This window comes from Poecile atricapillus, chromosome 2 (assembly GCF_030490865.1).
Source record: "Poecile atricapillus isolate bPoeAtr1 chromosome 2, bPoeAtr1.hap1, whole genome shotgun sequence".
Lineage (NCBI taxonomy): Eukaryota > Metazoa > Chordata > Aves > Passeriformes > Paridae > Poecile > Poecile atricapillus.
Window position 1 is genome coordinate 90,633,018 of NC_081250.1, and position 72,089 is coordinate 90,705,106.

The following is a 72,089-nucleotide window of genomic DNA, read 5'->3' on the forward strand; positions in this document are numbered from 1 at the left end:
CAAACTGGTATTTTCAAGTTTCCTAAATGACTAATATAATGGAGTGGTTATTATCAAAATATGCTGGGTTCAGAGTATATTAAAGCTCTCTTAGGACCCAGTTTAGTATCTGTTACCATTCAATCAGCCCAAACACAGCATGACCAAGACGCTTCTTACTTTTTTGGTGTCCATTTCCCATAGCTCAACAGGGAACCATATACTCAGTAGGGCAGTATTGGCAGTTTGCCTTGCTGCTGGTCAGAGCAACAGCAAAACATTCATATATCACATTAGGAAAAAATCAAATAGCTTCTTTCTGTCTGTTCACCACTCCTCTCCCAAGGCAGAGAGCAAGTGATCAGTTATCTGTGAAGCTGTGCATATCTACTTTTGGCTATGTAGATGTGGCTACATTTTGTCCTCGCCTGTCACATGTCTCTTCTGTTTTATGGAAGTTTTCTTCTCACTTTTCTTCCTCATTTCTTCACTGTGGTGAACAGCATGGAACAGTCACAAGGCAAGTCCATGATAGTATTCATGCTGAAACTAATACTGCAGGAAAGTTTCTCTGGGCTGCCATGTTTCACCTTCATGCAACAGCTCTACTTGTATGCTTAATGTAAATTAATAAGTTTTTATCTCTCTTTATTCTTAAAAGCTATATATCTTCTCTAAATGTTTTAAAATTGAAAACTCTATGCCTGTTAGCAGAGAAGATTTTCTGAACAAGAAGACATTAACAGCATTGCATAATTTCATAAATACTAAGGAAAATAAACCTGGTTGATAAATGATTCTCATTCAGATGACTTAAAAGATCTTTGTACTGAATGAATGTCTATTTAAGATGGAGAGTGAAGTTTCTCTCTGAAACACAAAATTTGACACTCAAGTTAAATGCATCTGAGATGGATGTTGAGATTTCTCCTCAGGATAAGAGTCCTTGCCCAGCTGACATGCAGACAGGGCTAAACTTCTCTGCAGACACATTTTGCTTGGGGGACAAGACCCTGAAGCTCACACTTTAACACTTTATTATCATTCTCATTGGCATTTTGGCAGTTTGATATATTTTGGCCATCAAGCAGACATTTATGGCCTGGACACTGGGCAGGCTGGTTGTTTCAGCCAGTTTTGGGCTATGGCCCTCATGATGGTTGATGTTCCCAGATTTACACTTCTATAGTCTGCAGAGAAATTTCTTTTGTTTCAGTTATATGCTTGTGATGGCAGAACTTTGCCAAATGGGTGTACACACATCTGCCATAATCAAAACTCTTTTAGGCTGTGTAGTTTCACATTAAAAGTAAATAGGAAAACCAGACCTGACCTTAATCATATTTGGAATGACTGAAAAACTATAAAAATGTCAACTGGTGTAAGGGAATTAAAACTCACATTTTCTGTCAAATAGCTGTAAAATAGCTCTGATTAAACAAATAAGTGATCAAACACACAAAAAATACAAGGAGCTATGTACTTAAAATTTCATTCACAATGGAGTTGGACAAAGAAGGACATTAACTGAGAGAAAACAGTGAAAGAGAAGGGGAAAAATGGTCATGTTTTAATTCAGAAGGAAGATGATAATGAACTATGTAAAAATGCATTATGGGTGCTTAAATATATCCATTTATGAAACTGTATGAAGGGCTGGAACAGCTCTTCTGTATTGCTCAGATTGACTGTATCCTGGGTTAAGTCAATAGGAATATAAGGAATCTCGGAGAAATTTTATGAATGAACAGGAAAAATTACCCTGATCTTTGAGCTGATCCCATTCTTTAAGGATTTTTTAGTTGAATGCTTGACAGTTCAAGAGAAATTTATAGATCTTTGCAGCTCAGTGAATATGTCTCTTCAGTACAGTGTCACAGCCAAACAAAACAAACACAAGCAATATATTTAGTGATTGTAAGTAGAGGATACATAAAACTTCAAATATTAGGCTTATAATATATATATATATATATGCTTGTGTACATATATATATTCATGTATATATATATATGTATGTGTCTAAAACTATATATTTTTATATATCTATTACATGTGTGCAGTTCGAATTACAAGTATATATATATAATTTTGAACTATATCAATATAACCATTGCTTGCTTTTATTTTGGTGACCACATGGATTGTAGCAGATATTTTCAAATATCATTTTTAGTTTATGTATGTTCCAGGCCTTCATCATTCAATGAACCACACAAGAACTTAATTTCTAATTGTTAGAAATATTCTTTTCATTAGCTGAGAAGATATATCCATAACTAATTTTTGCATTCTTTTGATCTTGTACAAGCATGTTTAGTTTTGACAGTCCTCTTTTCATTGTGTTTATCAAATAAGTATATTTATAGAAAATAATCATATCCTGCCCCAACTTTTGTTTCACTAGTCTCTTCTTTTAGGATTTGTTCTCTAAAACTCCTTATCATCTGAGTAGTCTGGTTTTGCATTGAAATTACTATTCTAAACATAGCTAATCACAAGTGAGCCTGATATTCTAATGAAGTCTTAGTAAAGAATTATACAATAGAATTAATTTTTCTTCTCTTTACTTAAAATACCCCACCTGCTGCTTCCTCAAATTAAATTGCTTGGGGATAAATAGCATTTAGACTACTTTATCATCAACAGTAATATACTGTTCCCTTTTCCTTTTGTTAGTGAGACCCCAATCTGTAGCAGGGTTTCTTCTAATTTGTTCATAAAAGCTGTGGCTTTGCACTTTGTCTTAATAAGACAGTAATATTCTCCAATTCATGCTGCAGATGTTTTAGTGTTTCCAAATAGGAGCAATGAACTGCAAGTGGGATATCTGAAAGTTCATAAAAATATACCCTTTTTGTTCTTTGAAGTGATTTGTGATCATTTTAGATCTCACTGTTAGATGTTAATTTTCAGCATTACTATTGGGACCTGCTTTTAGTTTTTACACAGCTCAGAGATATATATGCTCAAGTTGCCAAAACTTACTGATGAAAAAGAAATAAAGGTGTGTTTCTACACAGTGCTTGTTGGAGCGAAACTATAACATTGCAAAATGCTTGTGCTGAAACTTTTATTCTAATACAGTCACAAAACTCAATGAGAGGAACATAAGGCCAAAGGACAACCAAAGATTTTGACCATTTTTGCTATTCTATCATGCAAAGTACAGAAAGAGATCTCTTGAACTGAGACACATGTATAAACCAAATGTGAGAAAGAATTCTTATTTTTAAAAAAGAACAAGATTTGAATCTCATAGGCAGAAGATACCTATTTAGGAAGTTTTACAATCCATCTGACCATTAAAGGAGATGAGGGAACTGATGATTCAGGTAGAGTTGTGACATATTCAGCTCAACATAGGCACTATGAACACAAACACTTTCTGCTAGAAACAGCTTAGAAGAAATGTATCAAGACGTATCAACAGCAAGATGATGTGACAGCATCGTCTTGTTAATTTACTTAGGAACACAATCTTTGCCACAAATAAATTTACAACTTTTACAAACAGTAGCAACAGCCTGATGTGCCCATATTTCTTTAAGTATTTTTATTGAAGACTTCTGTATGATGGATTAGAAGATGAAAGTTGAAAACCCCATTATCGGTAGAAAGCAAAACTGCCACATAGTTTCTGTTGTTTGTTTGATTCTTTGCTTTTTGTATTGAAGGGCAGAGAGGGATGTCTGGAGGTGGAAGCCGCCAGAAGAGGGATGCAGAAGACATTGCTTGATTGTTTCCTAACTGTTTTAATATTTGATGTGTTTCTTCCCTACTATAATAAAAAGTACAAATGTTACCTTTGTCTTCCCCAGGAAGCTTCACACTTATTACATGGCTAGGTAACACTGAAGAGTGGTCACTCATTGGCAGTAATCTGCAGTCCTGGAGCCATTTTACAAAGTGGACAGAGAGAAGTCATGATAAGAGGCTCCACTGGACAAGTGTTGGAACTCTGCAATGTAATATACTATTTTAGTTTTTTTTATTGTAATCTGCAGTCCTGGAGCCATTTTACAAAGTGGACAGAGAGAAGTCATGATAAGAGGCTCCACTGGACAAGTGTTGGAACTCTGCAATGTAATATACTATTTTAGTTTTTTTTATTTTTCTCCATCTGAAATGGATTCATATTAAGGTGTTCTGGAATCCAGGGCCTAACTAACATTACATATGAGATGGGGCATTATGATCAGATTCACAGCTGGGGCTCTAATGAACAAGCATTGGTCTCCTGAGAGGCAAGATAAATTCCTCCTAAAGGAAGTTACCTGCAAGTTGTTAAACAGATGAAGGACAGTGTTTTTGGTTTTGTTCCAGCTCTTTCTTTTCTCCTTCTTCTTAACGTAATCTGATGAACAATTTATAAAGTAATGGAGTGGGAGGATATTAGTCAATTTAGAGTATTCAGGTGGTTCTAAATATTAATCTAAACCTATAATTATTCATTTTCTGACCATATAAAGCAGTAATTCTAGAGAAAAATACGAAAAAATTCAGACCATTTTTGTCTAAAGTAAGATCTCTCAACTGTGTACACTGAAGACTACATTTAATGTTTCCTGCACTGAAGCTAGAATCAGCATCCTCAAAAGCTAGTGAACAGTCAAGAACTGTCTGAAGTAAATTAAAAAAAAAAGAAAAAAAAGTAACTGACAGGTCTGGTGAAGCAGAATATTCAAAGAAGATTAATCAGTATTTGTAATGACTCAATTGTTGTGCCAAATGTGATCAATGATAACAAAGGAAATATTTAGCTAAAAGGGAAAAAAATATCTGTGGCAGGACTAATTTATTGATTGAACTTTATTTGTCAAATGTTTTTTAGTATCTAGAACTAGTCAAGCTGTGAGTAGTACCAGGCTCAGTGACGTAAGGGGATTATGCTACAACATTGGATCTGTTCTTCACTCTATGATGAAACTCATCTTTTAGAAGCTTCATTTCACTCACTGTCTTAACAACAGTTTATCTTTGTAGAAGAGAATATATGTGCAATATACAGGCAATTGTACATAACAGGCTATTCCACATGGATCTTCAGTACATTAATTCTTATTTAATTCTACAAGGTAAACATTCAAGGCTAAATAAATTTCACAGATTCTCCGAATGGGTAAGGTTAGGAGGGACCAGTGGGTTATCTGGTCCAAACTCCCTGCTCAAGCAGGGTCATCTTAGAGCACATTGCACAGAATTGCATCCAGATGCAACATCTCCAGTGACAGAGACCCCACAATGTCTCTGGGCAACCTATTCCAGTGCGCAGTCACCCAGGACGTAAAGAAGTTCTTCCTCATATTCAGGTGCAACTTGAATTGAATGCAATTACTGCCCATTACCTCTTGACCTATAGCGGTGGTATCTGAAACATAAAAGTATGTTTCAGACTTTTTGCCATGGGTATAAAATGTATTAGAAAAAAAAAGGGTGTGATCTATCAATACATCCTTTAAGAGCAATAGTTGGCAATCATTTGAAATAGGAAACCTTTTGGATTATAAATTATCTGTTGTCTCTATTATCAAATTACAGGGAAACTAGGGATGGGGAGGTCCTATTCACTTGCTATAGCATTCCGAAAAGAAGTTTGTAGAATGGAAGAATGCAAATAAAGATTTTATAAGGGAAGAATTGTTTTCAGAGTGGATTTAATACAATTTAAGGTGTTGAAAATAGGAAATCAGACAGAACCTGAAACAGTGAAAAGGGAAATGATTTAATATATGAATCATTAAAAATTCTTATATCAAAAGAAGCAAGACCAGATCTGATTCTGGATGGACTTACTCCTAGGAGTTAGAAGTGTATATTAAGGTAGCCAGAATCCCCCCTGAATTTAAATAACACATAAATGAAAAATTTATTAAAATTCACTGCTATCATTAAGATTAAAGGATAATATTTCAAATGTCAAAACCTTTTAGAGGAATAAATAGAAACAAAAAAATCTAAAAAAAATAATCTTGTTTGTTTTCAAGCATAAGAAGAGTTCAAAGAAATCTGATCAATTGTTTCAGAAACTGTAGAATTGTATTGAAACTGAGCAGAAAATTTGTAATGAGTAATTAATTCAAGGTTAAAACTTCATCACAGGAAAAGGTCTGAAAATGATCCCTTAAAATTCAAAAAAGAAACTCCTAGTTTTGGAGTTCTGAACATCCAAATTCCAATCAAAACCCTGTGTTGCCAAGTAAGAGGAGAAGACAATCACAGAATCAGAGACTCACATGGTGCTGGAAGGGATCTCTGTAGACCATCTAGTCCAACCCTTCTGCTAAAGCAGGTTCACCTGGAGCAGGTTGCACAGGATCACATCCTGGTGGGTTTTGACTATCTCCAGACAGGAGACTCCACAACCTCTCTGAGCAGCCTGCTCCAGTGCTCAGCCTCACAGTAAAGAAACTTTTCCTCACATTCAGATATAACTTCCTGTTTCTCAGTTTGTGTCTTTTTCCCCTTGTCCTGTTGCTAGCCACCATTAAAAGAACATGACCCCATCCAACAAGATGTCATTATCTAGAATACCTGTGATAACAGCTCATATAAGAAGGTGATCTGGTTTTGTGGCAGTGTATGAAACATAAGAAAATGCAACAAGAACATTTTCTTCCATAATCCCTATTAGATACAATCATTATCCATTTTTCTAAGATTCCCTTCTGTCTTAGGGATCTACCACACAGCAATTCATCCATCAGGGTCTTCTCACAAAGTATGAAGGTTTTTTTCAGAATAGTGAAGTACAGAGCTTTTTTGAGTAGTTCCAGATTTTTTGGCTAGATACAGAGTATAATAAATCTTATGTCTGCCCACTGTTTTTTATTAATTTAACCATTATTTTAGATTGCCTTATTATATATATACACATATTATTATATACAAAATTTATATATATATATATATATATAATATAAATTTAGATACCTATAATAATAGGTACTCTAATGAGCAAGAACACACTAATACAGCAGTATGTATTGTCTAAATTGTTTTGCATTTTCTGAATATGAGCACCACACATTTTACATTTTCTTTTAGTAACAGCCTGATGAAATCTTTTCCTGGTAGAAAAATATGGTCAGATTTAAAACGGGTAAACTTCAAAGATAATAGACCTGAATTTGTCAAGAATTATCTCTATTTAATAAGTGGAAGGCATTTCTTTTGTAATTGCATTTTCTTACCTCTTACTCATTGGAAGATATTTGACACTTTTCCTTTACCGTGGCAGTATTTTCAAGATGAAGCTTTTGACTTGTATATATGCTAATTTTAAAAAGATGAACTTTTTCTGTTATAGTGTTTAACAAGGAGAATTTGCACAGTGTTCTTGGTGAATAAAGATATCATTAAAATCCAAGCTACTAGGCACTAAACCTGTACTCAAGTGATGTCTGACCTTCATGACTTTTGTACAGTCATAGCTATATCTGCATACAGCTGGAGCAGAGGCACAGGAACCATGGATTTTTTTGCATTGGTGAGAGTGAAAATCAGAGAGTAGAAGTCTAAGCAGTGAGAAACAAAGGGCTTGGATAAGATATGAGAAACATTCTTGCATATCTGTTGCTGGAAGTGGAAATCTGTATTACATGGGAACTACAGATTTGTGGTATGTAAGAGATCCCGGGGGACTACTTCTTTGTCCAAGAAAAATGAATTGAAATAGCATTTTGCATAAAGAGAAAGTTTTGTGGTCACCCATTTTTTTGAGTATAGTATGCTCAGTTTTCTAAATCAGGTGTTTGTATGTGTCATGTCATTGGGAAAAAAGGCATCAAATTCATGCTGTTCTGGGGTTTACAAAGCAGGTGGTCTCATCATACTGATGCCTTTGCAAAATGTGCCTAAAAGTCTTTAGTACATCAAGATAATTATAATTTAAATCTATGGACTGGTTTTCCAAATAAACAAAAAATTGTTAATCATCTGAAGTTATTAGTGGGAAACGACAAAAAAGTTCCCTTCATGCCAAAATTCTGCCCTTTCTCTTTCTAGGTAGAGAAGATCCTCATCTTCTCTCCCTAGAAAACCACTACGTTCCTCATGAACTCAGAAAAAGAAGGAGTTAAAATAAAGAAAAAAACAAAAAACAAAGAGGACAAGATAACATGTAATAGCAGCTATATAGTCCCAATAAGAATATGAAGCAGCTCTGCCACAGGGGAGGGGGAATGAAAGGTGTTGATGTTCTCCTCCACTGCTGCTAAAGGTTCTGAGATTGAAAGAATGGAGCTCTGAAGTCTTGTACATTTGCCTGATCCACTGGGTATTAACTTCACAAATCAGAACATAATATCCTTTCCTAGAAGCTTCCTTGTGAATGATAGTAAGCTTCTTCATAAATGCCTCATGACAGGATTCTAACATCCTCTCTATGCCACTTATTTTCACCTGGAAGGGATTAGAGTGCTGACATTCACCAGGTAGTAAGTATTCTGACTGTTAGCAGATGAGATGAGGAGGCTTTAGGACTTTATGTGTGTAGATAAGGTACTTGTTCTAGGTGACCCAGAAATACAAAGTGTGACACATGATGGAATGATAGAATCATCAAGGTTGGAAGAGACCTTTGAGATCATGAAGTCCAGTCACCCACCCATCACTATCACTGTACCTCTAAATCCTTAAACCATATAATCCAGTGCCAGATCCAGACACTTCTTAAACACCTCCAACACCTCCCTGGGCAACCTATTCCAATCCTAACCACCCTAACAATGGAAATATTTTTTCCTAATATCTAATTTGAATCTCCTGTCTCAATTTAGGCCCATTGTCTCTTGTCCTCTCACAGCAGTCACAGTATAAGGGACAGGTTCCCACCTCACTACAACCTCTTTTCAATGAATTTTAGAGAGTGATGAGGTCCCTCCTGAACTTGCTCTTCTCAGGACTAAGCAGAGAAGGAATGAGAAGGCAAAATAAACCTTAGAAGAAAAAGTAAAAAAAAAAAATTGCAAACATAAACCAGGAAGAACTGAACAGTTTTATGATTATTTCACAAAATCACTGAATTGCAGAATATTTCAGATTGGAATGGACCTCTGAGGCTTTATATTCCAACTCTTTATGAATTTTGGCTTTCCTAAACTCATTCCAGCATATAGTGTCACTACATTTGTCCTGGGCTACCTCACCCTCCTTCCACATTCCGTGTATTTCCTTTGATATTTGAGTTTATTCAAGAGACCCATGTGCATCCATGCTGGCCTCCTCCTGCCACCTTTGCTTTATTTGCTTAGTCATGGAGGAAAGCTGTTCTTGAGCTTGGATATGATGAACTTGATTCCTGAAAAACAACAAGCTCTCCTGGACCCCTCTTCTCCCCACAGTTGTCCCCTGTGGGACTCTTACAAGCAGATCCCCAAATTGGGAAAAATCTGCTCTACTAAAATACAAAGTTGCAATCTTGCTTTTTGCCTTGCTCCCTTTTCTCTGGATCCTGAACTCCACCACCTCCTGGAAGGCCTTCCCGTACTTTCCCATGTCCCACAAGGACTTTATTGTTTGTAGCTGTCATGTTCAGAAGAGAATCTACCCTTTTCCTTTGGATGACCTGTCTTAGGAAGCTGGCATCAACTCTCTCTACAAATTCCCTGGGCTGCTTATGGCTTGCTGTACTGCCCTACCAGGAGATATCTGGGTAGTAAGTGTCCTGTGAAGACAAGAGCATTTGAATATGCACTTCTTCCTGTTGTAAGAAGGGCTTTATATGCTTATTTTTCCTGTTGAAGCAGCCCATAGCAGATAACCTTGACAACATAACCCATGTTCATCTACCCTCTAGCCCATAAATTCTTGACTGGCATGCCATCCATGTGCTTGGCAGCCCCATGTGTGCCCGCTAATTTTTCACATAAAAGACAACTCTCTCTCCTTTCCTCCCCAGCCTACCCTTCCTAAGGGGCCTGTACCCACCCACTGTAGTACTTTAGTCACGGGAGTGACTATCCCATTCCTGTGACCCCACTGTGATTCGAGGCTTCAGCTGCACAAAGATCTCTGCTTCCCCATGTTGTGTGCATTTGAATACTGGCTCTTCAGCAACTACATGCTGATTTCCCTCTTCCCAAAAGTGTGAAAGCTTTTCACATAATGCTGCTGTCTTGGTACTTGTAAGTGTAGGTATTTGTGTGCGTAGGCTTGAGGTAGACCCTCTTTGCATAATTTGACTACTGTCAGAAACTGAGGTTTTACTCTACTAATTTTTCCTCAAAGAATTCAGTCAGCCATCTGACAGACATTTGATAGATATTAATTAAATGTATGAAATAACATATTTGACAAGTGTTTCTAGTTGTTTGTCTCTCCTAGAAGGATCTGGTTCAGAAACTGTCTAAAATACAAGTCAGTTTTGCTGAATATTCATTTAAAGACATCTTAAAATACATGATGCATAACATTTTTGTTAGCAGTCAGCATAGACTTCAGGATAAAGAGAACAAGAGGATAAAGAAATGTTACACCTTAGGTAGTAGACTCTTAGATCTAACTCAGTGCATGCATGCATTTCTGAAGGGGAAGTTTGAGCACACAAACAGTTTTAAAAAGGAAAAACAAAACAAAAAACCAAACCCATACCTGTCTGCTAGCCTGGAGCCTGAGCACAGCTTCTTCCCACAAAGGTGTCTGAAAAAATAGCCAGCTATGGAATCAATAATTGTGGACAGAACTTTGAAAAATCTAATCTGTTGTAGCAGCCTTTCATGGGTCTATTTGACATTTTGGAAGAGTTACAGAAACATAAGTTTATATAACCTAGAAATACTCAGATTCAAATACAGTTTTCCGCTGTTCAATATGCAGCTCTTGCAGTTCATGATTCTATAATAAAAACTACTCAATTTACAGACTGAACAAAACTCAGCAAATTGGCTCCTTAGGTTCAGTTCTCCTTCAGTTGTCTCACCCAAGACACTATAAAGAACTGCCTTGTAGGCTTTAACTGTGAATAGTGTGCTCTGATCTGCTCCTGCAACTTCGCAATATTTGAACTTTCTGTTTCCCAGGGCACTGCAAAAACCTTTTGCTCCTGTTACTCTTGAAATAAAAAGCAGTGTTCTTTATGAATTTTTAACACAGCACACTTTTCCTGCCAGTGCTTTCAGGCAAGTCACGTCAGTATCTGGACACTTGAATTTGAAGCTCAAAGCCTGACTGGCTCTATTTGTAAACAAGTGTGAACAGCATGAGCACAGTAGTGTCACTTCCCAGTAAATTCAGTGTTAAGAAATTACAAATGTATGTACTATAGAACAGTTTGACAAAGCTGTATTGAAATACATTATTCATAGTAATCTTTCTCAAAACCTGACATTTTTGAAAGTTTTCCATTTTGTGCATCATAAAATTGTAATGTTGGTTTTGAAAATGGGAAAAACATCAACAAAAAAACCAGCTGAGTGTGTTTAGCCTTTTGCTTTCAAAGAATCTTTTCCAAAGTAACAAATTCTGCTGCTTTTTTCTTCACCTTAAGCACTTCTCATTTTTCCTCTAATTATTGCAAATGAATTGCTGCTGATCTTTATCCACTGTGGCATTCCCAGCCTGCATCCTGTGTGTGTGTACGTGTGTGTGGTCAGGGGAAACAATATGTGTCAAGACTGCCTTATAAAATCAGTTCTAAGCCTTTAACCTTCAGCAGAACACTGAATAATTGAGGGGTCTATGGACACTGACGTTTATGGCAAAGCAGGAAAATAGATGTCTGTTGATGGGGCTCTATCTCTGATCATAGTTCACAGCCCCTTTCAGTGCTGGAGTTAACATTGTCTCCTTGATGTCAGGCACTGCAGTGTTGGCTGCCAGACGGTACCAGGCAGACAGTCACAGGTCTCCTGTGCCATTGATAGCTGTTTTACTGGTGTGATCAACATAATTCAACCACTATCATTACTTATTTCTCCCCTGTTCCTCCATGCTAGTCACTTACTGACTTTTCCCTTCGCACTCTTTACTTTTGAAAGATATTAGCATGAGGGAAAATAAAAGAGAGCATTTACCGACTTCAGTCTTCATAAATTTCAGGTTTTGTTTCACTCCCCCTTCATTAGTATAGCAGTATTTATGAGTTTGATTTGTAAGAGCTGCCCCCTGAATGCAAGGAAAGTTTATGTGCTTGAAAATATCACTGTGACCTAAATGGATTAGTCAGTTTCTTGAGTTTTGCTAACTCATTGAATTATGTTTTTTTCTGTCAGAAGACTTTATCACACTTGTGAAAACCTAAGTGGTTGTTACAAATCTTATCTGAAACAACTGTTACAGATTTTATAGGCTTATGTTTATGTATCTTAAATATTCATTCATAAGTCTTTAATTTTCAAAATATATTTTTTCCTCTACTGGGAAAATGTCCCACTCTGCACAAATAGCTTTTCCACTCTTTCTTTAAAGCATTACCATAAATTAATATTGATTTCCTTTTTTTCTTCATTGTAATAAATAAAAAAGCTGTTGTGAAGAGTTTGTGGATTTGTTCTAAACATGAGGGCAGTTGATGAAAGATGCACTCGCAGTGTCCCAACCTCTGACTTGCACGGTAGCCTCCATCATAAATGCGTTTTTCCAAGGGACAGAGCCTATCTCTGTAGAAAAATCAGATCAGCTCTGAATCAGGTGTACTACTGTGGGGCAAAAAAGTTGCCTTTTTCCCTTGATAAAACTCTGATCACTCCCACAGGGGTAAATGTCCATACCACAATATCTTGCTTTGGTGTTGCTATAGTGAAGACTTACAATGGTACTGTTCATGCTTTTATGAAAGCTACTGCCATTTGATTTTCACTGGAGGCTGACAAATTTACTCATAACTTTAAAATAACATATTTTTTAAAATATTACACAGAAGGCTAGTGATCTTTTCAATGTCAGCTGCTGAGAACTCCCATGAAATGATAACTGTTAATTAATACTTTCCATAGCTTTTCTTGATCTTTCTGTCCAAGAGGCAAGCTACTTTGTGTGTCCTGAAACCATCTGCACTGCTTTGCAATTCCTGCTTGTTCAATTTAATAATGAAAAGAAGTTTTGAGAAACAAAATTCCAGTCTGTGAGCAAAGTAAGATCTGTGTCATAGCCTGTGCTAAGGAACTGAGGTTCCCTTTAAGGAACTTTCCCTCTGTTTTGTTTTTTTTTATTATTTTTTATTATTATTTGGGTTTTTTATTTGTTTTTGTTTTTGTTGTTTTTTTGTTTGTGCTGAACACACATTTATTGAGTTTTAAAAGCATAAATTGAACAACTGATAATTACATCGAGATGCAGCCAAAAAAAGGGATAAGAAGTGAACCAGTTATATTTCCCAGTGCTTTAATACACTGATATATGTGTAGCTATACAGTCTTTTTACCAATGATAATTTACAGCTTTTGGCTGCCACTGTCCAATTCTGTCAGCTGAGCTTCTGCCCCTGCTTTCCTGGCTGTTCTGAGAGGAGCTGAAGTAGCAGGAAAGTCCATCACTGTAGGATACCCATTAAATTTACACTTCCTTTCTTAGCTATATATGTGTTGCTGATGTCTTCTTCACCATAATACAGATATATCCAAAACCTTACAGAACTGAAGATAGCTATTTAGGTGTAAATCTAAAATCTTAGTTGTACCCTATAAATATAAATTTACAGCTGCCTATGCAACTGTAAAATTAAGTTCTTTACTATATCTGTGTGACTCTGTGTGTAATGTGACACACCTGTAGTATACAGCATATCTATTGAGAGTAGAGAATATAGAATATTTTATATATATATATATAATATATATATATAATTTATATTATATACATCCCACCTTGGATGTATTCAGTAGCCACCAGAACCTGCTCTAGAAGCCCTGCCTGAGCAGGGACATTAGACCAGACCTCCACAGGTCTCTTTCAACTCCAGCCATGCTGGAGTTATGTGACAGGCTTGATCTCAATTTACTGATGATACAAAACAGAAAAAAGCCCACAAATAAATGCTGAAAGACGTAGGTGTGTCCAGTAACTGTATAAAACTACAATATGTGACCAGTATTTTAGAATATAAACCCACATGGTACATTCCCCACTGGAAACAATTCAAAATAATAATTTTGGCTTTCATTTTTCACTTCATCTAAAATAAATAATTTGTTGTTCTTTTTTTCTTTTTTTTTTAAATATGTCCATTATAGGCCTGATATTGGATTGTTTGCCAAATTTTTATTACCATAGCTCCTCCATTTGCAATTTTTCTTTTCTTTAATTTTATGTCTTGTACTTGTTGAAATAAACATGAAGATTAAGAAATGAACAAATTAATAAAGGATTTAAAGAGAACTGGTTTTTATCAGTTTTTTTCAGATGAACTCATATCATTAATTCATTCACCTTTCATTTTGCACATTAACTTATCAATATAGGTGCCAATAAAGGATGATGTTACCTGCTCTATTCAGGATAAATCTAATTTATTTGCGTGACAGATCTTGTACCCTAAAGGTAGGTATTGTATTCTTTCATATTAATTATTATCGGGATTAATCTTCAAATGTGATAGGGTCTTCACAACCTCTTGCCTTTGAAGAACATGAGTGCATTCTTATATCTGGAGAATTTAGATATTCTTTTCCAGACTTGCAAATCTTCTTGACTTTAAGCAGCAGTTTAAGTCCCAGGTCTCAGTTTTCAACCTCTTCAGAGTGTTGTGGCCAGTTTATCAGAGACTGCATATTAATTCATGAACAACCATTCAGAACAGTATAGGTGACAATTCCTGGGTTGAAGCTACTGAGAGGGTGAAGCAAACCTAAAACTCAGAGGGCATCATGAGTAAATTACATTCTTCCTCAAACTGGTCACTTCAGGGCAGATTAACAGTGTATTGCTAGGGATGGGTGGAAGTGCCACCATGGCTGCAATCCCTGCTTTATCATTTCCAGACGTAAATGGACAGAGCACAGTGAAGCACAGTGGATGTGAGATTGTGGTTGCAAAAGGCTGGATTAAGGATGATAAAATAAATGTAAAATCTTAATTCACAATAGTTTGCCATTCCATTGATGTAATGTTCTGTTTAAATAGAAAAGAACTCATTTATGAGAAACATTAGTTCCTCAACTTCTCAGAACTGTATCCTATGAGGATTAATTAAGGAATGCTACTTGAAGACTTCTGAATGGATAGCACACAGTTCTCATGTGTATTGTCCATTTTTTTTATACGAGAAAGAGACATGGCAAGTGGCTGAGGCAGAAGTGTTTGCTGTTATGTATTCATTTAAGATTCAGTTCCTCTTTCTACTTCTGTCTGTTCTGTCTGCAGGCCATAAGACAGCTAGAACTTTTCCATAATTTGTTAAGCAGACACAGCAGCATCTGAATGAAGGTAAGCATTTGTGTGAAATCTGAATACATAGTCATGCCCATTTACATCCTATAGTTCATTGTGAATAGCATATAATTTCATTTTTACTGCAGAAAAAGCTGTATCTCCAATTTACCACCTAGATAGATACATAGACAATTGCACTTTCCTGATCCTAAAATTGTGGATGAAACTTCTGCTATCAAAAGATCAATATGAATTTATACTTTATGGTGCAAATGAAAGATACAGATCTACAGCTGACAGAATGTCTCTTAACATTGGTGGAAGTTCAAATTTCTATACACTACAAAGCACAAAAGGCTATATAAGTTTTAATATCTTGTAATTTGCAAATTATACTTGTATTCTAATTTGTGTAAATTCTTATTGAGTAATCAGTTTTCATTTTTAAAATTACCATACAGAGGTATAAATATCCACAAATCATTTTATGTGTCAGCAGCACTATTCAGAAGATTATGTAAACAGTGCCCAGGAGTTTGAAGTAGATTGCAGCAGTCAAAATACAAGTGACACTGCTTGTAATCCTCATGTTCAAGGTATGTAGGATTTGGAAATTGTTTTAATCTATGACACTCACGGTCTGACTACATTCTAGTACAGAAAATGCCAAATGTGTACAAGTCATTGCACCAATACAGAAATGGCACAGAATGATAATCTGGATAAGTTGTAGGACTCTAGACTTTAAAAACCTAGCTTCCTTCCTTATTGATGAAAAATAAACTTCATAACAAGACTTTTGAGGTGGGTGCTAGATACACTGTCAATACTTGTGAGCAAAACATAAGTTATCATCTTGTGACTAGGAAAAGCAGAGGTGGTCTGAAAGTTTGCTCATGCTGGAAGGAGAAACAACCAGGAAAATTAGTTTAAAAAGACAGATTTTTACTATGCAAAATGAGTTACCATTTGCAGAATTGGATTAGATAACTCTCCCCATCCACTTTCAATGTCCTTTTAATCATTATTTTGCATAATCTGATAACTAGTAATTTCAGTTACAAATGGGAGACTTAATTACTTAAGTAAGCCCAGTAATAGGAGGGGTTTGAAGAAAAATGAGCAATATCTTCTCAAAATTATTGAATGATTTATTTTTCTTTTTCTTTCTTCCTCTGGAAAAGACGCCTTTGGTGATAGAGATTTTATGCATAATTCGAAGTGAAAATTAGTTGCACAACACATTTTTTTGTTCAGGACATAATTTTTGTGGGCCATGGACTTTAATTTGTAGCACTTGAAGGCTTCTATAGTGGAACTAAATCATGCTCACATTTTTCCCCCTTTAGTCTTGCTACCAAAATGATAAGTATTTCTACCTATAGGAGTCATTCAGAAGAAGTCACTTCTAAGTAACTAAGGGTCATTGTCATACTGATATTTTAAAAAGTTATTCACAGTTTGCTTTTTTTCATTGGAAGTTGCAATGGAGTAACTTCTGAGTAAATTCTGAGTGAAATATCTGAGAATTTAAATACATTAATCAATCAAAAACATCATATCATCCATGTCTGCTGAAAATAAGATTTGCATCAAGCTCTCAGCTTCTTTGGACAAGGAGATTTAAAGGATTGTGTGGGTTAGTCAAACGTCAGCTGACAAATGAAAGCCCCTAAATTCCATATGCTCCACTAGCACAGAGTTTGAGCTACTACAATTGTTGGATTCACAAGTAACAGAAGTATTTTCTTTTCTGGTTCTTAGCTGTTGATTTGCATATCTTTTGATACAGAAAACAACAGAAGTTGAAAGCAGTAACTTGGACAACATTTCATATATTCTTTTCAGTATAGCGATTCTATATTTTGAATCCAAAGCCTGCAATTTCTGGAGTCAATCCTATTTAAAAGGACAAACCAGAAAATACAGATAAGCAAAAGTTCTAACTCACCTTTCTCTCTCCCAGAAAAGTAAGGGGTGAGAAAAGAGGCATGAGTTAAAAATTCCATAGAAATTTTCTGGGAGAATGAGTCCATAACCATGGCTATTTCATCCAAAACAGCATTTCTGATTCTAGCCTAGAGAACAAATGTTGGATTAATGCTTTTTGGATGTTGAGGTTTTCTGGACCACCAGGTTAGGGAAGAAATAAATAGATCCTTTTACAACTTGGGGGAAAAATAAAACATCAAAGTAACAACACGATCTTTGTAATCTGACTGTATTTGACTTTCCTTCAGGCTATCAGACCAGAGTTGTTTTGTACCCTGAAGAAAGGAACGAGATCATAGTATTTGCATGTAAACTGGTGGAGATACAAGTCAAACACTGCTCTCTCATCCAAAATCAGTTGAAACACATAAATCTACAGCTTCTATCTTCTTGCACTACTGTGATTAGATAGATAGATAGATAGATAGATAGATAGATAGATAGATAGATAATATAGATATAGATAGATTATATAGAGATAGATAGATAGATAGATAGATAGATAGATAGATAGATAGATAGATAGATAGATAGATAGATGATAGATAGATTATATAGATAATCACAGAACCTGAATGTAATTCCATTTTGAAATCTGTGTTTTAACTTTTTTACATCAAATATAGAAGACGTAATTGTCTGTTTGAAACAACTCACAGTCACTGCTGCAAATATGGTAACCTCCTTGTTCCTGATCACTGATATTCAGCCAGACCCCAGCAAACTAAAAGAGAAAAAACACTTCCATATGTCTAGGTGGTGTGTCAGATGTGGCAGATTTTTCAAAGAAGAAACAATAGGGAAGAACATGGGAAGAAAAATGCCAGAGCATTAGCATCCTTAGCATATGATTCTAACATATAAGTTTGCTCATGTAAGATACCAGTAGTTCTAGATCATTCTATGGAAATAACAGTTATTTAAAAATCTTTAAAATAGCTCTCAGTAATATCTGAAAGATGTGACAACAGTTAGATCAAGTGGTGGTGTTGGTATATAATTTTTCATAATTGGGTTTGTTTAAAATTATTACTTGTATTTAATCATCTTTGAGTGTAAACATCGAAGATTGCATTGTAAAATACTTTCTGAAGAGAGTATCAGTTTTCATAATGTTAAATGCCATTACTACTCACATGAGGAGCATTGCTCTATTATATCTTAGCAGTTACTAAAAAAAAATTAGAACTTGCAATCTTGTTGCTTCTAAAGCAGGTATGCTCTCCTCATCACTGTGCATCCTTCAGTTCTCTCAAACCCAATTTTAATCCACCCTGAATGCGTTTTTAAAATAATTATGAAGAGCAACAGCTACAATTTAAGTGTTTGCGCTGAGATGGATCTTAAACAGATTTTCAGGCATTAGATTCTATGGGATGTTTAATCATTTTCCCTGGCTAATGTAAATATTTTCCTGTATTTTTAAACAGTTCAGTATATCTCAGTAGGTTTTGTAAATGGAATATTTCTTTCCCTCCTTAGATTAAGTCAGCTGACTGTTTTCTGCTTAGTTTTGAACACAATAGTACTAACTCATAAAATTAATTCCCATTTTGTGGGATTGTCAGAAATGAGGATTGCTCTGACCCCTGTTTGAACTCATCAGCTGAAATGAAGTTGTTCAGTGAGCTGGAGAAGACAAAGCTGAGTTCCAAGAAATTAATCAACTCCATCAGCCTCCACGATAGGCCTGAAAATGGCACACATCAGACTGACCCTGAGCAGCTCTGGATTCCCTCCGTAAATGAAAGTCATCATTCCTGGCAAGGAAGATACTAAATTATAGGCTTTTAAATTTAATTTTCAGTTTACTTGTGTTTTCGATTAGTGTGCCATGTTTCATAAAGATGGTAGTACCTTTAAGTAGTAAATGCCCTTCATCTACCAGCTCGATCCCTGTTGTAATAAAAAGGTAAATTTGAACTAAAAACTGTTAACAAATGAAACATGTGGTTGGTTTTTTTTTCCTTTTCTCTTTCCTTTCTCAGTGACACCTTAAGCAACAACACCAAATTATTTTCTTCATACCAAAATCAATAACAGGCTTGGAAATAAAAAGTAGCCCCACAGCCTGAGGCCACAGATTTTCATGACAGGCTACTAAAACTATCTTTCAGTAGCCTGAAGGTCTGCGAGCTAATCATTCACTTTCCTTTCACTATTTAGTTGTCGGATATCTCTCCGGGCTAGTAAAACTTAAAGGCTATGTGACAAATTGTCTGCTAAAGAAACGTTGTCCATTTTTATCTTTGTGGAACTTCAATCTTTAGCACATAGGCTGGAAAGTTCACATTGCTTTGGAAGGAAGACAAATTCAAATGCCAACTAATCTTAAATCCTTAAATGCTATCTTATTTTATTGCATGCAAAGCATAAAAGCTGTTGTTGTCTACCTTTACAAATCAGTAGTACTAAAAATACAATTTTCTTCGGGAGAGACAAGTTGTATAAAAAAGAGAAAACAAGTTTAAGATTCTTTAGTTCAAGTCTCAAAGGTGAGGGAGAATGACAATTAAGACTAAAAATCTTAATTAGGTTTCCCGTCCCTTGTACATATGTATGACAATATAACCTATGAGTAACTATAAACATAAAAAATTTTACATATAAATTATATATAATAAGTATTATATATGAAATTATATAAATAAATAATATAATTATAGGTAACCACAGGAATTCCCAGCATCCATTGTAAGTGATATCTATCCTACGGCAGAGCTGATAGGAAATTGGAAGGTGATGAAAGCTGTTAAATCTCCTCAAAGTTATCTTTTGTACAGGCTTTTATTTAAATATATAAATGTATACTTTTTGTCTACCTTTTCAAACAATTCTAATGGTTACCAAATAACAAATCTAGCAACTGCCTAATATTGTCAGCTGTAATTTCACCATTAACACATTTGGGAGAGATTTAGTTAACTAGTTTGACTGGCATCTTTCTAGTATTCCAGACTAACCATGTGTTCCTAGATCCCTACTTATATGATCTTTCAAGTGCATGGCTTGAGGCAAAATATGCATCTTTGCTTCTGTACTGTTCTTCAACATTTCCAGTGTTCCCCTTTTCCCTTTATACCTCTGTTCCCTCCAAACTGTGTCCTGGAAGGGCTTTTGCAGATAAACCAAACTAAAGCTTTCAGATACATAAGTATAATCTATGCTAAACCTTTACATCATCTTAAACAGATTACATCAATATAAGTCTTTAGATCATCTTAAGTACCTCAGACCTATTAATTTGTTCTCTAATAGGTATTTAGCAACAGAGGTGCACAGATAACGGGGTGACTAGGGTGGGAGCAAGACAGTCAAACCTAGTCTGAAGCAGGTGAAGTGCTTCACCATGGTGGCTATGTGCTAAATTTTAGTGATTAACCTCCGTGGCCTCCAAATATCCTGACAAAGAGGATAGTGCATGTCAGTTTAGCTTAGTTAAAAAGCAACAAGCCTTCTCAACCTCAATTACTGCTTATTGGGTTTCATATCTGAGAAGCAAGTTTTGAGGTGTTTCAGTTCTCTGTCACTATAATGGGGAAGTAGCTTGAGGAGTCAATTGTTTCAAAAGTTTTTCATTGTGAACCGGAAAGTGCACTCACAGTGTGTGTGTGTATATTGTACACAAAAACACATATAAAGGAAAAAGGTGATTTGTACTCTTTTTACACTGTTCTTTTAAAGCAAGCACAGCCAGAAGCAGCAAACTCCCTGTCAGAGTTCCTTTCCATATCCACACTACCATTCTTAAAAAAAATATCTTGCTGCTGGTGAAAATTATCAGACTAAATTAGGCGTGATGATTGCTTTATGATAAAACCAGAACTATATATGATAAAATCAGACTATAGGTGATCTGAACATCTAAGGGTAACAAATGTGATCAGACTTAAAATATCCTTTATGGGAACTTTTTGGAGCCTTGAATCCATCACAATTTGAAGAGAAAGTAGAACAGACAAGTGCTAAGATTTAAACAGAATAGTAGTAGGCATGAAGTTCTTCGAAAAGCTGTTGAAACTCCTAATTTTTCTTGTAAAGGCAGGAACCAGGCAGCCTCATGACTTTACTCACTAGAGTGTAAACATCCAAACTTGCATCGGGCTTTGCATACCTCACCTTAGGTGGAGTGTAAGGGATAACATTCATGTAAGTATTTCACCTTCACATGGTATTTTCCACGCTTATTTTTTAAGGCAAAATGTTTTAGGTGACTCCCATGGAGGGGGATAATGGTTTACCGGGATCACTAAAACACTGCTGACCCTCAGCACTCAACTGAGTGAGTGTGCACGTTCCCTGCAAAGTAGAAAGGCTAAAAATCCCAAAGTAATTTCAAATAAAGATGGCAGTGTGGATTGAGTGAAGGGTTATTATATAATTAAAAGCACTTTGCATGTTTGGGGGAATGAGTCCTGTAAGAGCACTTACATAAAAAAAAAAAAAAACAAAAAACACACCTCTTGCTTCAAAGTCTTTGAAGCATGATTACTGAGACATGAGGGACAAAGTAATTGTTGCTTGTTCTTACCATGTGTCTGGTATAGAAGTATACTTAGCAATATACAGAGCTGAGATAACTAAAAAATTATTTTCAGTTACCTGTCCATTGTGTAACTCTGCTAAGATCATCACTGGAGAAATAATGAATTAATGGTATAAACTGCTGAGCTGTATTAAGTTTTATAAAAGGAGCAGAGTATTTATGCTAACAGATGACCATTTCAGTTTATATTAATAACTGCATGTTAGCTCTTAAAAATGTACTCAGAGATATATTCAAAATTCAAATGCTGGCAGTCAGATGTTTTACATCTGTGGATTAATTGTGGATTAATCACAAATGTCTTGATATTTCATATTCCTATTTGCAGTTTGACGAAGAAGCCACAATTCAAATGTTCTGAAAAACGTTCTTATTATTTCCCCCAAAGAATACTTTGCAACACCTTGGAAACTGAGGTCTATCTACACATGTATGCAGATGTTCAGCTCCAGTCTTTCCTTCGTTTTGATAAATTACATTTCTGTGTTGTGCCCATCTCTCCCTACGAAGGCATAATTTGTTTTCTTCCCCTTGCTGGTGCTGGGTCTCATACAGGCATCCACAATGACACACGCTGGTGGAAACAAGGTGAGAACACCGGTGCCGACCTCCTCTGCTCTGTGTCAGTTATGTCATTATTGGCACTTGATCTAGTGGCACACATTTGTTTAATGAAGCATGGTTGCTTTAACCTTCGAGACTGTCCCTCTCCGAGAAGCATCAGCTCTCTCCTAGAAATTGAGTCATGACTCAGTAACGTGCCAGTTATTATTGTAATAAAAACTGTCCCCCCACAGCAAAGACCACAGCAGAGAGTAATTTGTTAATCTTCTACAGCTATCTGTACGTTACTCTTCAGACGAAGAGTTAACCCATTACTAGAATATACTAAACATTCTTTTATTGGAAAATGATGGAAAAAAGCCTGAACTTCTCAATTTTTCTTGCATTTATCTCTTACATGACTTAATTCAATACAGAAATGAGGCTTCAAAGTCTAATAATTACAGTAGTTGTTTTCTTTTAAACCTAAGTTACTAGTAGGAACAAGCTTCTTGTCTTAATATTACCTTGAAAATACTAGCCTTAAAAAAGGTGTGCTTTGGATTAGCTAGCCTGAAAAATCACACATATAACTAGAAGTTGGAATCTCAGTCACTTGTCATTAAGTATGGAGGAACAGCCTTATATGGCTAATAGATACTATAAAGGTTGTTTTATTTCTGTGTTAGCATCAGAGACTTACTGCAAACATCAAAATCAATAAGGGATTTAATTCAACTGAAACAAAGATGTGTTTGAGGCAAATCATTGTCATACTTCAGGAGTTCTTTTTCTGCTTTTTTTTTTTTAAATTTTGGTAATCAGAAAGTGACTGCTACCCTTATAGCTAAATTTTATTGTTAGTGCTCGATTCCAAAACAGCTGCTGGTGCCCCTGTAAGAGGAATTCAGCTAAGCTTTATTTAACAATTCTGCTGTATACTCTGCCAAGTCACATATCTTCTAGCTTGACTATTAACATAAATCAAAAGATCTTGTGAAAACAACAGACTGTCTAGGAATTGGTAGTGCTATAGAGAATATGGACTTGGAAGGAATGCAAATGTTCAGATATTTACCTACCTTTCTTTGTAAACAAGATATTATGAACAGAAAGATTACAAATTTCAAAAATGTAAATAAATGGTTGACTACTTCTTTACTCACTTTTTTGAGTTGGATACATTTTCTAATGGGGTTTTTAAACAAAGGCTTTGTGGCACATGAATACTACTGCTTGTGGTTATGATGAAAGCTTGGTGTTACTAAAACTTCAAAGGCAATGATTCAGTGTGAATTTCTCTGATTTGAGCATTGATGATAACCTTTGTCTAAAACACTAGGCTGGAACACTTTTATTGTTAAACACTTGTGCTGCATTGACCTTTCTCAGGATTGTTTGCAGTTGGATATTTCAACACACCATACCTGCAATTGTATTGACTAGAGTATTTTGCCTGTCAGGATTAAGTTAATGTTGTTATCTTTGGCTGTAATGAGTTTTGAGCCTGCTGATGCCTGCCTGCAAATGCAACTGTAAATTACTTTACAGTAAGACGTGATGATTTGCTAAGTCTCTTGATAGGTTCTTTAGTCAGATTTAGTGTAAAATATAAGGTGAAAAAGTTTTTGTGCTCTGACATTCTGTATTACAGCTAATGTTTTTGGAACCTTAGCTCTTATATATACATATATATATGAGAAATTTCACTGATATCCTGGAAATTTTAATACTCTTTCCTATCAAAGTAGGGGGGGAGGGAAAGAATAAAGAAATAAATGGTCATGTGATTTCAATTTTTCCATCTTATTTTTAATATTACTGGGAACTTCTAGGTTTCATGTAAAAATATTTATAACCTTGTAACTGAGCCCAGTTGCACAGATACTTGGCACATTATCTTCAGGTGCTTTCAGCAACATCTACCAATGATCTCATGCTTCCTCATGTTTCCTCTTCCAAATCATATGGGTGAGACAAGAAATCAAGCCAGGACAGAGAAGCTGAGTGTGCATATTGTCTGTCCCGTGTTTGATGTACCAGCTGTGTGTCTTGCCCAGCCACAAACACAAAACTCCTGTACACATTGCTATAATTTGCATCTCACTTAGTGTGATACCTTTTTTCCTACTTTTGACTCATACAGTATTACCTTGTTTAAATTTGTTCAGGACAAATATGTAAAAATTGCTTTCTTGGGCAGGACGTATCTTAGAGATCTGGTGCTGAAAAGAGCTGCCCTTTGCTTATCACACAAAGAATCAAGCTCCTAGTTTCCAATCTAAGTAGCCACAAGAACCTAGCTTCATCTTACTTATTATCATGCTGAAGTTAATAGGAGATGAGCCAAAATGGGTACTGTAATACAGTGACCAGTGTAATCTCAGAGATGTGAAAGGACATATTGTCCTCAGCAGGATGACACATTGGGAAACCCTGGGAGAAGAAAAGGGAGCAATACTCTGTAACCTCCATCCGAGAAAAAAAACCCCTTGACACTAACTTTGGCAAGTATGGAAATATATTTAAATTGAAAGGCAAATTTGACCTGGTTGAGAAACAAATAATGAATTTAGAGATGCCTAGAGAAATTAAAAACAAAAAACCCTCAGCTTAGAATGAAAAGCTGAAACTTAGAAATTTCATAAAATTAAAATGCAAATTGAAATGGTTCAAGACAATTGAAAAATTTCATATCTTGTTTTGTTTAGACTTCGAGCTTTGATTTGTACAATTACACATTTTACACCATCACATTGTAGTTCATACCAAGCTATTGTCACTAATACCAAGCTATTCACTAATGTCAAGCAAATGAAAACATTATTGTAAAAATATTTTGGGTTTTGTTGGGTGAAAATATAGTTGCTATGTTTCATGTACAATTGACAGATTATAATTAATTTTTTTTGTATTTAAGACACTACAGTGGGATTTTTTGGACTGGGTTTACAATTTCTTTGCTGATGATAACCATTTTAATTTTGGGGATAAGATGGGAAAGTGTGTTTCCATCAGAGCAGCTGTGGTACCAGTCAGCTAATCAGAACTCAGCTTCCAATCTGTTTCCGGTTCTATGGACCACAGCTACGGGATTCACCTCATCTGCATGTCAACACATATGTTAGAGATATCTGGCTAATTTGCTAGGCTTTCCTTATAAGATGCAACTTTTAGGTGCATTTAAGGTGGTTAGACCTCTCTGGTGACTGTAACTGCAGTCTAATGATTAATGATTAGGAGTAATGCAGAAATCTAAGGGGAATCAAGGTGAATGCTTGGGATGACCAAATTGTGCACCAATGTAATTACTTTTTTTTTTTGTTTGTTTGTTTCTGCAAATCATTGGTTTCAAAAGGTGGTATAAGTTTAGGAGACTTCTAGATTTTGCTAAAAACAAATATATAAACTCTCATGCTGACACAGTCTCCAGGACAGATTCAAAGACTTATAGCTTAGCAAATCACACTTCATATTCTGCCACAGCTGGGGAAATATGAAGAGTTAAAGCCATTAAAGATGTCATCTCTGGCTGATGTGTAAGTCACAAATACATTCACATATATATTAAAAAAAGAAAAAGGCAATTATATAATGAGATAGTTCATAACAAAAGAAGAAAAAAATATTAAAAATGCATCAGTATTATATATGCTATAGTATTTGACAAAAAAGCAGATACAGTATTTATCTCTAACAATATTCATCCTCCCAAAATTTTCACTCTATTTGGAAAAAAAAAAAAAAGATAAAAAACAAAGAGGGGGAGGATAGAACTGATTTTCTAAATTTAGAAATAAATAAACAGAAAGGTAACAGAAGAAAACTGTCACTTTGCTGAGTGAACATCGGCTGACATCACACTTTCTCTTGCCAGTGTTTCATTGTGGATGAGGTGAGGAAATTCACATATCACCAGAAAGATAGCAGCACATCCTTGAGTTTCAGGGTCACCTGTTGAACTCAAAATACTCATAACTAAGTGGTTCAGGAGAAGCTCTTTGATTCTATCCTGTCACCTATAAATATTGAAGTGCCTGAGCTGGAATACCATGGAATAGAGTTTACATATAACAGAACTTGCAGCTGCTATTGCCCTAATGCCATCTCAGTACTTAAAGAAGATTATCAGGTTTCAGCCAAAAATGGCCCTACAGTAGCTTTGTTAGGGGGAAGAGAGCAAGATGTGCTAAGATAGACTTGTGTGTTATGACCTAAAAGCTTTTTTCAGATTGACTAGAAACACAAAGATTTTCAATTAAAAAAAAATTAAAACCATGTATTTTAAAACACCTTTTCCTGACCATATTGTATTATAAAATAATTATGCAGCATACATTAAAAGAATTTTCCTAAAACTTGCTAATGGATTTTGAAGATAGATTTAGAAGAGTGTTCAGTACACATGCAGGGTGCTATATGTCACTGAAAGATAAAAGAAATTAAGCAAATGGATACTTTGGACAGAAAGAATATACAAATCTACTTGTCATTATGAATTTTCACTCCAGCTGGCTGCACATCTTGCAACTAGAGCTGATTGTATAATTGTATTTTTAGAAACATTAAAACCACAGTTCTTCCTCCCTACCTGTAGAGCCAGCTCTTAGTCTCCATCTACTGCTGAACTTGTTTCACTGTTACTCACACCATTGTTAAAGTGCATGCTAAAAATTGTAGATTATTTCTGTTCACTGAACACTACATTGTTTTACCATGGATAATATTTTATTCATAAGGAAAATAAATTGTCAGAGTTAAAAAACACAGTGCATTTTGTTCTAGGCAACACATTGCTTTTATCACACAAATAATTTATTGGTTCTGCTCCCAGATGAGTTCTGTGCTGACCTTTCCAGGTATACTGAATATTGCTGCATAATTCGTCTTGTTGTGAAAATGTATTTATTTTAGCCATTAATACATGCTGTGATAACCTTTGTGTTGAGGAGCAAGTCTGTTGTTTTAATTCTGATACATATTTTTACAGAAGGATATATGGAAAACAAAACTTCCTATCTTAAAGCCTTTCATTCTGAAGAAGAGGGACAGATTTGAATCCAAACCTACTGTACAAGCTTAGGTAATGGATTGAAGCAAAACTAGAACAGCCCCATTTCCTGGTTACAGGGCAGACAGAGGCCTGCTCTAGTTCAAAACCAGCCTCTGCAAGTCATCAGCCCAAAATGGCAGGTACATCTTCAGAACAGCTCACTACATTTTAGTAACACTTAATGTGAGCTTGAATAACTTCAAACATTGTTTCACAGCACCCCTGTCTTGTGCAACCAAATCAGCCACCACATCAGCCCGTGTCTATTTGAATATTTGCTTTCAGGTTCTATGGACAAAGGGTCTGAAGGCCAAAACCACATTTTTCAGTTTATAATGAACAGCACACATGGCAAATTTTAAGTCACAGTAAAGATGTCCAAAGACTAAAGCCAAGCTAGAGTAGTGAAATCAGTTAGAATAATGAAATGCATTTTGAGCAAAATGAACACAAATTTTCATGCAGTAGTTAGGTTTTTATATTGTTAAATATATGCTTAATAACTTATTTTGAAATAATCAGTTCAAATTTTCTCTTCTGAGAATCCTGAAATTTGCATAAGAAAAAATGGTTCATTATAATAAGTGCAGAAAACCAATATGGAAGTCTGTGGCTTACACTTCTGGAAGAAATGAATCTCTGAAAATAAAGTTACATCTGTTTTGTTTTCTTTTCTGAACATCAAGCACTTAATATCTCAATTTTTGTAGTTTTCAAGTCCTTCTACAAGCTGCTCAAAATCTGGTCTCATGTCTCATGCTTAGTGTTTGCCTACTCAGAGAGTGTTGATGAACATATTTATTAGTTTGTTGGGCTTTTTAAGAAGAGGGAGAAAAAATATTCTCAAAGCAGAAGAATTCTCAGGGTTGCAAGGTGAGCAAGGACTTGCAAACATTTTCCACTTCAACAGCTGCTCCAGGAGTTTAACATCACTTTGTGTTTTTTTTTTTATTTCAGTACACCTTCTGTTTAGACAGCTGCATGAATACATGTTCATAGCACACAGAAGAGAAAACTCTCCCAGTAAAATGTAGCACTAGTTAAGAAGGCAGACCGTAACTTGGAATAAGCCTACCTCTACAATTCTTCTCTCTACTATAATTAATTTGGACACTTTCTGTCATTTGTTGCCTGAGATTTGAAACATAAACACTGTTTATACCCATATGCACTCATGTTCAGCTTGGTCAACTTATGATACAAATGGTAAGAAAAAATAATTAAATCAATTTTTTTCATACTTATAATTTTTTTGGAAAAGCAGACAAAAAAATGAAGTATTCCTCCAAAAAAATCCCAACAAAATATGTGAAAATGTTATGAGAAAGATCTTAGTGCTAGGATTTCTCCTGCTCTCTCTCTGGCCCATTTATTTAATATTCATTATTTAACAGTAATATTTAATTATTTATGTGAAGCGGAATAGCATCAACAAGAGAGGCTGGGAGAAAAAAAATACCAAACCAACCTGACTTTGTAGAGCAGTGGTTATTATACTTGCTCATGATGTGGAAGAGGGAAGATGGAGGAATTTATATTCCAAAGCAGGGAAAACAAAACTTGAAGCTGTTTTCCTACCATATTTGTATCAGTAGATTGAGCTATTTCATGATAAAAAGTATTTTGCATTTTTTTCCTTTCTAAATTTTAATGGGATGACATTACAACCCACTGCTGCAATTTCTTAAAATAAAAATGGCATGCCAATGTTGAGAATGGAAATGATCCCCTTTAGCCTGGGACATCAGCTTAGGTGTCCCAATAGGCAGCTGCAGGCATCTTGGCAAGGAGATACTGAGCACTTATTTTTGATATATACATTCCCTATCAAACCACTGCACAATTTCAGCTTTTTCAAAGGATGGTGGGGAAGGCCTGTGGACCACAGGACATGACTTGGGCTTATGTGCAAAAGACAGACATGACTTTGAGTATCTGCACATCTCTAGAGCAGGTACCTCAGATCAGCAAGAACCAGATGGAATACTTCTGTTAATTCCAGTTTGTCAGTGCACGGACTTTTAGAAAGAAAGATGCTAAAGGGGAGACCCCTGTTCTCTCCAGTTTCTTCCCTGGCCTATGGGGATACAGAATTCATACCACAAACCTTCTGGTAGAATAGTCTGTCTTGGGAAATTGGGTGACAGAGAAAGAACAAGAAGCTGCCACTCCCAATTGGTGTCAAGACACCTAGAAAAAGGAACTCTGAAATTTGAAATGTTTATGTTCAGTATACGGTTGCTTAGATTAAGATCAGCCAGCCTTAGCAGCTGCAATATCTGGAACACAGTCTTCCATTCCCTCCCCATCTCAATTCCCACTACAGATTCTCTTCCAAAGAAACAAAAATTCGCCTTTCACACCACCAATATCAGTTGTCACCAAGAAATTTATTCCCCTATGTACCTGTTGACATGGGTGACTGCTATGGGGAAGAGAAGAGAGTAGCAGGAGATCAGGTGGATAGCTGCACTTGTTCCATGCATTCCAGCTGCTGGTCTAGTTGCAAGGGATAAGGAAAGAAACAGTACTAGGAGAAACCCAGCGCTGACACTTCAGGATGTTGAGCTCAGTCCAGGTCCCTCTTTCTGCTGGAGTGGTTGTGGAAGGGTTGGTAGAAGAAAACCTGCTGAAAAGCTACCAGGCTAAAGAAACTCTGCTTGGCTGCTGGTATAACTACCCCACTTTCCATAAAGATGCAGTAGGGAGGATAGGAGGCTCTTGTAGGCTAGACTGGGCCTCCGATGGTGTGCTGTGTTAGGCAAGCAGGGACTGGAGCCCAAGCCCTACCCTCTAACAGAGGCATAGCTACCAGCCAGGCTCTGCAAACTTCACAGTCTCCATCCACCTCTTGAAATCAGGACACTCACTGCTCTAAAGATCTCTAATCAGCCTCCTAGTGCATCATGCTCCTGACATACCCTGATCTGAATTTATTCATGCTTGAAGTATGGATGTACATGAATGTCTTCAGTAAGATTGCTCAGAAATAGGTCCTCTGTTTCCACAATACTCAGTTAAGAAGGCTCATTATCTTTCAGTTGCATTCAGCATTCCTTAAATTTGTTTGAAAATTGGATTTACATATTTTCTTTCTTTAGTTCCATGATTGTTGCTCATGATTCTCTGTTTCCATTTCTCCTTCTGCTTACTGGAAAATCTTGTGTGTAATTCTTTTTCCCTGAAAACCTTAAAAACAAACTTATAAACTTAAATGTTGCCTTTTTTCTAATATTTTTGATATTTTTTTTTTTTAATTCTGTGTGGTTAACACAATTTTTTCCCAAATCAAATTTCACTGTTATTTTCTTAGTAACTTAATTTTAAATGTTCATCATGAATCATCATAATTCTCAGAGAGCAGTCTCCCCTGCCCACCATCTCAAGCTGTTTTCCTCAGTCTTTTGTTTGAGGTTAGATGGCCTTGAACAGGGTGTATCCAATCAGCCCAGTTTTAGCAGAGCATTGCATTTAAGAAGTTCTGAGCAGCTGCTTTGAATCACCTCAAGAAGACAATTGTCTCTGTCCATTAACTACAGGTCACTTAGGTCTCTACATTTCATGAATCTGAATCGTAACCTTAGTGAGGTGCCTAAAGTGAGACCAAGTTACGAGTGTGCATCTTGCCATAATTGACAAATGATTTGAAGTTGGTGCACTTGCCTGTAGGAACAGGCCCAGTCAAGAGGAGGATATATATTTGTTTGAATTTGACTGCAGAATGAGGACATGCTCTAATTATAATGTTCACACAGCTGCTGTGCTTCAAAACAATTCCATGCCCCAGTCCTGGAAAAAGATTTGTTGTGAGGTACTCTTTGGCCTTGAAGAGTTTTATTGACTTCAACGAGCCTACGAGTATGTATTGGTGCCAAACACTGCAGCTGCAATAATTAATTAAAATTGAGCTGTCTAAGAGTGGGAAAAGTTACAGTATTTCTAATACTTTTAATCCAGAGCTGCTTTTCTCCATGTGAAGATCTAAAACTTTATAGCATGGGTACATCATGATACTCATGACCACCATTTTAATAGTCAGCATGCTGCATATGCAATGGCAAATGTGCCTCAATACCATGAAAAGGTTAATCCATCAGCACCTTATCTGCTTACAATTCCATTCCTAATTTCCATTTTATGTATGTACAAAGTGATAGCTTGGACTTGAATGCATGCAAAATACTTGATTATTTACATAGTTGTGTTTTTTTTTTTAAGAGGGATTCTTTTGGATTTCTTGGACTGTAGAAAAGTTTTAGGACCTAAAATACTTCTAAAGAAAACCATCTCTGAACTTGTCTTTAACCTCCTCTTCACTCACTAGTTTTCTTAATTTTTAAGAATATAATTATTTTAATTTTCCTGCAGCTGTTTGCTCATATGCCATTTATCTCAAGTACTTCCATAGTCACTTGTCAGCATTCTTCCCTACCATTGTCCTACTCTTGGACCAGCAGTGCTGGAAACACCAGCTATGTAATAAAATTTCACTCCCTCTTGTGGGAAAAAGGAGATAGGAAGCTGCAGCCTGGAGAGATGATTGAGAGTAAGGTAGGCAGAAAATATTACTTTTATTAATATTATATTTTATAAAATAATATGCTTGTTGTTAACAAAATTGAAAACACCACAGATTTGAAATTGGTTTTCTAGACCCCACCATGGGGGCTAGGAACATAATATTTACAAATTAAAAGTTGGCATTTCAGAATATGTTAGTAACAAGAGTTAAATTCCATGGCCAAGGAATCACTCAGTCTTGCCGATACATCTGCCTTGTTAGTAATAAATCTACAGGAGTCATTAGCAAAATCTGCTCCCAGCTACATACCCTGTGGTTAAAGTTCCTTTACTTCTCATAGGCTTGTCCAGAACATGTCTGATCAGGACATGGGCAAGAAAATTTCAAGAGAAATTCAGGATACTTTAAGCCATGTCTTTGTAAAACAATGTTGAAGCCATGTCAGCTGGAGTGGTAGAAGAGCATATCCTCTTGCTAGAGAGGGTAGCCTGCCAGGCTGCATGCTAAACTGCTTTGTTATTTAACCTCAGTCTCTATATGCATGAGGAACATAAAACGTGTGTTCCCACCAGGCTAGGCAAGCATAGAGCACTGTCACTGTTCTTACCCGCAATGGCTTGCAAACTGAACTAAGAACAAACAACAGCTTGAGATAGAAAAACATACAAGATGAATGAGAGGATGATAAAAACAATGGCAATTTCAGAATTATTTCAGCTTTTCAGAGCTCCAGCTATTTGATCACCTTTTTTTCTCTGTTTCTGGCTCTATTTGACTATGAGGCACTCTACAAATGATATTCAAACAGATTTTTCTGTGTAACATCTAAATCTTTTTGGAATTCAATCAGAATGAAAAATATTACTGAAGAACAATATTATTAAGATTAATTTTTCAGCTTACTGCATACGTTATTCCTATTATAGCATCTGGAAAGAAGAGATCTGCCAGGTCCTTTAGAAAGTGTAAATTACAGTTGACAAGTATAATTGATACTCCTGGGCTGCCTTTTCTCTGTGGTCAACAGGGAGTTTTGGAGCAATACACGCTTTTATAGATCTTTCAGCTAAATTGAAAATCCAAATGTAGAATGCTGCACTAAGAACCATATGTGGATGTGACGAAGTTCCTGAAAAAAAAATTAAACCCAGAGTCAGTGAATAGGTTCTACTGTCCTATGGCAGTATTATACTGATATGTCTTTTTAAAGACAGTGTTTTTCTTTTAAGTAGGGTACAATAATCACTGTGGCTGACAGTTATGGAATGATATTGCATATATAAAGCACAGCAAGGTTTCACGTCCCACTTCACTCAGTAGATGGTTGGGCCCTGGAATGGGGTCCCCAGGGAAGCAGTCACAGGATGAAACCTGGCAAAGTTCAAGAAGTGTTTGGACAACACTCTCAGACACATGGTGTGATTCTCGGGATATCCTATGCAGGACCTGAATTTTGATGATCTTTATGGGTCCCTTCAGGATATTCTATGGTTCTACAGTTCTGTGACTTCTTAGAGAAGTCAGGAAAGCAAAGATTGAAATAGCATTTGCGTACTCTAAATCTTACCTCACTGAAAGTATTTTCCTGGAGTGCTTGTGAATGCATGAAGATGTCATACATAGGAACTCTAGTGTTTTGTCTATAAAATTGTTCATAGCTCTAATCTTTCCTTTCATCACGTGAAAATTAATGAAATTTTAAATTTCATTAAATTTCATTTAAATTTAAATGGTGGGTTTTTTTTTTTCATTTCTTTTGTGTTTTCTTGTGTTTGTTTAAAAAATATTGGAAAATAATTTCCATTATGACTAGTGGGCCAGGACAGCAGCTGAAGAGTCCACAGGCCTACTAAAAAGAATCAATTACATTTACAAGCGGGGCAAAGAATGGGGATGATTGTTTGAGTCTTGGGTTTGTGTAACATTTTTAATACTCACTGAAAATCCTCTTAGCTGCCTTTACAAAATGGTGCACTTTTAAGACTCTTTGAACCTTGTCTTAATGATTTGGGATAGATATATTTTAGCACTTATTTTAAGTGCTTGCCTGGTCCATACATGAAGTCACAGCACTTCTTCTAGGAACAAACCCACTGCATATAAAGAAAGTTGCAAAATTAAAGGGACATGTTCTGCTCCTCCTTCTCTTGGGAGAAATCTGCAGAGACTTTGATCTTAACCATGTTGCCCTACTACTTGACTTGAGTATTTTGCAATGCATTTCTAAGAATTTATAGAAGGGCATAAATAATGATTTTTAAGAGCCTTTGTCAGTTTGAATGTACATAGAACCATTTAAAAATCTAATGCAATTAGCTGATCCAGAGATTGCTTCTCTGATATCCAGAACTATTTCTCTAGATATTTAAATCAATCAAAAAGCATTCTCAGTGCTGTCTTTCAGTTAGTTTATTTTCATCCTATCCTGATCTCATCTAGCATTCAGCAAATTTGTGAAGTTGTATTAAAGCTATCAATGGTAAGATGCAAAATAGAATATGGATCTGCTACTTCAGATGTGTTTTTACATTGTTAAAAATGGCAGCGCAAATAAAATTAACCATCATGAAAAACCACTGAGCACTTTATAGGTACATACTAGACATTTCCCAGAAAAAATTCATTCTTCAGCTGTGTAGGCAAATTATCTTCAGTTTGTTTGGAAGAAGCTTTAGGTGTGAGGAAAACCAATCTTCCAGAATCGTATAAAAACCATGTGAAGACATATGATAAAGACCTTGTAGATAACACAGGTTACCTAGAGCAGGGGTGTCAGAAGAGCCCATCACTGGCACAATTTTCCTCTCAGCAACTTCAGAGGCAGCAGGACAAATAGGAAAAAAGCAACCAATGGTGTCTGGAAATCCAGAGGCATTGAGGCACTTTGACTACAGTAAAACAAAATTTTTCACCAAGCAGATTGCAGTGAACTGAAGTCACCTCTAACATCCAAAAGGCGCTAGGTCATTAACTGGCATATAATATGGGAGGACAGCAATCCAGTATCACTGCAGTATCACAGACAGAAAGCACAGCAGTAAGGTCTCTATTTAGAAGAAACCACCACAGTATTAGGTTCAGGCATATGGGAGGAAAAGTCTACACACCCTGTCGATATTTTCCTGGACACCATTTCATGACCTTCTAGACCACGTGTCTTGTGCACCTGAGATGCAAAAATGTATTAATTGACTTCTTCACACCACTGTTACACAAAACACAGTCTCCATGACCTTTACTGAATATACCAAATTGCAAGTTAGAGTCCTTCTGGACCCCTTCCAAGTGAGCCTTTGGAATATCAGAAATATAGTCACCATGAAAACTGATGACTAAACAATTTTCTCCTCATTTAAATTACTGACTAAACAAAATCTCTGCTTTTCAAACAGAACACATAGAGCCCTGCTTGGAATAATTTCAAATTCCATGTTTTGATAAAAGTACTGAAGCTCTTGGAATATTTTATTTTAAACTTTTGAAAACCAAAAATCTGCTTTTGCATTCTGGAGGAGCTGGAAAAAGAATGCTCTTCTTTTCTCTAGTTATTTCCAAGACCCAGCTTTGTCTTCTGGGAAAACTTGAAAGAGAATATGCTGTGCATCTGGAAGATCCTGGTGGCAGGGTAGTTGTAGAAGTTGTCCACTTTTAATAAGTTTATTAACACTTGGTTATTATTCTTTATATCAGCCCACCACAAAGCTACATACAAAGCCACAACAGAAACACGTAAGAAATCTATTGCAGAATGATGTCCATTATTAATTTCTTATGACTTTCCCCTCAGGGGAAGAAATACCTGAATGAATGCTAAAAATAGCAATGCCATCACTGTGACATCCTAAGCAAAGATGTACCTCAAAACCCACCATGCTTTTCTAGAGAAGACTGACATCAACAGAAAGGGGTAAATTTTTGTCCTGAAGAGTGAAGACAATTTTTTTGTTTGTTTGTTTGATTTCTTTTTCACTTCTTTCAAAGACATGCTAGAGCTACATGAGTCCAGCAAGATGGTCAGAAAGCCTCATGAAAACAGCACACCAAACATATACTTCCCCTCTTTAACTATGCCACTGCTCCTGCACTGTCAGGCATGCTAATCCAAATTACTGTGAGCCCAAATAAATTGGGTTCTGGGCTGTGGTGCGTAGCTCGCTTCTTTCCTCTGTCATGTCATAAATAGTGCCTGATCTCTCAGAAAGGAGAACCTTTGTGGGACATGAGTAGTGACTTCAAGCTTTTGTAGAATGTAAATACAGGAACTGACTAAGGGATTGTGAAAAATATATGCACTTGTTAAGTTTGATAATAATAATAATATAATAATAATAATAATAATAATAATAATAATAATAATAATAATAATAATAATAATAATTTGAGAAGAGTTGCCATATCAGGCATAGAAATCTCTTTCTACACTCTGCTTTTTGAACAAGTGAAAATTACAGTACTAAATTTTTTCAATGGAGAGTAAAAGGAGCAGTCTCCTTGCATATAATGCATTTAAATACCAATTGTCTGCCACTTTTCAGCAACCTAACATTGTTAAATTGCCTTTTAATCACTCTGATATTTGATATGTAGCAGTAAAATGTTTATACTGCGAATTGTACAGTAAACCTTCAGTTTAGGAGCAAATTAATAGTCTGGAACCGTGAGAATCTGACTGTATCTGAATATTGATGATCTCACTTTCTGAGTCTCTCTGGGATTGGGGGTGCGAGGTGTTGATCATTGCTTCTCACTGATAAGCAAAATATTTCCAGAGCGTGAAGAATTCTGTGGTGTGTGAGAAGGATAAACCATAATCTGCATCAACACACTAACTTCTCCTCTGCCATTTGCATTGAAAATCAGGTAGAAGTTATGCTAAGCTCTCTATTATAGCCTCATGTATGTGAAAGGTCTTCCCCTTCATTTGAATAAGGCCTCTTATGCATGTGAAAAAAAGCACACTTAAAAGGAAGGTTCCTTTAATTAGGGTGGCATTTAGAATTCTTAAATGTTCACTTTTTGTGATGCTAAATTGTGGAGTATTTTCAAATATGTTGTAGTAGTCATTTTCATTAGCCACTTTTATTTTTATTTATTTTTAAAAGGAAATGACATGCTCTACAATATGGAGTGAAGGAGTAGATTAATATGACTAGCTAGATTAAGGAAAATTTAAATCAGAGTGTTTGATGAAATGTAGGAAAATGTTTAAATATAGGATTAGACTTACAATATAGAAAGCAGTCAAGGAGATCAAAAGAACTCTGTTCAGAAAGTCCTATTAAAAAGAGGGGAAAAAAATCTATTGAGTGAATTCTTATAACTAAATGATTAAAGTGTTTTTAATATATTACATTCAATCTGACTTAAAAATAAAAATAAACAGTAAAGAATATGCACAAAGTAGAGATTGTATTAATTTTTGTGTAAAGACCAAGTGATGGGGCCTATGTGAAGCTGTCATAAAACACATATATGAAACTATGGAATTTAACTTAAAAGGAATTCCCTGGAGAATAATTTTAAATCTTTCATGCAGCTTTATGGAGACAGAAGTTAACTGATTGGCATCTGTATGAATATGGATTTCTTTAAATCCATATTTGATTTTCTACACCTTAAAAAAATCAAATGTAACCTATTAAATACATCTTAAGCAAACCTTTGGAAGAACATGCTTAATCCTCTAGGGAGTCAATAGAAAGGCCTCTAACATTGGTATCGTACAACTACCCTAGATCATAGGAGACACTTCCATAGCTGCCAATGTCTTCTGTATCTCATCAATCTATGTTTGTTTTGTCTTGTTTTGTTTTTAATTAATGTTAGACTGAGTTCTTGAGTCATTGTTAACACTCGGTGTTGACAAGATCCTGCATGCTTCTTTTATCCCTCACTGGAAATCTTTACAAGAAATACACAGGGAAAAATGTAGATTGAAATTTACTTTTCATATTATACAGAAGCCTTTCCTATTTTGATAATCTGAGACTGCAGCTGGTTTTCATTACATAGAATAAGCAAATAGTGGACACATAAATATTATACAGCTGTATGTGGAGCGCACATCACCAGTAAAATGCATTTCCCATCCTACTGATATACTTTTGTTTTAGTGCTTTAAAAAACAAAAATAAAAAAGAATATTCAATGTAGTGTACATTATGCTCATATGAACCACAGAATTATTTCTGTCTTGATTCTTCTTGATTCTCCTTCATTCACTCCATAAAATCTCTACAGAAGTTATGAGCTTCAATCAAAATAAAAAATTTGTATTTCAAAGTCCTATTTTAATTTGGCATGATTATTCACTAGTCAATGTGGACATCTTTTCCTAGTTTACTTTATATCCAGGCGTATTTAGTACAAATACAGGAACAAAAGAGGTAATTTCATTAAGGCTCCCCCTTCCCACCCTTTCCATCAGCCCTTCCCCATGACATTTACCTCCATGTTTTCCAGATACCATCTACAGCAAAAGTGATGGTAGCTTGAATGTTGGTGTGGAACAGACTCTTCCCCAGTTTCATATTAGAGGTGACTCTGCTATCAGGCCAAACAGATGACAATTTATTAATTAGTAAAGGAGATACATTCATTCATTAGTTCAATAACTACAAAATACAAGAGGAAGTACTTTCCCAAATGCATACATATTTTAAAATATTCTTGATGTAAATGGGTAGTTTCAGTTTTCCATTTTTATTGAACAAATTTCAAGCAGGATTAGTTCATTGTTTCTTCTTGCTATAACATCAAAAAGGCATGGTCAGTTCATTAGTTTATTAATGCACATTGACAGTGTTTGAGGACTGCATTCAGAGGATGTCCTGCAACCAGAGCCAGGGACCTTTGCGTCAGTAAAATTTCCAGTTGTTCCTACAGCAGCTTCCACAAATTGGAGTGAATTGTGAGAATACCTTTATACAGAGATACTAGTACGGTACTATACTACACTGTACTATATTCCTCAGCACTGTGACTGCTGGTGTGGCCACACCTTGAGTCCTGTATCCACTTCTGGGCCTCTCAATTCCAGAAGATATCAAGGTGCTGGAGTGAGTCTAGAGGAGAGCAATGAAGCTGGTGGTCTAATGAGGAGCAGCTGAAGGGGCTGGGCTTGTGTGGAGGAGGTTCAAGGGGGACACCTTATCATTCTCTACAAGAACCTGTAAGGAGGGTGTAGCCAGGTGACGGTCAGTCTCTTTTCCCAGGTAACGAGACTGGACGAGAGAACAAAGTCCTAAGCTGTGCCAGGGGAGGTTTAGGTTGGACATCAGAAAGAATTTTTTCAAAGAATGATTAGAAATGGGAATGGACTACCCAGGGAGGTGGTGGAGTCGTCCTGGAAGTGTTTGAGGAAAGACTGGCCATGGCACTAATTGCCATAGTTTAGTTGATATGATGATCTTTGGTCATTGGTTAGACTCAGTCTCAGAGGTCTTTCCCAACCTGATTGTTTCATTGAATCAGTGATTTGGTAATTTTTGTGCCCTTTGGTACCACTGTGAGCACAGCTTGGCATTGCAGCTACAATTCATCAGCTGTCAGTTGCTACTCTGCAGCAGAATGGGAGATGTGCAAGGTAAACAGAAACAGCAGTGTTAAAAAGTGGAAAGGAGGGGAAAAAATCTTGGAGGACCAGAATATTCAAGAGCTCAAGTGTAGAAGAAATTAAGGTGAAAAAAAATCTGAAATAGTTTCTCAAAAACATTGTTTGAAATAATGGAAGATACCATAAATCAAAATAGTTAGGGGGCAAAAAAATGCCATCAGTGAAGACTGTGTACCTGGCAAGCCTGAAAGAACAGGTGACCATACAAATCTTTGAAGAAGGCACTAGGTTCATGGTTTGCAGTAAGTAAACATGATTCACTTCTGTTTTACTACCTCTTACTGGTGGAAGCCCAAAGGCTGGCTTGCCCCTTCTCATTCTGATGTTTCACTACTGACATCAGTTTCTATTGCACATCTACAGAACTTTTGCTTTATGTTTTCCATCTTAGCAGTTGGGAAGTCTCATGATTCGGATTTTTACTAATTCCCTCCTGCAGTCAAAGTGTAAAAATGAGAATTGATATTGAATATCTTTGGCATTTAACTACAGTCAGACATGTGAGCTGAATTTGACATACTATCACTCTATTAACTTCAAACTGGCTTGTCAGTAACTTCCTAAATTTGCATATTGACAAACATTCTTGAAAAACATGTTTAATCAATCCTGCACAGAAAAGAGGTCTTGTTATTGTGATGTGCATTGAATACTTCAATAAAAGCAGAGATAGTAATTTGTAGAACTAGAACCTGGGCAGAAGATGCTACACGTCCAGGAATCAGGCCTGGGACAGAATATCTTCATACTGACATCAATGTTTTAACACAAAAGAGAAAATAAAATGATAATAAAAGCAATATGCAATCTAATCTAAAAAGAATCAGATGATCTCAGAGATAGACAAAGCAGAAATGGGATAGCAATTGAAATTTGAACTATTGATTTTTCTTTTCTGTACAAATATAATATTTTGATGTGTTAGACAAGCTATTTCTGGATACAATATATTATACCAATTGTCACTTTTGAAGATGAATTACACCCATAAAATACAGAAGAGACTGCTACAGGAATTGGGAGAATGGAAAGTACAACTGATGAAAAGTTAAAGAAAAGGAGCTTCTCGTCTTGACAAAATAAGGCGTAAGAGTGAACTGCTGCTGTCCATAGGTGCTGCAGAAGTATGGAAGAGCAGAAAATAGACTACCAAAAAGACCAAAGAGTGATGAATTACATAGGTCTAAATGCAGCTTTGGTCACAGAGCTGCAGGACCATGAACAAGATTAGGAAATAGTAGGAAGTATTTTATTAATCTAGAATAACAAGTGGAGTAGAAGTGAGCTTGATGTTCTAAAAATCATTTCCTCTCTCCTTCCTTTGCTAAGAGGAATAATTTTGCAGTGAAAATCAAGACTTAATGCTACTGTCCTAGATTAATTTACAGATAATTTATTAATTCACTTAAGACATTCTGGCCTTTATCACACAACAGTGGGATTCTGTGTGTTTATGTATGTAAACTTAGATGGCAGAGGCCACATATACTTCCTGTCAGCATATGAAACCTGTGTACTATGAAAGCTCATTTGTACACAGTAAAAGGCATCTGAATCACACAATAGATTACTTCCATGTGGATCTCACAGTCTGCAAGGATCTCTTTGACTACTTTAATCTCACAGTGTGTTAATAGTTGCTGACATGGCAAATTAGTCCTGACTAGAAATTAAATTCACACCTGCAGCATATTACAAAAGAAGTTTTCCATGTAACTGTATCCTGAAGTTATGAGGAATCTAACTGTAGGCTGTGCACATGAAGGGAACTACCTCCCAGGAAAGATCTCCTATCATAAGCAAAAGGATTCCACTGAGGAAATTGTGCTGGCATACCTGACATGTTAAGATCTTACGGGATAAACTTTGCCTTTCCTTTAAAGATAAGTCTTAGGCATGAAAGTTCAGTCCTGCTGTTCAACAAGTAAAGCTTAAAAATTTATAGCCTGGTTCACTTTTCTATCAGAGCAGTATGAAACAGGGGTCACAATATGGTATAGCCCTTTTAATTCAAACTGTAGATATGGTATGCAGCTAATGAGCTTTCAGAAGAATTGGATAAAAACTCAATAAAAACACTGAATCTTGAAACTATGAAGATGATTCATAGAAGTTGGTCAAAACCTTTTACATTGTCCCACTGTAAAAGTAAAAGGCTCATTCTACAAAGTTAGTGGTTGACAGATGTAAAATGAATGAAAAATTGAATTTAGCACAGCTCTTAGCAATTTCAGAAGCCTTATTTCGAATGATACTTCTGAGGTGTAATAATAACACAAGGAAAAACTTCTTCCCTATCTGCCACGCTTAGCCCAGCAGGGTGGAGCATGCAGGTGAGAAATAAATTCTTCAAAGGAAACATTGGCTCTCAGGAGGTGTATATGTTAGCTGAGTTCATGTACAAAGTCTGAACTCTACCTGCCTATAAAGTAAACAAAAACATGTTAATTTTAAACAAAACTACATTTATCCATATACCCCCAAGTGTAAATATGTGTTAAAAAATCTCTAAAAATAGAGTTCAAAGACAAATGCCTTTCCTATGGGGATCAATGAGAGAGAGTTTCTTTTCATCTCAGTAAAACCTCAATTCAAAAGGAAGGCTGTAGCCTTTGGGGAAATACCTAAAAACAATGTTAAGATGTTTCAAAAAACTGTTTTCCACAGTTTTGAAACAAGCTCACCTGAGCTTAAATTTCTGAGGTATGACAGACCTTGTTAAGTAATTTAAAAAACAAAAGCCAAACTAGAAATACAAACCCAGTAAAACTCTCAGATGTCTGTTTCCTTTCTATGACTAAAAGCAAATCTTCAGCATTGTTTCACTCAAAAAAAAAAAAAAAAAAAAAAAAAAATAAATCTAATAGGGAATAAACCCCACTGTTCTAGGTTCTGCCTGAAGCTGCTATGAAAACCTTTTCCATAACTTCTGCACTCTTGGAAAAGTACCTCCATGAAGTTAAATTTCCTCCTCTGCCTGTAGACAAAGAACTACAAATAATGAAATGAACACAGTCTTTGTACCCTGAAATCACAGACATCCTCACTGCTGGGAGCACTTTAAATCACATGCTTGACTGGTACTAGACCTAAACTTTTACGAGCCAGACCCACACTCAGTCTATAGTAGCAGGCATGTGTCCAGTGTACAGACCATTTATTCAACAATCTAGGAAGCCCATACATTAATTGAGGCAGACTTGTCATTGTCAAATATGAGCTATGGCAAATGTTGCCTATAGACCCACTCTTCATCAGCTCCCAAAAACACAACTTTGTGAGAGAAATAAGTTCCCTTTCATATATGTATACTTTCTAGATAGTCCCATACGATTTTTGCCTTGTGTCTATAGGTCACCATTACAAGGTCCTTAGCATTTTGCTGAAACCAAAGATCAGTTTCGTTAACCCATTATATCACTCATTTGTTATGCAAATTGGATGTTTCATATTTCTACAGTAGACTTTGTGACCTGTCATCGCTGTCTGGCTTTCTGTTATACCAGGCACTGAGTAAACATGGAAAAATGTGTGATCCCTCTTTCAAAGTGCTTCCAAGCTAGGTAACTCTAAGAACCAATGAGTTTTCTTGGACTTGATCTGTCCATTTATGGCAAGATCTGTCTCATTATTTTCCAGTTAATTTCTGTTTATTTGTTTACCTCTAACAATATCTTTATTATAAATTCTTTATCATCCTTTCTAACATACTAGTTTTCTGACAAACAGATTAATAAATACTTAGGTTAATATGCCAGAAGAGTTTACAGTGCGTAGCACTGGGCTTCATGTGAGATATATCAGACTGTAATTGCAATTAAGACCCAAAACCTAGCTCCCTCTGGCTTGATATTCTCCAGAAGAAGGAGATGAAAGGCTTGTCTGTATGTGTGTGGGTTTGTGGAAGTAAGTCGGGTTTTGAGGTACCTACTTCATTTCCAAAGTAAATGTAATCCATACAGAAAAGCCTGAATGTCTTTTTCTCCTACACAAATTTAATATTTTCAGCTCTTGCTGATTAGATGGTGCACTTGCACATTCTCTCTTCTAAAATCCATCAGTGAATGTCATAAAATTCATATAAGCTTTTACTAAATTACTTTATAATGTATGGGGGTAAAAAGCAAGATTTCACACTAAAATTACTGAAGGTGTAAAAGAAGGAAATCTTTATTCTCCTAAAAAGTGTTTGATTAAAATGTAACTTACTTTCTTTTGAAGAAAAGAGGAATTTGATTTTGATTTTAAGCCTCCTGAAGTGTCCATGTGTGCATCTCAACTATAAGATATGAAAATGCAGGACAGAAGATCTAAAACAGAAAAAAATTTTAGAGATGATAATATTTCAAGAAGATATATATACCAGCAATTTTAAAGCGAATACTTAATTTTCTATAAAAATAGTTCATTGAACTTTTGAAAAACCTCAACCTGTAAAAATGGCTGAAGTTTATATAATGATTTAAACTATTCAGTGCTTGATATAAGCACAGACAGATATTATGCTGGAAGTGTAAAGGAGAAAATTGCCAGGACCTATAAAGCGCACGGTTGATTTTAAGTATATCGAAGGAATTAAATATATGTGTATATGGAAAGGAAGTGAAAAAGAAAATAAATGGTCCTGTAAAGAGGATAACAGATGGTTCCTTTTGATCAGGAAGAAGGCTAGGATTTCCTTGCCTTCACTTTTTGATAATTTCTAAGAATTATTTTCGTAGTTCATTTAGCTTGTGGATGTTAATTGTCTGATTTATACATCACTTACTGAAGGTTTGACTTAAATGAAAGGTAAGACAAGACATCTGCTCACTATCTTTGATATTTATAAATAACTAGACACAATATAGAATGAAGTTACTAAATTAGAAGAAAAGAAAATATGTGATAAGAAGGCAATGCCACTTGTTAAATTTACTCTTTACTGCTTTCCTGGGTGATATATCACAGAAAGGTTGTCTGAGCTGTCATTGTGGCATCACTAAGAGGATGTACACAACATCTTCCATTCAAATTACCTTTCAAATCAATCACCCTCATCAGGCTGCTATCTTCATCTGATGGCTGTAGGACAAATGTTTTGGCTTATGGGTAGGAAATGTTAGCATTTGAAAAAGCTCTGAGAAAGAAGGTTCCATGGTTAACTCTGATAAATTGTGTTAGGAAAGGGCAGCAAATAATGCAATTGTTGAAATCCTTCATCCAACTGGCTTGCAATTTTTGAAATTAAAAGGCTGTTCTATACTGTCTTTTCTTTTTTTTTTTTTTTTTTTTCTGAGCAAAAAATATGTCCCTAAAAAACCTAGAACAAATACTTACTGCGTTTTTACAGGGACGAATTATTCAAAAATGCACTAATGTGGCACACCCTTGTACTGCTTGTAGAACTGTCTTCTGAGTCCTAAATTACTTGGTTTATATGTAAGACTGAATTTTCCCACTGGTGTGTGTGTGTTTGTGTATATGTAGAAAAGCATGAGGTAAATAGCTGGGGCGGCAGGAAGGTTTGTCTTATGTTCCAGTCAGATTAAACTATAAATCAGAAGCCTGGGTATTTTAATAACACATTAAATAGTTCTATGCCCTTAGTACTGCATAATTGTGTGTTAAACAGCAGCTTCAAGTATTTTCTGTGGTATTCTCATTTTTTATACAGTAGCTTTTTAAAAGTGATAAATGATACTCAGCTTCAAATGCATTGTAAATACTGCATGTATATTACCAATATACATTTTAGAATTTTCTAATCTTGCTTTAGCACATATGGTATTATCAATTACTTACAGTATTTTAATATAATGTAACATTACTTTAAAATGACATACAATTTATACTGGATGTCACTAGCCCCTAGACTACTTTGGCACATATTTATATATTTCAGCTACAATTTATCACTTTGTGAAATATACTTTGCGTAATTGAAAATAATGACACAAAAAATCATCTACTCCTATACACTGGTAGTATGATATACAATCCTGATAGCTTAGTGTACTATATGAAGTCAGTCTGCACAGCCATGCCTTTGAAATATGATTTAAAACAGAATTTATAATGTCGCAGAATTACATAAAACTGTGTGAAATTGTGCAGATAATCATTTAAATCTCCCTACATGAAAAGATAATTGCTCCAGAAATTAGCTGTACCTGGGGTTCATTCATTTGGTCATGGCTAGTTTCTTATATAGTGATGATTTGATATTACAGCTAATTAAGATCAGGTCAGAGTTGCTGAAGGTCAGACATTAATGCACAGGATCATTGAAATGATAATTATAAACAGATTAGGAAGCTACGGTCTTTTATAAGGGGTTATTAGATAATTACTGTGAGAGTGTACGGCTTACTGTAATAATGGATTATCGACTACTTACAGCGTTTTAAGGGTGAGAGTATATTACTTCCTCAAGGACTAAGAGGAATAATGTTGTTGGAACTCTGTAAATAAAATAGCACCAATTGCTTTTCAATTTTCTTCTACAGAATATGCTCCCTCATTGGAATAAACGGTATCATTTTTATCTCAATGAGACTTTAAATAAGAAAGGTCTTTAATTTTTTTCCCTTTCAGAGATGAAAGAAGAAAATGAATTTTAAAAATAAATATTTTATTCTATTGTAAGTACATAGCTAGGGCTGCCAGAAGCTTTACAGACAGCAATAGAATGGGAACAGTAAACATTTTGCAATGATTCAGGGAATAGGAAAATATTAACCTGAAACTTACTGACATAACAATTGCACACTTATTGCTATGGCTTTTATTCTAACATATCCTTTCACAAATAAATGAAGAGCAAAATAAATAATAAAATAATAGAATACTTATTGTCTAGCTGTAGCACACCTTGATCTACTACTGGTTGAACTCCATTTCATTTGGAACTCTGTTCATCAGAGCATGACCTATAAATCAGTAAGGGGGAACAGGGCTTGAAAAGAGCTTCTGGAAAGACAGCATCATTTAAATACTGCAGAAGACACTCACAGACAGATTCCAAAAGCAGCCAGTGCAAAGGAAAAGAGAAATCATTTGTGCCGCCTATGGTGATAGTGACTATGTGACCGAAAAAGTAAAACAAGCATAAGGGACACCTGTGTGGTGTCCTTTGAAAAGAAGACTGTTTTTATTGTGTAGACCCTCTATGCAGAACAAAAGGGATAACCTTTGGAGACACAGTACTTTATTGTCCTGGACAAAAATTGTCATACATAATAGCAATGTTGAGTTGTAGATGGAAAAGTCTATATTTAGCTCAATCTTTTCCACAGAGTGAGGAACAAGACAAATGAATGTGTGTCTTCCCAGATGGGTCCCATACCTGGTTGTAGAGATGACTGGAAAGGCTACAAGGGAACTGAGTGGCACTGGCAATGGAAAAAAGCAGACCAGTTACACCTGCAGAACCCTGAAAATATTTTGGCAGTTACAATTCAATAAAACCAGCTAAAATCAAGGACAGAAAGGGGGCTTTCCTTGGCCACAACAATGAGACAAAATTTCCACCATCTGATTCTTCTCAGATCTTTCGCCATCCATGGCAATAGGAGGTTTGTTATGCCCAATTGTGCCTTAGGATATGCTGCAATACTAGGCTAGTATTTCAGCATAGGAGACAGGAAAGTCCCCTCTGTTTCTTGGAAAGAAGCAAGCTAGGAGGAGCTTTGAGTCATTGTTTTTTCACCTAGGAGACAAAGGTATTCTAGACCATTATTATGGAGTCCATAATCCAATACTTCGGCCTTAAAAAATGTGAGCCTTTATTAGATCTGAACTGATCCCTGATCTCCACTCCTCTTACACCCTCAAGGCATCAAATTGAAAACAAAGCCATTTTCTTCCCAGTTTTGCTTCAAAAAATATGTAAATTCATTAATTCACTGCAAGATTGAACCATTGATCCATTGAAGCATCAAGATTTGAAGGGACCTCCAAGATCCTGTAGTCCAACTGTCAATCCAGCATCACCCCAACCACCCCTAAACCATATTCCCAAGTGACATGAATTAAATAAATAAAAGGCAATTAAAAAAAGGGAAGCATTGGTATCCATTTAACATTACCCTCATTTTGTTATACAGGCCCAAACTTCCCCACTATCACATATGTATATCAAAAATACTCCAGATGATTCAATTTTTATTTGCATATGTTTGAGGTCAGCCTGTTTTCTATCTTTTCAATCCATGGGTATAAATCTTGCAGCACTGCTACATAAGCACAAGAGTCACACACTTCTCCCCCTCATCTTTTCATGTGAGGGAAAATCTGACTCACCTGTTCAATTTTAACAGAATAGCTCTTAACACTGAAGAAGTTCTGCACTGCCTCTGTGAAGATTTGCATGCCTATATGTGAAAGAATGTGGTACATTAAGGCCTCAAGGATAACATCCCACACCATGTTTTTTATGCAACAGGCTAATGTTTCTGTTACAGAATAGCTATATTTAATAGTGAAGAATGAATACTGATGTCCCCCTACCTTTGAATGTTGCTGCACAATTAATATCTTACACATTTTCTTACTATAAAATATGTCTGCTTCTCATCTGAAAGTTATTTTAGGCTTCCACTAAATTTGTGCAATTGTTGAAACTGGACGTATAGCGACTTCCTCCCCTCCCCCAGCTACCACTGTTGAAACACTTTTTAACTTACAGACTGTCATTTACCTACTGTATATCAATTGATTATAGGTGCTGAATTGTGATGGATATTCATGTGACACCAGAAAAAATCCATGTTACTTTTAATCAGATTTTTTTTCTTTGTATAATTCTATAGTTACATTTAAACCACTCCAGTGTAAAATTCTGACTTTTCTTTAAAGGGATGAATCAGAACAAAACAGATATCTGATCTTTATCATGTTGGTTTTTTCAGGCATTATTACAAACATGTTTTAAAACAAAAGCACTTTACCTTAAAGGAGGAATCTTATTATAGTAGATATGTTAGATGAAGCCTTCTGTGTGTGAGTCACTGGAGTTTAACTGAAGAAAGACTTTTGTTTGTTGCTATTCAATCACTGAGTCTACACTTTGTACAATGGAGGTGTTGAAAGAAGATTTACACAATCATAATGTTATACCCTCTCTTTGTTCAGCTTTTGTGGAAGAAAATTACATACATCTCAACAGTTCTCGGAAGATTAAATCTGCAGTTTAAATTTGCTATTTGAACCCTGTATTCAAAACAGCATTCCACAATTAGTAAGCCATGCTGTTTGGCCTGGGGTTAAACTAAGCAGGAGACAAGCGCGAGGGGAGCCGAGGACCAGTGTTTTCTGGTAGGATGTGTAAATAATGCTGCTTTGATATTTCAGTCCTCAGCCTATACAGGGCTCATTCAAATGTGTCCGTTTTTGACAGTTATGCAGGTTGGAAAAGATTCCTTTCCGTGGGTGAATAGTGGCAGCACTTAGGAACAGCATTACTGCCTGTCAAAGAAGAGAAGAAAATCCTGGATGTTAGGATCTTCCCTGTCTTTCTTGCTTTGCATGAATGATACTAAGATGGCCAAGGAGCGATAGAAAAACAGCTCTTTTAGAAGTTAAAAAAAAAAGAAAAAAAGAAAAAAAAAAGCAAGCTGAATATTCATGTAGGCCCTAAAATACTGTTGACCATATGTCAGTTTTATATGTTTATGGTCAGTGAAGGCTGAAGTACATTTTTCCTGAGACATGAACAAAGTGGGGTGGAGGAAGAGAGAAGCAAGTGCAGAGGGGCACTTGCAGACAATGAAATCTTAAAACCTGCAGGAAATGCAGATAACATTGACTGTTTCTTGAAGGTCTTACAAGATCTAACCAAAATCTCAGAAAAACATTACATTTAATGTGCACAGAATGGATGCACAGACAACATTTTATTTTTACTCTGAAATTTATGTCTATCAGTAAAGTCATTGCATTACACTATGTCTTTAATGAATAGTGGTCACATATTTAGATACTTACTTATAGCTAGGAACTAATGATATATGTATTTGAGCAGGGATTTTGTTATAATGCTGAAGTATTTTTTCCATCTCAGAAATGGTAAAATACAAGTAATCCTAAAGACAGTTTATACATGACTTTGTGATTAAGTATGTCTATGTTAATATTTGTATTAGAAAAAAGATTCTATATATATGTGTGTGTATATATATATGTGTGTGTGTGTGTGTGTGTATATATATATATGTAAACTGCATATACGTAGAATGTTTTTTCTCAACATTAAAAGGTGAGAGAGAGTTTAGGGTCTAAGAACAAGTAATAACAGGCAATTTCTCTCTGCCCACCAGAAGCACTTCCAAAGCAATGACTTTGCACAATTTTCTTTTTTTGCTGTAGGATAATATAAGTCACTGGTGGGTTTAAGGCTCAGGTTGAAAAGGTTAATTTTTTCTCCTTGGGATCCAACTGGATACTTGCACCCACTAGCTATGGTACTACAACAAAAAATGTTGACACTTCAAACCCTTCAATACACATGAGTAAGACCCTCAAGAAATAAAATTTCAAATTAATCTCCTTTTAGAATTTTTCTTTGATTTTTTTTTTTTAGCTACCTTGGTAGCATTTGCACAAACATTTCCACTGGGTGATTTTTTTTTCTATTTTAAAAATTAAATTCATAAAGTATTGTCTTGGAAATTGAAGTATGGATGAATAAATGGAGACAGAGCTAGGACAAGAATAGCGAGAATAGGAGGACAGAAGTGAAAGGGAACAAGAAAGAAGGTGTGGGGAGAGAAAGAAATGGCTGGAAATGCAAAATAAAAGAGAAAAAAAAATTTGGAAGCACAGAAGAATGTTCTGAAGATAGGCAACAACATGAACTTGTAAATATTTTTTGGTCATCTACAGCTTTATACTGTTTCTTGGGAGCAGTGTAACCTATCAAATGTTATCTGTCTGTCTTCATACCATCTCTCATTCTTCTAACCTTTCTCTGACAACAGAAGCCCCATCACACAACCCAGCTGGCATATTGTTCCTTTGCTCAAGAGATCATTTGTGTTTCTCCTAATTTAAAAAAAAAAAATTCCCTCTGTTTTAGAAATGCTATCCTGTCAAAACAGTTACAATATTTTTGTTAGCATAAACACAAACTTAATCAATTTTAGAATCTATCAAAAGTCTTCATATTAAAAAAAAAAAGAAAAAATATATTTTTTAAAAAAATATATTTTTGAGAATTTTGCATTAATTCACTATTAAAATGATTAAGCATTTCCAGGTTGATGTAAAAATGAAACAACAATTATTTAATTCATGCCATCTCAATTGTTTTTTGAAAGTTAAGAGATTTCAGTTTTCAAGATACTGAAAAGATGTAGGATGGGAAATTTTTAAAATTAAGAAGTTCTTGGAAGATTATTTTTTTTTTCATGTTACCCCTTAAGTCAGCAAGTCCAGAGTAAACAAAATAGGTAGCCATAGTCCAAAAGGACAGATAATAATTTCCTGATAAAATCCTGATTGTGCCAAGGCATTGTGAGATGAAGATCCTATCAGGAGCTCTGTTGAAAAAATAAAGGAGGTAGAACAATCTCTATTCAAAGGGAAATAACACAAATGTTTTCCTTCTCTTATCCAATCTCTCTGTTGAAAGAAGGAAATGAATTAGGTCCCCTACTTCTTTGATTTTAGTAGATGGTCAAATAAAATAACCAAGTAACAGACTTCAGGTTTTTTAGTTTAAGATTTTTTTCTCCTTAGTTTTCTGGCCTATTCTTCAGCAATAGTGGGAAATGAAAAAAACATTGGTAAAATATTGTATTATTAAGTCTGTGGCAAACAGGTATATCTGCATATTCCAGAAAGTAAAGATCTTCAGAGTCCAGTCCATGCTTTGGCATCGCTCTGCTTTAAAAACTATAGCACAAGAGATTTATAAATATTCCAGCTTCAGTTCAATCCTTACATTTAAGGAGGACTTATAGTTCCCTTAATGACATTATAAAAAGTGGGATGACAGTACAAAAGGACAATTCTGCCCTCATAAAGAAGTTCCAGTCACTCAAATTTTATCATTTTACAGGCTGAGACTTTGAGTGGGGAAGAAATAAAGGTGCCTCCTCACTACATGGTGGTAGGTAACTGGGAGAGATCTCAAGCACAATGAGACCAGTGAGAAATGCTCCAATGTAAGTGTGATCAAGAGGAGAGGTGTATTCAGAGAGTTTATGTATCGCTAGATTCCTCAAGTGTTTTGTATCTGGAGGTGAGGGATGTAATGTCCACTTGCCTTCCTAGCTAATTCCCAACTATTTTTCTCGGTATGTACCAGCCAGTAGCTGCTGTTGTTGCAGACATCAGTTTCATGACTATGGCATGTTCACCAAGAAGATGGGAGAATTGGCTGGAGTTCTGCTCTGAGTTGAGAGTTTCTCAGCTAGGATCTCAACCTAGGGGCCTAACCACTACAGATTTGTACTGGCAGAAGTTTTAATAACTCCTTGTGACTCCATCATAACTCCCGGAGAAGAAAGGCTTGGTAAAAAAGAGATATAAGGACTTGTAATGCTGATTTCAAATTTTATTAAAATGTTAAAACTTTCTCATATATATAGAAATTAAGTTGAACGTTTCTAAAGATGATGAGCACTTTTACTCCAATTCCACTGGCTTTGTTGCAGAAAATTGCCTTTACAAATTGAATGAACTGATTGAAGCAAATATGAGATGAATGAAAATAAATACAGAGAAACCCATTTTGTGGGGGGTTTTTTGTTGTTGTTCTTTTTTTTTTTTTTAATTATTAGGCCTAGAATGACTTTCATAATGTTATTTAACTTACTTCTTACCCAGATACATGATCTTTTTTTAAATAAGATTTTTTTTTTAAAAAAAGACTATGCCTGTCGTCCTTTAATGTTGCTGTTTCTTGTTTGTCTGTTTCTGACTAACCCCATGCCTCAATAGAAAACATAAGAATACATAAAGACTAGAAATTATTGTGGTAAGTTTCACCTTTTTCTCTTCCAAAGGACATAAAGCTATATTTTTGGGCAATCATCACACAAAAATGCTCAGTTTCCATGAGACAGAATTCATTATTGTCAAGTCATTCACTAGTGCATGAGAATTCAATAGAAGATGTTATATTCTCACGTCTTGATTTTCAGTAATTACAAAAATGAACTCTAAATATGTTTATAAGTAAACTCTATGCCTATCTGTAAATGTATTGGTATTTTGATGAAAATAAAGGATTGATTCACCTTCCTTGGCTTGACTAAGTCAGTGCTCGCTGCTCAGTGTAACAAATCTTAAGGTTAACCTCTACAGAAGTCAATCAATACCTCTTTATTATTCTGTGTATGTGTGTAAAACATCAAAGACTAACTGACAAGAGACAGCTAACATTTCATTTCTAGGACAAGAACCTGTGAAACCTTACTGTATGGTTAATGGCTGAATCTTAAATAATTTTAATCTCTTCTCGTGTTTCAGTGTCTGAAGAGCTCAAAAAGTTGAAGTATGTACAAGAAATGAAACAGAAAAAAATGAGTGCAGGAAAAATTAAATACAAAAAAATGGGTAAATTGAAGGAACTATTATAACCATCTTTCACTATGAGGATCTTCATTATATTAGCTGCCTTTTGTAAGCATGTGCTTCTAGGCAACATTTAGATTATTCCAGCTGGTTGATTCTCTTATTTGATGAAATGTACACTTCAGAAACATTGTCTAGTTGGTTCAGAGGAAGAAGTCAGTCTTAAAAGCATGCATTTGATTCCCATAGTATATTGTACATATATTTACAGTTGAAAGAACAGTTTTCCAAATGCATGAAATGATGCTGACAAATTTTGCCACTTAAAATGAGAAATACATGAAAAATCTTGTGTAAAAAATGTACACCATCTATGTTAATTTGCTATGCCCCTAGTATGGTTTCATAAGACAGTTACGCTATAAATAAGTTAATTTAATAGGAATGTTATCACATCATGAAAATGGAAGTGTTTTTTAAAAATTATATTTAACTATCTACAGAGCAGTTATCTAGTATTTTACCTAATTCCCTTTTCAAACTTTGTGTAAACATTCAAAATAAGATTGTTCAACTATTGTTATTATATGAAACCAAAGTGCAAATAATTAATAAAACCCCCTCCACGTTCTTAAAGGGTGAGAATATTGTAAACACAATATCAGCTCTTTTGTTGTTACCTGTTCCTACAAAGACTTCTGACATTACCCTTCAATGTTTGCATTGTATAACATCTAAAGTCAAAACACTTTGAGACTTTAGCAGGATGAAGCACCTGGCCCAGTCCTACATTGAGTGTTTACGCATCTCTCTAATCAGGTGCCATGGAAATATGTTGTGCTTGTTTCCCAAATGGAGCAGGAGATACACGTTAATGTATTTCAAAAAGTCTCAAACTCATAACCAGCATCAATTTCAGACAAGGGAGGCTCCCTGCTTACACAGAACAAGTGTGATCCAAACTGCTCATAATCTATCAGTCCCACTTGAGATGCTTGAGGGGAAAGGGGGGCAAGAAGCGCAAAAATCACCAAAGATGAGGAAAACAGGATTGCTTAAATAAATTTACAGTCTATTTCACAGCAATAGCTGCCCGTTAAATACAGAAGTATTTTACTAAAGATTTTTTATTCTAAGGCAGGTAAATCATAAGTTTTAGAGAAATTGTAGTGGGCTAATCTTGGCTAACAGCAAAACTCCCATCCATTTCCTCTCTCTCACTTCTGGTTCAGTGGGGTGGGACAGGAAAAAAAAAGAAGAATATGAATGAGAAAGCAAGCTCATATGTCAAGGTAAAGAAGGGCTATTGTTTCTCAGTTACTCTCATGGGCAAAACAGACTTGACTTAGAGAAAGTGCATGTATTGGCAATTAAAATTAATATTTTTGGTAGAAAAATGCAAACAAAATCAAAGACACATTAAAATCTTATCTTTCCTGCTTCCTTTCTCAGAGTCAACTTCACACCTTCAGTCCAGATTCCCTTACCCTCCACAGACCTGCTCCAAGCTGTACAAAGGGAATACAAATTGTAGTTAGCACCTAACCATTTTTTGATTCTGCTCTTTCTTCTTCATGGTTTTCCTTGGCTCCAGAACGTGCTGTTCACAGGCCACAGCTCCTGGCAAGAATATCCAGGGCAGTTCTTCTCAATCTGCAGTGAATAGTCTGCTGCCATTTGCATCTCCTCCTCCTCTTCCTCCTCCTTTGATCTGGGTTTTCCTGTTGCTATTTCTCACTCCTTTTGTGTCTATGTTGCCCACTGCCTATCCAGGATCTTTTGTCCTTTCTTAAATGCACTTTTCCAGTCTGGATGTGGGGCTCAGCTGGGGCCCTTTGGTGGGTCTGTTGGAGCCAACTAGAACTAGAACAAGATGCTGGAAGCATCTGTGTCCAGCAAAGGGCAGCACCTGACCTCTTGTCACAGAGGGTGCCCTTGCAACAGAGATCCAGATACCCATCCAACCTTGTTTTGTGGTAAATATGACAAACAAGAGCAAATTCTTGCAACCAAAAAATTTGCTGGTGCCAGCAAGGTATGCCCTGAATCTGAGAGAAGCATCACCAGCCATGAAGAATTTTTTTTCAGAATGCCTGTCAGCAGAAGATGAATGCAACATTAATTTTTGAGCAATTGGATCCTAAAACCTGATCATTAGAGGAAAAGAAGCTCACACAAAATCTACCAGCCGTAGGTAGTGTCAGAGCTAGCTGACACTAGCTTTTTTTGTTTTGACAAAAAAAATTTTGAAAGGGACTCAAAGAGTGATCTAGGCAGCTATCAGTTTAGAAAAAGGAGTAACAAAGGTGACAAAGTTGCACAAGGCCTTGTGATATTGAATGACAGTGGTAAAATTATAAGACAAACACTGATAAATGATCAGTAAATTATATGAGGAAATCTAAGTCTAGCTGTACATACAGAGTGAGTGACCTGAAATTATTAACATCAAAGAAGAGTCTCAGAATTATTGCCTTAAAGTGTTAGTACTTTGAAACCATCAGTTTTTTGTTCAGTTCATCTGACCAATAAATGCCAAAAATGTGAGGGATTATTAGAAACAGAAGAGAAAACACATGAAACCACAGTGTAAATCTAATGATCTCACTTTTTAAAATATTACATCCAGATCTAGTTCTAGTTCTAGACACCATATCACACAGTAAAAGGAAACCATCAATGGTTTATGACAAGAATGATGATTCTGTGAGTGTTGGATGCCTCAGTTTTTGAAGGGAGGACATAAAGGAGGAATACAGGTACACGAGATATGTTTAGCCATCTACAAAAAAGACGTGCAATACAAGCTGGGATTTTTGTGTGGGTTTTATTTACTTTTTGTTAACGAATTTGCATTTAAAATTCTAATCATAAGTCTTGTTTAATGCATGCCTTTTCTCCTTTTTAAATTCGTTCTTGTGGAAAAAAAGAATAATTAAGATATTTGAAAAATTAAGGCCTATTATGCCTTTAGAGATTTTAAATCAAAATAATATGGTTTGTGAAATCATTCTTGCAGAACCAAAGTCTCAAGACTGGGCCTCAGAAAGGTCTTCTGTAATAATGGGATATACTTTAGGAAAAAGGGGTTCAAGATAATTTAAGGAACCTGAAGGTGCACAAGTCCATGGGATCTGATGAGCTGTTTTGCTGGATCCTAAGGAAGCTGGTAGATAAAGAGTGTAAGTCACTATCCATCTCATACTTGAAAAGTTGTGTCAGTCTGGTGAGGATCTCACTGACTAGAAAAAAGAAAACATAAGCCCCATTCTTAAAAAGGGAAGTAAGGAAGTCCAGGAGAAATACATAAATAAATAAAACACACACAGAAATCCCAGCTTGTATTGTACAAGGGTCTTTTGTAGATGGCTACACGTATCTCGTCCACCATTCCTCCTGTATGTCCTCCCTTCAAACACTAAGGCATCCAGCACTCACAGAATCATCTTTACTGTCATAAAGGATTGACTGTTTCCTTGTACTGGAAAATTTACCATAAAGGAATATTCTTGGCCTAGCTGAAAAATATTAATATTGTATCTAGAACTAGAACTAGATCTGGATGTAGTATTTTGAAGTGAGTCTTACCTCTGTGCTCAGCAAGATCATGGAGCCCATCTTCCCGGAAATGATAACAAGGCACATGTTAAATACGGAGATGAATGGTGACAGTCAACATGGCTTCACTAAAAGCATTGTGCCTGGCAAATCTGGTGACCTTACATGACAGAATTGCAACACTCATGGGAAAGGGAAGAGCAACCAACATGATCTACCTGGACTTGTGCAAAGCACTGGACACTGTCTTGAATGACATTCCTGTTTCTAAACTGGGAAGACACAGATTTGAAATATAGGCTACCCAGTGAATAAAGAATTGTCTGGATTATTGTACTCAAAGTGTTGCAGTCAATGTCTCAGCATCCAAGGGGAATTTAGTGACAAGGGGTTTACTCAGGGATTGGTATTGGGACCAGCGCTGTTTAACATTTTTGTTAAGTGACAAGGAGAGTGGGATTGAAGGCACTCTCAGCAAATTTCCTGACAACCCCTGGCTCTGTGGCGCAATTGGTACACTGGAGGGAAGGGATGCCATCCAGAGGGCCCTGGACAGGCTTAGGAGGTGGGTCTGGTGAACCTCATGAAGTTCAAGAAGGTGCAAGGTCCCGCGCCTGGATCGGGGCAATCCCAAACACAAACAGAATCTATGGAGAGAATGGCCTGAGAGCAGCCCTGAGGAGATGGACTTGGGGGGTGATGATGGTAGATGAGCATCTCAACATGAAGCTTGAAACCCAAAACCATACCCTGGGCTTCATCAAAAGAAGCATGGCCAGCAATGCCAAACCTGGCGAAGGAATATATTTTCTGGCGCACAAGAAAATCAGAGTACCTGGAAAGAAACAAAAGTAGGGCAAGTAGGGCTCGATGGAAAGCGGGGCCTGTGGCTCAGGCCCGAGCCGCGGCGGCGGCGCTGCAGTCTCGGCGCTGGGCAGTAGAGGGCGCCGCTCGGTTGTGCTGCCGGGCGGGAGCGGGGCTGTGGCGGGCCCGGGGCTCCCGGCGGGCCCGGGCCTGGGGCCATGGCGGCATGCTCGCTCCCTGCCCTCCGCAGCCCTCGGGCCGCCACGGGCTGGTGCTCCCTTCCATGGGGCAGCGACCACTGGGAATAAAGAACAAAGCCCTCTGCCTCCGAGGTCGGTATTGCTTGTGCGCCTCCAAGCTGTGCCTACAGTCTGTTCCAGCGCTTGGGTCGGTGTTGGAAAACAACGAGCTGGTAATTTGCAGCAGGGACTTTTGAGGAATGAATGTTGCTTCCTTTACATTGTCTTCGAGCAGAAACCAGCATGTACTCTCTGCTCACTCTTTGCAGGTGTTAAATATTGTTTCATTGATTTTCATTTTTTTTTCCCCCCTCCCTTGTCTAAAGGATTCACCTTAGCTGAATGCTTTAAGCTCTGTGAACACAGACCTGGTCTGAGAAGTTGTTGCAAGGAAGATGATTCTGTCTTGTAAGCTTGAAAGCTAAAATGGTCAAAGAACATGGTATATGACATGGTTACAGGAACACCAGGCATTGGAGAGTACTTACTGCTTGAATTGGCTTGTTGCTGTTGCAACTTGCCTGGTTTTAGAAAAGTTTGGAATTTAGAGCAGAGGCTGAGGAAATTGTCAGTGTTTTGACATTTGTAAAGCTGTAGGGTTGAGAAACTATTAAAATACAAGGAAAGCTATGCTGTTGTTGAAAATCTACACAAAACTTGAAAATTATTATGATCCTACATGAGAAATGCAACCTTTGGGGAAAGGACAGACATCATCTTCTGCCATTATCATGAATCCCAATCTAAAGTATGTGATGTGGCCAAGAGAATGTGTTCTGTTTTGAACATGAACAGTTGTAATCATGCACTGTTAATGATTTTGTTACACTGATGAAAAAAGCCCCAAAGCAATCTCCCAAAATCCCACACGTGCATACCAAATCAGGTTATTGAAGCAATATGTGATAGTGTCTTGTTGTTTGCTGTATCTGACCTGTAGAGACAGCATGCCTGCATTTATTTCTCTCTAAAGATGATGGATTTCTGAGGGGTTTTGTGTGAGGACAAAGATCTTATAGAATAAATGATACAATAAATGTAAAAAAAATGCTGTATATGTAAGTATTTTGCAGATGGTACTTTTGATTCTCAAGAGGCAGGCTGGACTCCAGAATCACGTAGATGACGTTATTACACTTGGAAGGTTTGCTGGAGGTCATGAGGGGCATATGCAAGCATCAGTTAGACTAGGCTGAAAGGAAATGTCCAAATGTCTCTACAAAGGAACAGGCACACCTTCTTTGAAGGGTAAGAGGAACAGACAATGCTGTTTCAAACATATGAAGAACCTATTCTAAATAATTTATTTGCAATTAAATTAATTTAATGAATACTCTTGAAGATTTGGGAGATCTAATTGTGGCCCTCCAGCCTCTAAAGGGAGCCTACAAGAAACATGGAAAGGGACTATTTACAGGAGCATTTGCAAGACAGGACAAAGGGAAATGGTTTCAAACTGAAAGAGAAGAGGTTTATATTAGATATAAGAAAGCACTTCGTTAATGTGAGGATGGTGAGGCGTTGGAATAGGTTGCTCAGAGAAGTTGTGGATGTCTCATCCTTGGAGGTGTTCAAGACCAGGCTGGATGGGGCTTTGAGCAACCTGCTCTAGTGTAAGGTGTTGCTGTCCATGGAAGGAGGGTTGGAACTAAATGATCATTAGTGTCCCTTCCAACTTAAGACATTCTTTGGTTATCATATCACCTTAGACTGCTATAAGCTAATTCCCGAGGAAAGAAGAAAAAAGTCTTTGAACATAATAATGCAAGATTGTACATTCTTTGGTTCTGTGTTAGCAATACCTGTGATGACTGACATAAAGAACATGTCTGTCTTGTCCAGAACACTCCATGGACGCAGGATTTTCTTCCTCCCTTAAAAGGACTCAAGATTCCCTTCCTCCCTCTCCTGTCCTGAGAGATTAATGTTTATTGTGAGCTGTTTTTCTGGGGACCAAAGGTAATGGTGATAATTTAAATATGGTAGACTATCTGTCTGAACGTTCTCTCAGCTCAGATATGGTTATTAGTTCTTTGAAGAAAAACTAAGAAATAAAAAAAAGGCTTACATTGCTAAAGAACTTTTTACAGTAATCATAACCATTCTATGAGAATTATGTTTATTTTCAGAGAAACACTTTTGAGAGGAAAAAAAAAAGAAAATAAAAAAAAATAAAAGGAATATTGAGAGAAGAATAAGCACAAGAAAATGCTTATTTGCATATTGGCTACACAGAAATGAAGATCCTGCTGTGGAAGACACAGATTCAAAAGAACCATAGATTACTTGGTGACGGTATGAGAAAACAAGAACTCAAAGGGTGGGAATCTGAATTATCACAGAGCTGCTGAGATTTTTTTCTGTTCTCATATGACAAGAGTTATGCAAAAGACCACTTTGAGTGCTTGTTCTTCATTAGACACTTCACCAGAAGACTGAAAAACAAGGACAATTATTGCATTAACAGAATTTTAAATGTAAAGCCTAACATGTATAAATTATCATAATACAGGTGAAGCCCTTGCAGTGATATACTTAAAAATTCTGAAAAGCTTGGTATAAGGTTCACTCTTCCCTGTAACATTTTTCAGAAATCCTATGAACTAGATATGTGGTATGACATACTCATCGGCTGTGCTAAGGAGAATAGATGAGAAAATATGCAGCCTAATGAAATATTAGATTAAAAATCTGTCTTAAAGATAGGCATTATCACCATAAGATATTTAGATTTAAGACACTCTAAACTCATGTTACTTCCTTGTGGCTATTTGACGTGCACAATGCCATGAAGTGATATAGTGACCCACTCTCTCCTAGATTCATCAAACCTCACAACATTTAGTGTCAATCTATTTGACAGTGTAGCACTTATTGCCTTGATTTAACCACTATGATAACAATTTCAGAAGAGGTCAGAAGTAGCTTCATATCTATGTGCTGATTTAGGTTTTTCAGAGAGCACACACCATTTTATCTGTGTACTAGCAAGTTAGCTGAAAAGTGGAATATCTCAGTGTTTGGAACAGTTTGCACACAAATAATCTGAAAGAAAAAAATTAGCAGACTTTCCTCTAGTTGGCCTTTTCTGAGCTGCTGTTTTGAGCAAAGGTGTAATAGAACTCTACTAGACTGTTGGTTCTACTAGACCTTTGCTCAAAACAGCAATTCAGAGGATGCCAAATGAATTCTATATGGAAGGAGATGTGTTAAATATTGCTAGGTTATGGATGCCTAAGGCTAGAACATGAGTCCAGATGGCTGAAGTTCAACAGATGCCACAGAACTACAGAACTTGCATAAATATGTGATGTCAAGTGTGGGAAATCACAGTGATGTTTTTCTGTGCAAGTATGAAGGCCTGAGTATTTTACCAACAACCACAAATACATATATATATATATATATATATGAAATTAAGTTCCCGGTATTTTACATTTGCAATGAAAAAGAAGACCATGTTCTATGTCTCTATCCTATCTATCAGATATCAGTGGAATTTTTCTTGCAAGTTCTTGCAAAAAATTTCAGAATGTCTGTTGTAAAATATCAAAGATATAGGCTTTATCCCCAATCTCATGGGTTTATGAAGATTGATGTCATAAATAGAAACATACCAAAAAGGCTAAATAGTTATATTCAGTTCAAAATACAATGCAGCACTGCTGAGACATAAGTTTCACAGTAATATTCTCTTCAGTAGGGAATGAATGAAAATCAGCTTGCTTGTACTGTGAGAAAATGTATGCCAAAGATTTGGGGCCTCCAGATGTATCAGGTGGCACAGTGTGGAACAAAAAGCTAAATCTCACTTGCATTTAGTGCCATCACTTCCCAGACATAGATGTTGGGCATTTGTAATGAGAAACAATGGTCACATACAGTGGTGATATCCTTAGAGATTAATGCAGTGGTCTTACCAAATCCTCAACGCACACAGACACAATGGGCAGGGAAGCAGCCAGTGCTTCATCCAAATTCCATGATGGAAAAATTGCAAAAAGCTCTGAGAGCCTCAGGCAGAGAGCCAGGACAGGTGAAATCAGCTGAGCCACCGGATGCATCACATCACAACAAGAGCTGCTGGACCATTTCCAGCAGCAGTGCTGACGTCTGAAGGTGCTTCAGAGTGATTGAATATTGTTGTGTGGGTAACAGTTTGCACCTTTTTAGCCAAGAAAATCACAGTTTCTGATTCTTTTAAAGAAACAGTCACTTCTTTTAATATTTGGAAACATTATTTGGAGAGCTTATGTTTGAGGGGTTCATCTGGGATGCCTTGCAATGAGGAATCAGATGCCCATTTAGCACTATGAGAGTATTCCTAGGCTCTGATTATTGTGTGGAGCTCATTGCCCAATGGAACTCTATTTTAGTTCTTTCACCAGAGTATTTTTCAGTGTACTAAGTCTATACCTAGATGAAAATGAGATCACTACCACATTTTTATCTTTGTGATGTTTCACATTTTGTTCTTTATGAAGTTTGTGCATTTGTGTCTCAAAAATCCATTCATTTCCTCTGCTGACAATCTTCTTCAGGAACATCGTCAGCTTCTCTAAAAGTTTTTTTTCGTTTGTTTTATTTTTTTGTCAGACAGAAAACCAAAATCATTTGCCTTTAGTGTCTAGTTCAAATTCTAAATATTCTAAATATAAAGTGGTGAAAGATGATGAAAAAAACTTACTATCAAAGGTAATCTGATCAAAAATAGTTTGTTATAGAGACGAGATAACTGAACAACAGTTTTCAGTGTCTTTATAAAAAAAGAATGAAAATGCAGCTGTATTGATGTAATATCTCACCTGCGTTTTATGAAGCAGATTTCATTGGTGATGCTGGATTTGTACTTCAGGCAGTAGCTGCTACATTTGGAATCAATGATTGCATCTCTTGACTTTTGCCATTAGTTATAATAAAACAAATATGTATGGATTTTAATTTTTTTTACCGTGAACACTTTACAGGACATGAGTTGAACATATGTGCGGCTCCAGACTGCACGAGCATAATCCAAGCGTAAAACAGCACATTATCTCTGAAGTCTCACATGTCCTTTCTTTAAACTTTCCAGTTGGGTATGAAAAAAGAACCTTGCTAAAAAAGAACTTTTGTATACAAGTAATTGGAAGAAAGATGAGGATTCTTTTTTCTGAGCTTGACATAATTTAAAAATATTTTTAAAAATACAGGAAATTATGATGGCAGAACATAACACTGTAGATCATGTGTTTTGGTAAAAATGAAGACCCTTTGATGTTAGTAAAAAAAGAATCACAGTTGTGGAGAAGTAGGCCCTCTAGCTGACAAAAAATATTGTCTGACTAGAACTTCTCAGAATTCAGTTATTTTAATGAAAAAAAAAATAAAAGAGACTCTTGTTTGAAAATTAGAAAAGATGATTGTTTTTTCTTTCTCTTTGTCTGTCTGTTCCCCTGCCCATGAAAGCTGTTTTTCAGTGCTTGCTTTCTCTTTTTTAGAACTATAATTGGATATATTTTTGTAAGTCATGAAGGTTTATGTTGCACACATTTGTCCTATGGCTAATTGCTTTTCTTAGATTCTGTAATGGTTTTTCTTCCAAGGCTGAATCCTCCTCCTTACTTTTCTACTGTGTTTTAATATTAACTAAAGCAACTTATGAGAATGCTATATCTAAATATGTATGGCAAGTCAAACAGCTGCCAAGAGTGGGACAGCGAAGAAACTTACATAGAGAAGAGCCAGCATCCATTATTTTTTTTTGGTGAAACCTTTCTTGTGATGCTGTGATGCTTCCAGTACGTCTGAATGTCTGAAGAATTTAGAATTTTCTCAGATGTCAAGGCTTTGACTTCATAGTAAGGGAAACAGGCAATTGCTTAAAAAATGTTGTGATTGGCAAATGATCTGTAAAAAAATTAAAATGTATTAATTTCTCCATAAATGTGTTAGCTTAAACAACTTCCATAAAACTATTCTATCTAAAGTGGCAGTTATTAAAAAGATAGGGCCAGGCTCTTCTCATGCATGCGGAGCAAAAACAAAACAACAGTCACAAGCTGAACCAAGGAAAATACTGACTACATAATATGAGGAATAAAAAATTCACACTGAAGGTAATTATACAGTGGAAAGAGATTTTTCTAAATCTGATTTGAAAAGAGTATGAACACCATGATCTAACTCTGAAGTTAACTTTCCTAGATGATCTTCAGAGGTCTCTTCTAACCTTTTCTATGACATATATATATCTATATGCATACATATATAAATGTGTGTGTGTAAACGTGTGTGTGTGTATATATTCTATTTAATAGTGTGTAACTATTCTATATAATACCTAATTGAATATATTTTTTGCTGAAAATCACAGTAAGGAAAAGAAAAAAAAATAGGCTCTGCTATCCAGTGTCTTTCAAACTTCTAACTTGAAGAAAACAAGAAGGGAAACATATCCATCCAAGAGATCAAAGGCATGAAGAAGCTATTGGGACATTTCAGAACCATATCTACATCAACAAAGGAAAACATCCTTTCAGTTGTTTTCTCTCAGTAATTGCTATTTGTTAGGGTATCATATAAAAAATCCCAACTTTTTTTGTATTTATAGAAAAAGAAAACCAGATTTAGAACAAGGTAGGACCTAGAAATACAGTCTGTCTTACCTCATAGCCAAAGCTAAGTGATCTATCCTTTTTCTAGTACTAAAGTGTATTTAGCTGAAATATACTGGAGTGTAAATACATTTTGTCGATTCAGAAGACTTCTAATTGCAGTTTAATACTCAAAAATAATTTCCTTTCCCTATTTAATTCATCTTTCCTGAAAAAATACCCAAACTTATTTTTCAATTTAATCAAGTTGGAAGCTTGAACTTTTGTCTCAAAACCCTGCTTTAGATTTAAGAAGATCAAAGTTCTGCAATTCATGGCATAGAATGTTTTCTTCACTAATTTTTAACTGAGGAGAAATTTTTGCATCAATTTGTTGAGAAGTGCCCTGGCTGAATGTCAGGTTTCTGCTACTGGGAGTGCAGCGTTACTGCAAGATGGTTTTAAAGCCGGCTTTCTGACTGGATGAACAGACGATTGCCTGTTCTGCAGTTGCCTTATTGAAACCTGCTACTCCCACAATCTTACTCCTAGAAGGAATAAAAATACCATAATTCAAAAATATAGAAAAGATTAATTTACAGGCACTTAAGACTGACTCTTGAACAAAAGGTCCTGTGTAGTCTTACACACATGCCAGTAGTATATAATTCTGCACCTCTTAGAAGAGTAATGCCTCATTACCCGAGTCATACCCTGGGTGAAGACCACCTGAACGATGTTAGATTCAGGCAACACAGAGGTGGAAGGAGGAAAATATTTAGTAATATAAATCACAACTAAGGCCATCTGTCCTGCAATTGTCAAGGCAGTAGACCGCCTCAGGCTCCTCCTGGGCTCTTCATCACTACCAGCTACCTGAATAGTAACAGCTGCTGCACTTTCTTTCATCTGTGGATAGTGAGGAGGCAGTATTCCAGCTTGTCAGCTGCTAGTGTGCCCACAGTGAGCCATATATTTTTTATCTTTTGAATCAAGCTATTACAGTAACACACTTCACATGGGAATACATTCCTATATATAGAAAAATTACCAATGTCTTAACATTTAAATACAGTAGATGCACTTGAACAAGCAACTTTTTTTTCTTTGATTAAACACTGACTGTTCCTCAATTATCAAATCAAATTTGAGGTCTTAGTTCTTGGTCTTCAAAGCTCTCGAGAGAGTGGATAAATTTAGAAATATAAACATTATAATCATAATAGACTGGAAGGTTGCATGAAGAGAACGTCTAATCCATCTTTCCTGCCAGAAGGCATAATCAACAAGGCAAATATCACCTCAGGTATATATTGGTCCAAGCTATTTTTATACATCTCCAAAGGAGAAGTTTCACAGACTCCCAAGACAATTGTTCCCATGCTTCGCTAACTTTGATCACTATAAAAAAAAAAAAAAAAAAAAAATCATATTAGTAACCTAAATCTTCCCTGTTGCAATTGAAACCCATTATTTCCTGTCCTATCCAACATGAATGTAGAAAACAGATTTTTCTTTTCCTTCCTGCAGCAACCTTTTGCTTACTTGAAGGCTCTTTAAGACTACCTTCAATCTTCTCTTTAGATTAAACAACCCTAACTCATCAAGTCTTTCCATAAACCTTTTCATCAACAAGATTCCCTCCCTCCCTTAAATGCCATCGTGAAAAATTAATGTTCATTATGTGCAGTTTTACTGGGGACCAAAGGTAATGCTATAATTTAAATATGACAGACTGTCTTTCTGAAAGTTTTGTCAGCTCAGAAATAGTAATTAGTTCTTGAAGGGAGACTAACAAGTGACCAGAAAAAAATATCCTCCCCTTTAATATGCTCTCTTTTTTATGCAAAAAAAGACCTATGTTAAACATAGCATCCTTGGCTTTGGGTCATGCATTTAGATCATCTGGTACAGAAGATTTTCTGTAAGCAAGTAATAATCCCATATATGTACTCTTAATTCTGGATACTGTGGAGGTCTTCCAGATGTGAATGTAGCTGTAGCTGAAACAGCAGTGTCTGTTCAAATCTTAAACCTACTCAAGATAGTGACTCAAGGCTATGAACTCTCTTACCCGTTAGTAATGATACTTCATTGCCACTGTAATCTATTTAATAAATTCACACGAAAGCAAAGGCAATGGAGAAAAGTTGTAGGGATGAGAGAGAAAACATGGAGAAGCAGGAATTAGTAGCTGTTTCAGAAAAGGAGTGGAGGGATGAAACAGAACAAAAGGAAGGAAACATACTAGAAAAGGTAGCAAGTGGTAGAAGTAGCAGTGTCTTTAAACAGTAATTTTAAATTGAATTGCACTGAGTATACCAAACACCTCTTTTGTTCAGACTCCAAAAATGAGGGACCTTTGTCCAAAGGAAATCTGTGTATTACAATAAATTGAAAAGTAGTCATTGACATGTAGAAGAAATCCTTTTCAAGAATGCAGTGTTACATTGCAGTGACAGGCCATCTCTGTTATGTAATATTAATGAAAAATTTTATTTTTCTAGAATAAACAGTCATATGGCAGACAAATCCCGCTCATCATCCCTTAGAGTTTTGGCAGTGCTATTGGTCCCACAGTGGTCCCACACTTCATCATTTACCTCACTGTGGATTCCTTACTTGTAATTTTTTAATTTGGAATAAAAAATACAAATCTTTTAACTCGGTTTTCATTACCAGTTTTCTGTACACTTCTAATACTCCTTGTAGCTTTACCATCTTACTGTATACCTCTAATGTGAGTGGGCTAGAAATATGAACTGTGTTCAAGGTCTTGAGGAGTCTACATAACTCAGACAAAATGTTTTCCATTCTATTCATTTTAACTCCTAAAATTTTCTTACTTTTCTAAACATGTCAGTGTATTGGCCTGAGGTATCAGGATTTTATGAATGGTAACATTTAGTTTAGAGCTTATTGGTGCATATGAACAATGAGCTGGGATATAATATGAGCTTATTTTCCCATGTATATTACTTTGAATTTGCTGACATTGGTAATGTCTACCACTTCATATCCCAGTCATTCAGCATTATGACAGTGTCCTGCAGTGTTGTCACCAAATGATTCTCTCTATTAGATCCTTAATGCATGCTGTAAAATAGAAGTCTCAACACCCTAGTGTTGTCCTATTCTACTGTTAATATCATCAACTTTGTAATTAATTTCTGTCTTTCTATACATCTATTATTAGTCCATGGAAAGTTAATTTCATCATAAATCTCTGCTGAAAAATGTTGTTAAAAACTTTCTGAAAAGCCAGTGTCAAGTAACTATTTTCCATTTGGTCATTGATTCTTTGAATAAACTCCAAAAATGTATTTACAGGAGGCAAATTATTTCTTCCTATTTATGTTCACACCTATCCACAGACCTACTATTTTTTACATGGAAATCAGACTTTCTAATCAGAACTTTAGTCTGAGAACCTTTCTATGAACTGAAACTTTATTTCCCACTATCCATGCTACCAAGGACATTTTATATTTTAACTGAATCACTTACTGCAGTGCATCTTTTTTATATTTTAGTCCCTTTGAAACTCCTAGGTGAGTACCATCTGGTCCTTGAAATTTGCTACAACTCGTGTTATTGATTTTTTCTTCATAAAAATGTAAGAATGACTGCACTATGTCAGACCAAAGGTCTGTCTACATCAGTACCATTCTTGGACAACACCAGATGTCGAGGGAAGATTATAAGAAAGAAGGAAAGGTGTTTTGGTAGTTCCTTTATATTCTCCTCTTGCCTTGAACCATTTGTGGTTCAGAGATGGCTGAACATCAAATCATCACTTTATTTTAAAATTCTTAATGATTTTTTTCTTCTACAAACCTTATAGTAGGGGAAGAAAACACTGGACTTCTCACATCTGCCAGCCCCCTTAGGGGAGGTACTCTGTACTGTGCACGGAGAAACAGATACTTTTGGTTTTTTTTTCATGGTTGTAATTTCTGGTAGGGAAATCTACTTCATTTTCTGCATCTTCATTAAGTTTACAGATACTCATTAGGTTCACAGACTTCCATCTCATCCATCCTTGATTATCACTTTTCCAAGCTGAAGCATTGTACATTTTCAATCGTTCCTTGCATGGAATTCTTTTCATATACTTTCACAACATTACTGCTTCTGTCTCAACCTTGTGGTGCAATGTTTTTCTGGTCAGGAAGCAATGTCCAAGCTGGCTCCAAGTATTATAACTTTTCAAATGTATCTTCTATTTTATTTTTAATATACTGTCACGTCAGATGATTTCCCTGTTTGAAACTAAATCCCACTTCCCCTTACACCTGATTCCACCGGCAAATGAATGTGTGGGTACAATCTGTCAGCTACCGCAGAGTAAGTATTTGGTAGCAAAATTTTGAATGGTATCCCAGTCAGTGCTGGGAGAAAGGTAAGCACGAGCTGTATTCTCTTGGATTTGCTAGCTCATAGCTCCAAAGAGGGGCTTTCAGTATCTCTGGATGAGATACCAGAGTTTCATCTCTCTCATGTCCTAACCTGATATTTAGCCAGGCTACGTATGATTGAAAGCTGCTTTCATTATTGAGTTTTCTGCTGCTGCATCACTTCTCATTTTCTGCGTCCCCAGTCACTTTGACTGTCATGATTGGGACAGGAATGCAGAAATTGTTAATGTAACCCTAGTATTACCCACTTTCTATTCTATCATAGGTGTTGAACATTCCTGATTGATAGTCACTTTATGCTCTTTCTCATTTGACCCTGTTTATAATACAAGGCCACAGTATGGTCAAATGCTGGAATAACTGGCACCTTGTAATTATTTCCTTCTTACTTATTTTCCTTACACCACATTTGTAATATGTCTCTTAAGTGAATATCTTAATTTAAAAACAGGCATTTTGCAGGAAAAACAGGAATGGTCTTGCTTTTGGGAATCATCTCTTCCTTTGGACCCAGTGAAGTGACTTTGCAGGGCTCTGTTGAACTAGATTGAAAATTAGATTCATTGCAGTCAGGGTAAATGTCATATCATGTAGATATTATGCTTCTGGGAATACATTTTTCATCTGTCCTTCTCTAGCTTTTTGGATGCATTTTCTTGATCTCTTTGATTTGCCAACTATGAGGGTAGAAAATAACACTGATAAGGAAATGATTCCTCAAGAAACAGAATGTGCTGAGAACAGTTACTTGTTCAGTCAGTGCCTCTCATTCTATTTTCTGCAGTTTCTGGGAAAACACAACTCAAAAAATAAAGTTTTTTGTCTATCTCTGAAAAATGCTCATTTCTTCCAGTGACTCTTTACAGCCAGCCTCTATCCTGCCTCACTTCAGCAGAGGTTAAGATTTTGTTTTCCATTCATTTTATCATGCCAAGAAAGAAGGGGAAGAGGAAATTTAGTCATCTGTCCGCACAAAGGTTTGGGATAGTCCATAATAGTCCACAAAAGCTGTCATGAAAAAAGATGCAAAGCCTATGCCTGTAAACATAGAAAAAAAAGGCCTGTTTACTTTTGAATTAGTAAAGTTCTGACTCAGCAACCACCTGAAAGCAAGATATTCATCTTATATCACCTTCTTTCTGAACAATGAAAAGATGAATGGGAAAAAAATCTTGAGAACAGAAAAATTAGCAGGGCAAGCAATGCATGTAAACTGGTGTGAAGAAGCTAACTTAAGTAATTTGGAAAAAGAAAGAATGAACAGATATACTGACTAGTGAATTGTGTAATGAAGATAGATGGTTTGGTGCTCTTAATTTAGTCTCATAATGTGAGAACAAGAAGACACTCAATTACTTTGTGTTAGCAAGTTTAAAAGTGATAAAAGGAAACAATTCTTTGTGCTGTGAATAGTAAATCTTTGGAAATCAAATACTCGCAGCATTCAGTTACCTGAGCAGTTAGAATATTCAGAACCAGGCCTTACTGAATGAGAACAAGCACAGCTTTGGTTACTGTTTTGAAACAGGAAATCACAGTGAAATAGTGCCACTATATCTAGAAAGCCTTTTAGAATGTTGGAGAGCATTTGCAATTTGATTTCAAGACCATGTTCTATGTTGGACACCCACAAAACTTGTGTCAGCTTTTAGTGTTTTACGATCTCTCAAGGAACATCTATGTTGTTTAAGATTAAGATAATTAAGTCCTCACTTACAGGGGCGGATTCATTCTCATGTCCTAGTCAGAGAATTGTAGCCAGCATGCCACACTTCCTGTGAGGGCTGGAATAAAATCCCTTGGGTAATTGATCTCACTGTTATAGCTAGGTCTTGGATAAACACTATTACTTTTTTAAGGCATGTGAATGAATCATTCTTCTCTTGTTGTCATCATGCTTGATGACATCTTTCTTCTTACTGAGGCATTATAGGTGAATTTCTGTTCACTGGACAGTTTGGTTATCTGCAGGATGTAGGTATCTGTGAGAAGTGTGCTTGGTAGAACAAGGTATAAGCTGATTAAAGTCAAGGAGCCCAGGTGAATGTTTACAGACACCTAAGACAAACTTCAGACATTCAGGCTTTCAGGCAGCACTTACACTGTTGGAGTGGTGATCAGCTGTTCTCAGGATTTGCTTCAACAGTCAATTATTGGCATGGTGCAAGAGACATTTCAACATTTCAGTGCTAAGATTTCACTGTTAATGAGAAATGTCCTCCCTAGGGAAGGCCAGCAGTCCATCTAGCCCTGTGCTATGTCATGGGAAAGTCAAAGGATGCCATTTTAGCAGAGTGCATATGTCCAAGTTGCAAGCCATAACTCATGTACTCCACCAACTTCTGCAGCTACTGTATTAGAATATTGCACACGAGATCTTAACCCATGGTTTTAGTATCCATTTGTGACCCCGTTGCTTATGAGGTTTTCTGTACCTTTTCTTCTTCAGATCTCCCTGTTTCTACTGCCTCCCTGAGCATCAAGGTCCAGATATTCTCCAACCACCGGTAGAACAGGTAGTTGTTTTAAATCCATGTTGTACTAGCTTGGAGCCACCTTACTTAGTGTCACAGAATTTGTCTGTTGCAGAGTTTAGTGAAGAACAGCTCTGCATTACTATTAATCTCCCCCTGTGAGTTTATAACCTCTGGTCAGGCCCTTTTCTTAGCATTCTTCACAGGAAAGATGCTAACCTGTCCTTCTGACATAGCTACTCCATCTCCTTGATCATTTCAGTTTTCTTCTCTTGTATGCACATTCTCTATATCCACTACATCCTTCTGAGCTGCAGAGATAAAGGACACACAGTCTACAAGGATGTAGCCATGCTAGATGCAGCCTTTGCCACAGAAACAGCCTTAACAATCCTATATGGCTTCTGCACATGTAGCTGCCAGTTCAGAGCATATCCTAATTCACCGCTCACAAGAAGTCAGCAGCCTAGGAGCACAAGCCCATCTATTATCCTCCTACTCAGACTCTAAAATGTCTTACACGGGGCTTGACATTTCTGCCAGTCAAACTTCCACTTTAGAGACCCCATGTGACTATTTTAGTTTTCACTGCTGACAGTTTGCTTCTGTTACAATGAAGGTTCAGCCAAGTCTTTCTAATGTAGGCTCTTTCATTGTCATACATGGAGATTATGGGTCCCTGCCTGCCCCTCACAACCTGCACTATTTCAAAGAATGTTACTATGCAGGTCAGGGACTTTAGTCCCTTAGCTAGCAGTCTGAATTTAGCTTTCAGAGTTTCCCTCTTGCATTTTCCATGGACGGACAAGAACCAAGTTTCTCTCATGCATCCTTAGCAGGTTTAGTATTTTAATCCACTTGATTGAAAATAAAATAGTCTCACGTTTGGACATTTTCCTTTGGTTTAGGGAAAGACAGAAACTGTTACAGTCATGCACTTGTACGTGAATGTGGTATAAGGG